This window comes from Bidens hawaiensis, unplaced genomic scaffold (genome assembly GCF_021521415.1).
Source record: "Bidens hawaiensis isolate Kalapana, Puna unplaced genomic scaffold, B.hawaiensis_p1.1 tig00033255_1, whole genome shotgun sequence".
Taxonomy (NCBI): Eukaryota; Viridiplantae; Streptophyta; class Magnoliopsida; order Asterales; family Asteraceae; genus Bidens; species Bidens hawaiensis.
Window position 1 is genome coordinate 75,883 of NW_027495703.1, and position 72,089 is coordinate 147,971.

The window sequence follows — 72,089 nt, forward strand, 5'->3', positions numbered from 1 at the left end:
TCTAACTGAGACCGACAATGACGTGCTACACAAGAACAAGATTCTGATTGAGCGCGATGAAGACTATGATCTGGCTATGCAATTTCATCGCGTTGTGCGTGTTTTTTATGAGAACGGGATTCATAGATACAGACACTGGCAGTCCAAGCGTTTCAAGTGAAGATCAAAGGCAAAGAGCTCAAGACTAGGGGGTGTCTGCTAGTTCATGGTTTTACATCTTGAGTCTTTGTATTTATCGTTAACGTATTTGTCGTTTTGTTTAATGTAATACACAATTAATTTATCTTATAGTTCGCTAATGTATGAGTCTAGTTCACTAAGGATGTTTAGCGAACTAGATCTAAGTTAAGTCCCTCCTGATTCGTTAAGGATGTTTAACGAATCAGGGAGTGATTCGTTAAAGTTTATTTCGTTTAATGTATGTAACGAAGTGGATCTAGTTCGTTAGGGGATGTTAACGAACTAGGTCCATCTTCTATTTATATGTGAACACTGTTCACAATTAAGTTTAGTTTTTGAGAGTTAATTAACGAAACCCTGTCCGATCTCTCTCTATCTCTCTCTCAATCTTCATACAAATAAGTATTAACATTATAATCAATACTGATAATATATACACATACATAACATATAATCAATTGTGATCATGAGCTAGATCCGAGTAAAGAATTAATTGTATACATCAGATCTGAGATCTGTTAATTGTTAAGTGTTAATTCGATAGGTTCAAACACTTATCTGAGAGCTAGTGACAACTAGAATGAAAGAAGGTGGGTTAATTAAAATGCATATTAATAAACTTAATTCGATCTTGTCCCGCTTAGTGTCAGTCGACATTAAGTTTGATGATGAAGTTCAAGGCTTATTGTTATTATCCTCTTTTCCCGATAGTTGGTTGAAAACAGTGACTGCGGTTTGTAGTTCGTCTATAAAAATTATTTTTGATGGGATTCAGGACCTGATTCTGGGAGAAAATTTAGGACATAGAAGTTCAGGGGACTCATCAGGTAATATGTTAGTCAAAGAAGGTAGAGGTAGGGGAAAACAACGAGGCAGCGGTGTCACGCCCTCAAAATCCACTAACGGATTTTTATCGTCAGAGGGTGTGAACTACAGGATCAGAATCATTAGTTATATCACACACCATAATTAAAGTTTTCAAAAACAATCAAGACATACATGTCTTAAGTAAAAATGCGGAAGCGTAACTGAAAAGTAAATAGTTGCGCCAAACAAGACGACTTAAAACACAGTTATCATGATAAAATTTAAAAGAAGTTTAAAACAATAGTGTACAGAGAATGCATGTCCTATACCGCTCGCCCACCTCGGCTACCTGAGATAAGCATACTAAAAGTGTCAACACAGGGTTGGCGAGTTCACAGGATTAAGTAAATTTAAGAGTTACCAGATAATGTTATGTCAATTATATATCAATTGGTAGCTAACCTATCAAACATGTATTACTAAGTGTTCGACACCGAAGCTGACTATTTATACGATTTGCCTTGCCACCATGTCAACCATGACCATGGTAATGTGTTAGCCAAAATTTACACCCACTCGACCTACAGTTGAGTTTAGAGTTAGGTGGGGTTTGTCAAACCCAGTAGTACTACTCAAAGGTGACTCGCTATTATCCAATATTAACCGGTTCGATGTTCAGAATGACTTAGTTGGTTTGTTTGCCACTTAGGCTTACAAGTGATATATAAAGCAATAAACAAAATCTAAAGCGTTGGATTATGTTATTAACCCCTAATAAAAACGTTAAAGAGTAAAAGGGGCGTGAAAATCACTGTTTGCGAAGTTATCAAAAAATCGATAAAATCGTGCGTCACAGAAATCCTCACTAGTGCTCTAAAAACAAAAATGAGATTTCTAAGTGTTTGAACTACGGTGAGTCTCTAAACTCGACACATAAAAGTTATGCATGAGACGTGTTCGTTTTTGAAACAAGTGCGACTCGACAAACACGTTGGTGATAAGTTACACAAGTGAACAAGTGTAGTGTTAGGTGTTACTATGGTACATCATCAATAACATATCTACCACAAGGGAAAATACGTCAAACACATAGCAAACATCGGTCAAATAAGCACTTTTCATGTTAAATCAAAGAATTCAGCAGCTAAGTTATCGAGACAGATTTTAACACGTCAAGATTACTCTATTTCACTAACCATACATGTAGACAAATCACCAAAAATTCATATGCACAACTGAGTTAGGTTTCTAAAAATATTTTTGTTATATTTTTATTACATACGGTTTTCTCACAACGATCAAAACAAGACAGTAAGCACACAACGGTCATTATCATGCGCAACAAAACTTTATTTACTATTCCCGTTACATGGTTAATCCAATTAATGCAAGGTCAATTGGGTTAGATTCCTCACTCAAATTATTAAATTCCAAAAGTGTAATCAACTCAATTGGTCTTGTCGTTTGTGAGATACACTAATTAGAAAATAGCCTACAAGAAGGCTTCCCGAAAGAGACTCGCACAACAGATTTGTAAATTAATAAAAACTAACTTCCACACGTCCAAAAATTACAAGATTAGACTTTTTAGAAAATAGACTCGACCTACTACATTATAGAATCAATAATCACTTCCAAACACATCATTAACATCAAGTTACAGTCGTTTTAACACGCAATTTTGAATCTGTCCAGCATCAGTTTTCATCAAAAACTCAACAAACTATTAATTTATGAACCAAGAATCATACATGCAACCCTAGCTCATCAATACTCAACATATTTAACACTTAGGGTTTATGATCATCATGTTTAATCATGCAAACAAATCAATGGAATGGATTAAGGGAGTGTTTAATTACCTTGTTAGTAACCTTGGATCTTCAAACAACTTGTAACAATTCTTGTATGTATGTGTGTGTGTGTATTGTTGGCCGATCAAGGGAGAGGGAAGGGGGGTTTGGGGCTCTCGTCGCAACAGGGAGAGGGTGGGAGGGGAGAGTTAGGGTTTTGTGTTAATAATATGTATATATATTATTACTTAATATACATGTTACACTTTGCACCCTCAACTCCTAATTAGTTTAATTCTAACATAAAACATCAATCACCTCCATAATATGATGACATACATACAAGCACAAATGTACACATATAAACGTAACACATAATTATATCAAGTACTTGTTTATAATAATTATTGTTTGTTCACCAACGGTTTGAGTCGACTCGTGTGTGTTTCGGTGAAACTCTGAAAGACTACTTGTGTAATGATTGTCATGCGTCATTTAAACCCTAATTAAATGTAATGAGATATGCGTTAACTAGAATGACATAATTTGTGTGATTTTGAGTTTGAATTAACGGAGTTTGGATTAACGGAATTAACCTGAAATTGACGAGTGTCACATCATTCCCATGTTGAAAGAATTTTCGTCCCGAAAATTTATGTCACGTCGCGATGGCTGTCTGAAAAAGGCAAAAATTTTCAATTTGTCACATCATCCCCTGTAGAAAGAAATTTCCTCCCGAAATTTAATTCATAATTCCGGTGTTTTCTGACTGTTTGTTGGCTTTCGTGGTTTTCGGTGCTTGGTCAACCCTTCGAAAAGGTGAGAATACTTTTTCATCATTTCATCCTCGCATTCCCATGTGAACGTTGGTCCACGTCTCGAGTTCCAATGAACTTTAACGATGAGAATCTTGCTGTGTTTGAGCGTTTTGGTTTCCCAATCCAAAACTTCGACTGGTTCTTCGATGAGACGTAACAGTCCATCAACTTGTAATTCGACCAAAGGAAATGCTAGTGTTTCGTTGGAAATGCATTTCTTCAAGTTGGATACATGAAAAACATTACGTACGCCACTGAGTTCTGCTGGTAAATCCAATCGGTACGCTACCGGGCTGATACGATCAGTTATTCAGAATGGGCCAACGTTTCATGGATTGAGTTTGTTTCGCTTTCCAAAGCAAACTACACCTTTCCAAGGTGATACTTTCAGTAAAACCTTGTCATCCACTTGGAATTCCAGAGATTTTCGGCGCTTGTTGGTGTAACTCTTTTGGCGATCCTGTGCTACTACCATGCGATTCCGGATTTGGACAATCTTTTCTGAGGTTTCAAGTACTAATTCGGGACCAGTGATTTGGCTATCACCCACTTCTGCCCAGAAAAGAGGCGATCGACACTTTCGTCCGTACAACGCTTCAAACGGCGCTGATTTAATGCTGGCGTGGTAGCTGTTATTATACGAAAACTCTACCAGGGGCAAGTGGGGTTCCCAACTCTTTCCGAAATCCAATACGCATGCACCCAACATGTATTCCAAGGTTTGAATGGTGCGTTCACTTTGCCCATCCGTTTGAGGATGGTATGCTGTGCTCATATCGAGGCGGGTGCCTAGCGCGCTTTGTAGTGACTTCCAAAAATGCGAAGTGAAGCGGGAATCTCGATCAGATATGATTGAGACAGGCACTCCATTTCTAGAAACTACTTCTTTCATGTAGATGCGAGTCACTCCTTCCATTTTGTCCGATTCCTTGATCGCTAAAAAATGCGCAGACTTAGTCAACCGGTAAACGATCACCCATATGGTATCGCATCCCGTCGATGTTTTGGGTAAGACTGTGATGAAGTCTATGGAAATGTGCTCCCATTTCCATATTGAGAGTTCCGGTTGCTGTAACAGACCAGATGGTTTCTGATATTCCACCTTGATTCTTGCACATGTTAACCATTTTCTCACGTAGGTGGCAATGTCAGCTTTCATGTTCGGCCACCAGTAAAGTACCTTCAAGTAATGGTAATTTTGTCTGAGCCAGGGTGAATGGAATATCGGGACTTATGTGCCTCGTCGATCACTAGATTTCTTAAGTCTCCGTATCGAGGGATCCAAATCCGGTTTTCGAGATATCGGACCCCGTCCGATTTGGTGTCAAGTTGCGTATCCATGCCCCGCATGAGTTCTGATGGGAAGTTATCGTCTTTCAAAGCTTCGAGTTGAGCATCACGAATCTGATCAGGCAAGTTAGCATGAATCGTGAGTTGTAATGCTCACACCCGTCTAGAATTAAGAGTTTCCTTTCTGCTGAGAGCATCCGCCACTACATTGGCCTTGCCAGGGTGGTACTTGATGGCACAATCATAATCCTTAAGTAGCTCGACCCAACGACGCTGTCGCATGTTCAACTCCTTTTGATCGTAGATATGTTGGAGACTCTTGTGGTGGGTGTAAATGGTGAATTTGGTACCGTACAAGTAACGTCTCCATATCTTAAGGGCAAACACCACAGCTCCGAGTTCCAAGTCATGGGTCGTATAGTTCTTCTCGTGTACCCGTAGTTGTCAAGAGGCATAGGCTTTAACCTTCTCGAGTTGCATTAACATGCAGCCGAGACCTTGTATCGATGCATCACAATGTACTTTAAAATTCTCCGTTTCCTCGGGGAGGGCTAGGATAGGCGCGCTACAGAGTTTTGTTTTCAACAGTTGGAAGGCAGACTCCTGCGCGTCACCCCAATTGTACATAGTACCCTTGTGAGTCAGTGCGGTGAGGGGTTGAGCAATCTTTGAAAATCCCTCGATGAAACGTCGGTAGTAGCCAGCCAGTCCTAGAAATTGTCGCACCTCAGTCTGAGTCTTAGGTGCTTCCCAGTTTTTGATGGCCTCTACCATACCTGGATCGACATGGATACCATTCTCATTGATCACATGTCCTAAGAAGTGAACCTTGCGAAGCCAAATTTCGCATTTCGAGAGCTTAGCGTACAGTTGTTCCTTCTTTAATAATTCCAGGATTAACCTTAGGTGTTCTTCATGGTCGGTCTTGTTCTTGAAGTAGACGAGTATTTTGTCAATAAAAACAATAACAAACTTGTCGAGATGCGCCTTGCATACTCTGTTCATGAGGTCCATAAATACGGAAGGTGCATTGGTTAAGATAAAAGGCATAACCGAAAACTCATAGTGCCCGTACCGAGTTCTGAATGCCGTCTTCGAAATGTCTTCCTCACGCACTCTTAATTGATGGCAACCAGATCTCAGATCGATTTTCGAGTAGTAACTCGATCCCTGAAGCTGGTCCAAAAGATCATCGATTCAGGGAAAAGGATAACAGTTCTTGACCGTCACCTTGTTCAGCTCCCGGTAGTCGATGCACATGCGGAAATTTCCGTCTTTCTTTCGAACAAATAGGACAGGGGCTCCCCATGGTGATGAGCTGAGTCGGATGAAACCTTTATCCAACAAGTACTGTAATTAAGTGGACAATTCCTGAAGCTCTGTCAGTGCGAGCCGATACGCGGCTCGTGCTATGGGTGCAGCACCGGGGGCTAAGTCGATTTGGAACTCCACTTGTTGAATGGGTGGGAGTCCTGGCAAATCTTCCGGGAAGACTTCCGGAAAATCTCGCACAATCGGTATGTCCTGGATCCGCTTCTCCTCTGAGGGTTTCTCGATTACATGAGCTAAGATCGCCGGATGACCCTTTCGTAAATATTTATGCACCTTCATGAGGGTGATGATGCTAGTGGTCATGCCGCTCTTTTCGCCCTGTATTGAGATGATTTCGCCGGAAGGAGTAGTGATATGAACATATAATCTCAGCTCTATTCTCGGATAGCCAGTCCATGCCGACAACAACGTCGAAACTACCAAGTGTAAATGGTATGAGGTCGATATCGAAGGTATGACCCGACAGTTTCAGTTTACATCCCGCTAGTACATGTGTTGTTTCTATACACTTGCCGTCATCTAATTCAACAGGAAACTTAGCATCTAACGGTATCGGAGTCAAGTCTAACAGTTTACTAAAGGCTTTCGACACAAAACTCCTATCAGCTCCAGTGTAAAACAAAATAGAAGCAAAATAGTCGTTTACAGGAAACTTCCCGGTAACCACGTTTAGGTCGCTGCGGGCCTGACCCGATCTAATGACAAAAGCTCTACCCTTACTACCACCTTCGTTACTGCTATTGCCTCCGTTGACCTCATTTTGTTTCAGTTTAGGGAAGTCCTTCCTGAAATGACCCTCCTGAACACACTCAAAGCACCCTTTCGTTGTTGCAGGCTGTTTAGGAGCGCCCTTTCCCGCGAGTTCTCCCCTACAATCCTTGGCCTGATGATAGTTGCTCTTGTTACACTTCGAGTACTATCTAGCATAGTTACTCGAACCCTGTCCGCCACCGTTGTTGTTGTTGTTGGAACTCTGATTGCTGAAGTTCCGAGCGATTTCGGGTTTACGATGGTGTTGTTGCTGTGGGGGGTTCGATGATGAGGACCTTGTGTTGTCAAACTTCCTCTTTCTGTTCCCAGAGTTGTTGTTGTTATCATTGCTCGGGTTGTCAAGGGTTTTAGAGGTGGAACCTCTAGGTGGTAACGCATCTTGGGCCACTGCTGGATCCATCAGCTTGTGGGCTATTCGGATCGCTTGCTGAATAGTGGTCGGTTTGGAAGATATTATCATACCCTGAATCTGGGGTACCAAACCATCGATAGACATCTCAATCCTCTTATTTGGCGGATCTACCTTTCCGCGGGCACATCACCGCAAGTTCGTGAGAACGGGTGGTGTAGGCTTCAATCTCAGAGCCCACCATTTTCAAAGACTAAAATTCTGACTCCAGATTTGATATCTCCTCTCTAAGACAATACTCTTCCCGCATCATATTCTTGAATCCCTCCCAATTCATAGCATTCGCCAACTCCAATCCGAGTATTTGCACATTTGAATTCCACCATGTGAGGGCTGAATCTTGTAGTGTTCCAGCAGCAAACTTGACCCTGCTGGCTGGTGGGCAGTTGTACATCTGAAAGGCTGACTCCGCCTTCTCGGCCCAATGCAGGAAACCTATGGCTCCCTCAGTGACCTTAAACGAATTGGGCTTATAGTCTAGGTAATTCTTGAAGGTACAGACCCCGGCTTGGCCTCCAGCTTGATTCTAAATATGAGCAGCTAGAGCTGCCGCCGCATGGTCGTTCAGTAAGGCTTGGAGTTCCACTGCAGTCATGTTGATGTTACCGCTACCACGTCCAGGGTTTCTTCCCGACATCTCCTAGAATCACAGCATAAAATGTTAGACATGAACTATCGGTTTCATATGCAACACACCATACATTTAATAAAAGGAAGAAAAGAAAGGAAAGAAAAAGAAATAGAAAAATCGCATCACAAGCATATAATAATCCAAATAATAATTTATGATTAAAACCATTGTATCCGCTACAAAGTATTTAAAATCAATCATTAAAAATATAGAAAATATATGTTTGGATGGAGACAACCCCTCCATCTAGGTGTTATCATCCTTAGATGTCGTCGTCTGAGTGTGCCTCCTCCTCAGCCCGCTCTTCCACTGGGTCTTCTTCTGGTTCCTCCTGAGGATCTTCTTCGGGATCCTCCTCTGGTTCTGCTGCGTTCGGAGTAATTTGCGCCTCTACTGTGACGCAACGAGCTAGAGCTACTGCTGCATGGCCTCTTGCATTCCAAACTTCTTCCTGCAAGTCTATCATCTCTGATTGCATCTTTGTCACTAGCTTCATTAACTGAACATGAGCATCCTGAACTTCCTTCATGGCTTCAGTCATGTAGGAAGTTCTCTTCCTAGCCTCAGCTCCATCCCCTATCAATCTAGTAACATTCGTTCTCATCGAGTGCATAATGTCAACTTCACGCTCCAAACAGGTGGCGAGAGCTGCGAAAGCGCGCTCCATTGGTTGGGTTAGGGGTGGTAGTGTGATGAAGGACATAGGACAGCCCGAGAGAGGTAGTGGGGGAACTTGCTCACGGTATACCAAACGCTCGATCAAACTTGGGTACCAAATCCAGTTACCGTTGTCCTCGTACACGTATCCAGATGGGCGGTGCCTCTTCGGTGCGGGGGCTGCTAGTGTTGGGACTACTCGAGGTGGTGATGGGTTGGGAAGCTGCGGTTCCTTTCCTGGGGAGTGTGATACCGGGTCGGATGATGATGATGATGGGGTAGACATCCCTACAGGATAAGTCGTTTATGGTTTAAGCGCGTATAAGTTTGATAGACATATGTTTGGTTGGTTGAAGATGCAAATTGATGCGCTACTTTGTCAGAAATACTTAGATGTAGTGCTTGAGGTTGAAAACCAGGGCTGTTGTCAGAAGAAGATTGGAAAAGGTTAGACAAGAAAGCTATGGCTTGTATTACACTGTCATTGTCGGAAGATGTGGCATTTAACATCAGGAAAGAAACTACATCGCATGGTATGATGGAGGCACTATCTAACATGTATGAGAAGCCCTCAACAGTGAATAAGGTTTATCTTATCCGAGAGCTAGTAACAACTAGAATGAAAGAAGGTGGGTCAATTAAAATGCATATTAATAAACTTAATTCGATCTTGTCCCGCTTAGTGTCAGTCGACATTAAGTTTGATGATGAAGTTCAAGGCTTATTGTTATTATCCTCTTTTCCCGATAGTTGGTTGAAAACAGTGACTGCGGTTTGTAGTTCGTCTACAAAAATTATTTTTGATGGGATTCAGGACCTGATTCTGGGAGAAAATTTAGGGCATAGAAGTTCAGGAGACTCATTAGGCAATATGTTAGTCATAGAAGGTAGAGGTAGGGGAAAACAACGAGGCAGTGGTGTCACACCCTCAAAATCCACTAACGGAGTTTTACCGTCAGAGGGTGTGAACTACAGGATCGGAATAATTAGTTATATCACACACCATAATTAAAGTTTTCAAAAACAACCAAGAAATACATGTCTTAAGTAAAAATGCGGAAACGTAACTGAAAAGTAAATAGTTGCGCCACACAGGACGACTTAAAACACAGTTATCATGATAAAATTTAAAAGAAGTTTAAAACAATAGTGTTCAGAGAATGCATGTCATATACCGCTCACCCGCCTCGGCTACCTGAGATAAACATATTAAAAGTGTCAACACAGGGTTGGTGAGTTCACAGGTTTAAGTAAATTTAAGTGCTGCATTTTAGCGTTACTAGATAGTGTTATGTCAATTATATATCAATAGGTAGCTAACCTATCAAGCATGTATTACTAAGTGTTTGACACCGAAGCTGGCTGTTTACACGATTTGCCTTGCCACCATGTCAACCATGACCTTGGTAATGTGTTAGCCAAAATTTACACCCACTCGACCTACAGTCGAGTTTAGAATAGAGTGGGGTTTGTCAAACCCAGTAGTACTACTCAAAGGTGACTTCCAATATTAACCTGTTCGATGTTCAGAAGGACTTAGTTGGTTTGTTTGCCACTTAGGCTTACAAGTGATATATAAAGCAATAAACAAAATCTAAAGCGTTGGAGTATGTTATCTCCCCCTAATAAAAACATTAAAGAGTAAAAGGGGCCGTGAAACTCAATGTTTGCGAAGTTATCAAAAATCCGAGAAAAGCGTACGTCACCGAAATCCTCACTAGTGCTATAAAAACAAAAATGAGATTTCTAAGTGTTTGAACTACGAGTGAGTTTCTAGACTCGACACATAAAAGTTATGCATGAGATGTGTTCGTTTGTGAAACAAGTGCGACTCGACAAACACGTTGGTGATAAGTTACACAAGTGATAAAGTGTAGTGTTAGGTGTTACTACGGTACATCATCAGTAATATATCTACCACAAGGGCAAATATGTCAAACACATAGCAAACATCGGTCAAATAAGCACTTTTCATGTTAAATCAAAGAATTCAGCAGCTAAGTTACCGAGACAGATTTTAACACGTCAAGATTACTCTATTTCACTAACCATACATGTAGATAAAATTACCAAAACGTTATCACAGAAGCACAACTGAGTTAGGTTTCCAAAAAATATTTTTATTATATTTTTATTACATACGGTTTCTCACAATGATCAAAACAACACAGTAAGCACACAGCAGTCATTATCATGCACAACAAAACTTTATTTACTATTTTCGTTACATGGTTAATCCAATTAATACAAGGCTAATTGGGCTAGATTCCTCACTCAAATTATTAACTTTCAGAAGTGGAATCAACTCATTTGGTCTTGTCGTTTGTGAATTACACTAATTACAAAACAACCTACAAGAAGGCTTCACGAAATAGACTCGCACAACAGATTTGTAAATTAATAAAAACTAACTTCCACACGTCCAAATATTACAAACTCAGACTCTTTAGAAACTAGACTCGGCCTAATAAATCATAGAATCAATAATCACTTCTAAACACATCATTAGCATCCAGTTACAGTCGTTTTAACACGCAATTATGAATCTGTCCAGCAACAGTTTTCATCAAAAACTCAACAAACTACTAATTTATGAACCAAGAATCATACATGCAACCCTAGCTCATCAATACTCAACATATTTAACACTTAGGGTTTAGGATCATCATGTTTAGTCATGCAAACAAATCAATGGAATGGATTAAGGGAGTGTTTAATTACCTTGTTAGTAACCTTGGATCTTCAAACAACTTGTAACAATTCTTGTATGTATGTGTGTGTGTGTATTGTTGGCCGTCAAGGGAGAGGGGAGGGGGGTGGTGTGGGGCTGCCGTCGCAAGAGGGAGAGGGAGGGACGGAAGAGTTAGGGTTTTGTGTTAATAATATGTATATATTTATTATTACTTAATATACATGTTACACTTTGCACCCTCAACTCCTAATTAGTTTAATTCTAACATAAAACATCAATCACCTCCATAATATGATGACATACATACAAGCACAAATGTACACATATAAATGTAACACATAATTATATCAAGTACTTGTTTATAATAATTATTGTTTGTTCACCAACGGTTTGAGTTGACTCGTGTGTGTTTCGGTGAAACTCCGAAAGACTACTTCTGTAATGATTGTCATGCGTCATTTAAACCCTAATTAAATGTAATGAGATATGCGTTAACTGGAATGACATAGTTCGTGTGATCTTGAGTTTGAATTAACGGAGTTTGGATTAACGGAGTTAACCTGAATTTGACGAGTGTCACAAGTGGGAGCATGAAGAGGAGTTAGTATAAAACTCGTAGAGATATTGCATGTTGGGATTGTAAAGAGACGGAACACTTCAGAATTCTAGATCCGAATGGTAAGAAAGATGTGAATTTTACAGAATATGACACAGATGACGAGGTCACTAGTGATGAGGCTTTGGTTTGTAGTGTTGAGAGTAATGTTGATGATTGGGTGATGGATTCTGGTGCATCGTTTCATGCCACTCTTTTGAGTAAAACGATGAAGAATCTAAAATTTGGGGATTTTGGAAATATTCGACTTGTGAACGATGATATTCTAGGGGTTATTGTTATGGGATATGTTTATTTGATACCTTTAGCCGGTACTTCTTGGACTTTGAAAGATGTGAGGGTTATTCCAAGTTCGAAAAAATGTTTGATTTCAGTCAGGCGGTTCGATAACCAGGGGCGGGATGTTAATTTCGGGAATGGGTAGTGGAAAGTAGTCAAAAGGAATCTCATGGTTGCTTGTGGAAAGAAAATGTGTTCTTTGTATATGGTCGATATGTCACCAAAAGGAGTTGATCCAGTTTTGGTGAAAGACAAAATCCGGTTCACAGAATCTCGTGGACAGAATAAGGTTCACTTTGCAAGTAACAAACCCAGAGCCATGGTAAAGATTCAGGATTAACGAGCTAGGAAGATTAAATCAATTAGAGGACTTCATGATAGTGAGAGCACGATTCGTGTTTCAATTATGGTTTCAGGTCGATAGTGTATTAAGAAAACCAGTATTCCAGCTGTAAAAGTATCTCTAATGGATTAATTGCATGCCAAATATGGAGAGTGTTTGCTGTCACGGTATCTTAGGATCCAACAATTTGTTACAGTGGGAGTCGGTAGGGACAGAGAACGGGTCTGGGGCAGTTTCAGCCATGACGGACATGTTGGAGCTCTAGGGAGCTTCAACAGGCATTCAGGCTAATTGATGAGAAGGTGGTGGTAACTAGAAGATGTTTAATGTTCGGATCAAGAATATGGAGTGTAGGCGAGAGTGGTCAAGACCTCCGAGTGGGAGATTGTTGGGTTCGTAGGCCTTGTGTGGCTTGATTTATTATTTGAAGTCCAAAGGGCAGACGAGTGTAGGGTGGTCGGACCTAAGCCCTGCCCAGTTTAGATTTCTTGTTAATAAGATACAAACCCTAGTAATATCTCTATATTTTTTATGTTTTGTACTTTTAATCGTTGTCACTCAATAAGGAATACCTAGCTGCCACCCGTTGGTGTAGGTCAGTTAAAACCGAACCACATTAAATCCTCGTGTTCGTTTATCGCTTTCGTGTGTTGTTTTCAGTTCGTGTGTGCGTTTGATCCTAACCGTAATAACGATGGGGAATAACCAAGTCATAGGTAAGGGTAAGAAGAAAGTTATTACCGAGGGATTTTGATATTGGTTAATTTGTACCCCATTGTAGTTTTGTATAATTTTTAAATGTCAAGTCTAAAGGAATAGTTTGCATACTCACTTTACCCATTTTCGTTTTGAGGGTACTGTTTCAAAATATTTTTTTACCAGACTTTGAGCCTTTGTATGAACATAATTTGCCTTTGCCGGTAGGAGTTGTTTGTTTTACTTACAAAGGTCGTAGGTAAAGTAAACGAAATCTGTTAGTTAAGTTGTAATTTAATCTTACATGGTCATGGAGAATACATATGACATTGTAAAAAAAATAAAAATAAATGGTTATTCTTCTATATGATTGGTAAAAAAATTATTCTCTCAATTTAATCTAACCCACTTTTCACCCGTTACAATATAAAGAATGTTTTTGAGCATTAAACGGGTTTGAAACTAATATTATTCTGTTTTCTTTCCAGATTTATTCATCATTATATGATTTCCAATCCGTTTCACCTGTTTTTCTTTTTAGGAGGTTGCCACGGTAAAAGGTCGTTGATGACTTTTCATGATGGACACACGGGGCAATCTTGCAGCCAAGCCACATGTAAACAACATATATAGCAGTTGGGTTTTTTGATTTAGTAAAGGGAAAATTCCTAATATGACTCTTTTATAGAGAGAGAAAATGTATTTTACACCAAAAATCTTCAAGATTTTAAAAATAGATAATAAAATATGGACTGAGGCGATACATAGGGATAAGATTCGATGATATTTCTAAATCAATTACTCCCTCCGTCCCAAAAGTGTCATAGTTTGACTTTTCAAGTCTTTCTTTTGCAACCTTTACCGTAAATATTTTTGTTCGTGTCATATAATACTTGATGAAAATTATATCAATGTAAAATGCATTTAAAACACAATCCATTCATATATTTTACATCAAGTATTATATAACACAAAAAAAAATATTGTCGGTCAAAGTTAAACAAGAAAGACTTGAAAAATCAAATTATGGACGGAGGGAGTATAATTTAACACGTGTAAGAATTCTCGACAAGCCGGCCAAATTTTTGGAAATATTGAGGGAGCCGCCCATATCTTCTCACTAAATATTTATGTCAAAATATTTAGTGTCCTAATGCTTTTGAGATAAATATTTAGTGAGAATATATGGACGGCTCCCTCAATATTTTTAAAAATATAGACGACTTGTCATTAATTCTTACACATGTCAAATTATAATTGGTCTAGAAATTTCGTCGGATCATATCTCAATGTGTCGACTCAGTCCATATTTTGTGGTTTATTTTGGCAATCTTAGATATTTTTGGTATAAAATACATTTTCTCTCACTATAAAAGGGTTATATTGAGAATTTTCTCTTTAGTAAAAGTATCCAATGACAATAACAGGTATTCATAATCAATAATGGAAGTTTGATTTGTTTTTATTTTTTTGAAACGACTAAATGTTTACACTCTACATGGATTAAACCCTTGACTTCTTATTCCACACCCAAACCAAATTCACACCCCATCAAAGTGGGAATAGCGAAAGTTTGATTATTGTGTTGAGGTATTTTTTACCTGTGAGAAAGCCCAACAATATATATCCTACATAAGTTATTACTACTATCATTAATTATTATCATGTAATAAAAGTAATTAGAAAAGAAAGAAGAAAAAAAAAGAAAAATATATATAATTATGTTTTCATCCGTGCACACCACGCAATTTTTGGTGTTTTGGCTTGGGCCTCGTTTGGGCTTCTTTACTTGCTCAAGTTGTAGCCGACATCACGTGAAAGGATATAAAGAAAGCAATTATGAGGTTTGGCTTATTATTCTGTCGCAAATAGAATAATTAGCATACTAAAGAATTGTGAGATCGATAATTTGGAATTCCTCTTCAGCCGTATACCATCGAAGAGAAGAAATGGGGGCTCTAATTCTTTTGGTCGTGTTTTGAGATAAGAGATGTTTGGTGTTACCTCTTACTCGTTGGTTTTATTTATTACATATACTTGATGTTAGTTTGTGCCAAGTTAATGATGATTTGTGTATGCATCTAGTTTTACCTAGAGAAGACTTTGTATTGATATTATTGGTGATAGTGGATTTGAAACGACTCTAGTAGTCTTGTGGTTTTTACTCTCGCCTTGAGAGGTTTTCCACGCTAAAATTATTGTGTCATTATTTACTTTTAAATTATCCTATTTGTTTGCATCCTCATAGGTTCATTCGGGTCGGGAAAAAGTTTACCCAAATGATGATTAATTCCGCACTTTTTTGTTTACCGTTCGTGGTTAGGTGGTCATTTTTCCCAACAGAGTGGTATGAGAGCTTCGGTTCTTGTTCTTGGGTTAAGACGTTTTTGAACGATGGAAGCTAATACATGTAGGATGGTGAATTTGAATGGTTCTAATTATCATGTTTGGAAAGGCGAGATGGAAGACCTTCTTTATGTGAAGGATTATTATTTGTCTGTTTTTAATACCGATAAACCTGATATTTAAAACTGTTGAAGAGTGGAATATTTTGCATAGAAAGGTTGTGGGTATATTCGGTAATGTGTTGAAGATAATGTTTTGAACCATATTAGCAGGGAGAGTGATGCTCGTACTCTATGGACCAAGCTTGAAGAGTTGTATTCTAGGAAGACCGAGAACAATAAGTTGTTCTTGATTAAACAGTGATAAACTTGAAATACCGTGATGGAACTTCTGTTACTGATCATTTGAATGTTTTCAGGGTGTTATTAATCAGCTTTCAGGTTTGGGTATTAAGTTTGAAGACGAGATACAATTTTTATGGCTTCTTGGTACTTTACCGGATTCTTGGGAGATCTTTAGGACATCATTGTCCAACTCCGCAGCAAATGGTATTATTACTATGGAATTGGCTAAAGGTAATATTATAAATGAAGAGAAAAGAAGAAAGTCACAAGGTTCCTCTTCACATTCAGATGCCTTGGTTTAACGAAAGTAGGGGAGAAGCCATAGTAAAGGTCCAAGTAATAGAGGAAAGCACCGCAGTAAGTCTAGAGGGAAGTTTGAAAATTTTGAGTGTCATCATTGTGGTAGAAAATGGCACACAATAAAATATTGCAGACAACTGAAAAAGAAGAACAAAAAGGCTAATTACAACAATAAAAGAACAACCACAAGAAAGATGATGGTGATGAAGGTACTTCTGAAACTAATACTGCCACTGAAGAGTTTCATATTTGTTGTGATTATGATAAGGTGAACATTGCTCGTGATGATTCGAGTTGGGTTGTTGACAGTGGTGATACTTGTCATGTGACATCACAAAGGGATTTTTATTCGTCTTATACTCCTGGTGATTTTGGGAATGTCAAGATGGGTAATAATGGGCTGTCAAAGATCGTTGGTGTTGGGAATGTTTGCTTGAAGTTTGATACTGGGATGGATTTGGTTTTACACAATGTAAAACATGTTCCGGATATTAGAGTTAATTTGATCTTTGTAGGCACATTAGATGATGATGGTTTCAATAGTACCTTTGGTGGTGGAATTTGGAAACCCACTCATGGTTCGTTGATCATGGAAATAGGTGAAAGAACTTCAAAGTTATACATGGCACATCCAAATATTTCTAGAGACTCAGTTAATTCGTTGACAAATTCTGATGTGACCGATATGTGGCATAAGAGACTTGCTCACATAAGTGAAAAGGGGATGTCTAGTTTATTAAAGAAAGATGCCTTGTCCGGTGTTAAAGATGTTCATCTGAAGAAGTGTTCTCATTGTATGAATGATAAGCAAAAGAGAGTTTATTTTCATAATCATTCGCCTCATAGAAAAGAAAGTATACTTGACTTGGTGCATTGAGACGTATGTGGTCCTATGAAGACTAGAAAACTTGGAGGCTGCTTATATTTTGTCACATTTATAGACGATCATTTGAGGAACATATGGGTTTATACTTTAAAGTCTAAAGATCAAGTATTTGATGTGTTTAAGGAGTTCCATGCCCTAGTTGAGAGACAAACTGGGAAGAAGCTCAAGTGTATTCTAACAGACAATGGAGGTGAATATATTGGTCATTTTATTGCTTATTGTAGAGAGAAAGGTATTCGACACCAAAGGCCACCTCCTAAGACACCATAGTTGAATGGTTTAGTAGAACGGATGAACAGAACTTTGGTTGAAAGGTTTAAGTGTTTGCTCTCACATGCAGGGTTGCCTAATTCTTTTTTGGGAGGAGCTTTATATACGTCGGTACATGTTATAAATCTTACTCCTTGTATTCCTTTGCAGAATGATGATTCAGACATGGTTTGGAGTGGCAACGATGTTTCATATCGTCAGTTACTTGTATTTCGATGCAAAGCATTTGTGCATATTCCCAAAGATGAAAGATCAAAGCTTGATGTGAAGTCCAGACAGTGTATATTCCTTGGTTATGGGCAAGATGAGTTTGGATACAGGCTATATGATCCGATTTTAAAGAAGCTTGTAAGAAGTTGTGATGTTGTGTTTATGGAAGATAAGAGTTTGAAAGATATTGAGAAGACACATGTAGTTCCTCAGTACACTGATGATCTCATTGATTTGGATCCTATTCCTACTCAGCATTCTGAGCCACATCACGAAGATGGTATTCAAAATGACGAACAACATGGTACCGATAATGTTGATAATTAAGAGTAGGTAGAGTTGGATGAGGATACTCATCCTGAGTTACCAGTGCATATGCCTGCATTTGTCCCACTCAGGCGGTCTACAAGAGACCGTTAACCTTCTTCTCGTTATTCTACTTGTGAGTACGTCTTACTCACTGATGGGGGAGAACTGAGTATTTCAAAGAGGCCATGGAAGATAAGCATAAAAAAGAATGGGTTGAAGCCATGCAAGATGAAATGGATTCCTTGTATGAGAACAATACCTTTGAGTTAGTGAAGTTGCCTAAGGGCAAAAGAGCTTTGAAGAACAAGTGGGTCTACAAATTGAACACTAAGAACATACCTCACGGCCTAGATACAAGGCAATATTGGTGGTCAAAGGGTTTAGTCAAAGAAAAGGGATTGATTTTGATGAGATTTTTTCTCCAGTCGTAAAGATGAGTTCCATTTGGGTGATTATTGGTTTAGCTTCTAGTCTTGATCTTGAGGTTGAGGAAATGGATGTCAAGACAACATTCCTTCCTGGTGATCTGGATAAAGAAATCTATATGGAGCAACCTGAAGGTTTTCAGGTTAAAGGAAAAGAAGATTATGTTTGTAAACTTCATAAAAGTCTTTATACCCAGCAAGCACCGATAAAGCGGTACAAGAAATTTGAGTCAGTTATGGAGAAACAAGGCTACCGAAAGATTGCGTCTAATCATTGTGTTTTCTTTAAGAGGTTTGGTGATAATGATTTCATTATTTTATTGCTTTATGTTGATGATGTGTTGATTGTTGGGAAGAATGCAGAAAGAATTGTCCAACTGAAGAAATAATTAAGCAAGTCGTTTTCAATGAAAGACTTGGGGCTAGCTAAGAATATTCTTTGCATTCGGATTACTAGAGATAGATCTTCAAAGAATTTGCACATGTCACAAAAGCAATACATTGAAAAGGTACTTAGCAGATTCAAGATGTCTAAAGTTAATGTGGTTAGTACACCTCTTACTCCCAACTTTAAGTTAACTGAAAAAGACTGCCCTGCTTCTGACAAAGAGATATTGAAGCGATGGATGGTGTTCCGGATGCATTAGCGGTTGGAAGCTTGACGTATGCAATGGTATGTATACGGCCTGATATTGCCCATGCAGTTGGTGTTGTTAGTCGGTTCTTGTCAAATCCGGGTAATAAGCATTGGGAAGCAGTTAAGTGGATTCTTAGATATCAACGAGGTACTTCCAAATTGGGTGTAATGTTTGGAAACGGGGAGCCGATACTTGTTGGTCACACGGATTATGATATGGTGGGAAATACGGACAACATTAAATCCACTTCTGGATATTTGATGTTATTTGCAGGGGGGAGCCGTGTCATGGCAGTCAAGACTGCAAAAATGTGTTGCGTTGTCTACTACCGAGGCGGAGTATATGGCAGCAACAGAAGCATGCAAAGAATTATTGTGGTTGAAAAGATTTATGCAAGAGCTTGGCTTTATGCAACATCGCTACGTGGTTCTTTGTGATAATCAAAGTACTATTCACCTTGCAAAAATTCAATGTTTCGTAAGAGAACAAAATATATTGATGTGAGGTATCATTGGATTAGAGTTGCGATTGAGGACAAGTTGTTTGAACTTGATAAAGTTCATACCGATGATAATTGTTCCGATATGTTGACCAAAGCTTTGGCAAGGGAGAAACTGAATATATGTTACTTGTTCGCCGGGGTGATGAGTTCTTTCTCATTGACAAAAAAAGGGGATATTTGGTGGGGTATTTTTGCCCATAAAAAAACCCAACAAATATATATCCTACATGGGTTATTACTACAATTATTAATTATAATTATGTAATAAAAGTAATTAGAAAAGGAAAAAAAAAGAAAAATATATATAATTATGTTTTCATACGTGCACACCACACAATTGTTAAGTGTTTTGGCTTGGGCCTCGTTTGGGCTTCTTTTCTTGCTCAAGTTGTAGCTGACATCACGTGCAAGGATATAAAGAAAGCAATTATGAGGTTTGGCTTATTATTCCGCCACAAATAGAATAATTAGCACACTAAAGATTTGTGAGATCGATAATTTGGAATTCCTCTTCAGCCGTATATAGTCGAAGAGAAGAAAGGGGGCTCCAGTTCTTTTGGTTGTGTTTTGAGATAAGAGATGTTTTAAAGATTGATATTTTCTTATTGATGTTACCTCTTACTTGTTGGTTTTATTTATTCCATATACTTGATGTTAGTTTGTGCCAAGTATATGATGATTTGTGTATGCCTCTAGTTTTACTTAAAGAAGACTTTGTATTGCTATTATTGATGATAGTTGATTTGAAGCGTCTCTAGTAGTCTCGTGGTTTTTACTCTCGCCTTGAGAGGTCTTTCACGCTAAAATTATTGTGTCGTTATTTACTTTTAAGTTACCCTATTTGTTTGCATCCTCATAGGTTCATTCGGGTCGGGAAAAAAATTCGCCAAACGAAGATTAATTCCGCACGTTTTTTGTTAACCGTTCGTGGCTAGGTGGTCGTTTTTCCCGTTGCTCTGAAAACTAATGAAGAATTTGCAAAGTAAACTTCGAAAAATATGGTTCATAATTCTGATTAAAACAGTTAATCAAAGTCTAAGTCAATAAAGAAAATGACATGAATCAACAGATAAATACACTAAACACATATGCCACTTCAGTCATTGCTCTAATTTAAATTTCTTCGAAGTAGATGAACATAGCCGGTAATTTAGAAAATAAATACAGATCAATCTGACCCGAAGAAAATGCACTAGCCAGTTTCGGGAAGATACTTCAATTAGAAGTTGGTTTTCGATTCAAAAATACCCTAGGTTAATTATCTTAGAAATTTATGAATTAAAAATTGAAAATTTCATTTCGTCCTTAGTATATGATTTATATGTTTTTTTTTTCTCATATATTAGACGTTACCATGTACATAATTTGAAACTTCCATATATTTTCTATCATGCAAATCCCTAGACTTTTAAATATAGTTGTTCAAAGAATTGTAAACTCACGTCTCATTTCCCTTAGGTGTCCCCAAAGGTCATAATTATATATTATCAGAGCTTTAAAATTGAATAATCTAATGTCGCATTCAAATCCCTAGACTTTTAAATTTCCACGGTTGACTTGTAATGAAATTCTCTAGTTTTCTCTCTTTCTAATTCCATTAGCTAGTTTTATATAACAATCATATCATATATAACAAAATAGCATCGATAGGAAGACTAGGTCCCTTTGTCATTTGATGAGTAGCAGTTGACGTATGGTGAAAGGTACTGTGCTATGGTTAAACCTTAAAAACTGACGGTGCGAGGATATAATTTTTTGAACCAGGATTGTCAATCGAAATATATACTTAGGGAGGGTTTGATCTGAGCACACATTAAGTGTGTCATTTTTTTTTTCTGAATGACAATTATTATGTTTTAATTGATTTTATTTTATTACAAGTATCTTTTGAACCCGTGTATTACACGAGATATATCAAATAATAAAAATAAAGAAAGTCCGTAATTTGAAAGAGATAAACAAAATTATAGGTAAAAGAAAATAACATACATATTACAAACAATAAGAAGTCTAGAATATCAAATTTATAAATTAAAAAATTCTCTTTATATACAACATTTGTCAGAATTGTTTTGACTCATTACCCATGAATAGCTATGATGAATAAGATTAGAGATATATTAGAGACTTGAAATGGAAATTATAACTCATTTGTCAAAATTGTTTTGACACGTGACCTATGACTAGGTAGGATAAATAAAAAGAGAAATTCCCATTTGCTAAAATTATTTTGACACATAATCCATGAATAACTATGATGAATCATGAATTAAATGAGAAATTAGAGAATTATAAAGGGAATTAATTATAAATCATTTGTTAAAATGATTTTGCGCCACAACCCATGAATATATAGGATGAATAAGTAGAGAAATTAGGTCAAAAATGAATATGAGATTGTCACATCATCTTTATTATTTTCTTTTAGGTAAAATTTCCAAAATAGGCAACTTTGACCAAATATTTTCCAAAAAAACATGCCTATTTTAGCCTACACCTCTCTAATTATTGATTTTTTGACTAATAAACAACTGACACGTCAGCGAAACCGACTAAAGCCTTTGCCGCCACTTTATGGGCACGAAATTTTATAAAAAGTAAACGGGACCCACCTTTAGCCAATAAAAATTCGACATGTTTCAAAGGCGGCTAAACTTAGCCTAGATCTATGGTTATTTAGCCAGCATCCTTGACTTTTAGCCGGCTTTGGGATACGTGTCTATTTACTTAGTCGGATCCAAATATTTCTTCTTAGCCGGCTCCAACTCGGCTTGTAGACTAAAGTTGTACTTAGCCGTCTTCTTTTTTTCATTTATTCGTCTAATTTAAGCCTCCAAAATTGAATATTTTACCAACCTTATCTACCCTATTAAATATTTAACCAGCTTCTATCTTTTTATCTCTTAGCCGGTGTAAATTTAGCCCCCAAGATTAAATATTTTTACCTACCCAATTAATTATTTAGCCAGTTACGCCTAGCCGTCAATTTTTTTTCTCATAGCCGGCATGTTTTAGCCATCAGAAAAAAATACATTTACCTACCCAAATTAATTAATTATTCACCAATCATTCTTATAAAACTATACAACCATCTTCACTCCATCTTATAAAACCATCTTCATCCTACCAAACTTTTTTACTTTCTTATCACACAAGATCCTCATTTTAAAAAAATATGTTTGTTACCTTCCTCATTTTAAATGTTTTTTTTAAGAAATGAGGACCTTGTGTGATAAAAAAGTAAAAAAGTTTGATATGGTGAAAATGGTTTTATTAGATGGAGTAAAGATGATTGTATAGTTTTATAAAAATAGTTGGTGAAAAATTAAATTTGGATAGATAAATGTATTTATTTAAGATGGTTAGAACATGTCGGCTATGAGAAAAAAAATTGACGGCTAGGCGAAACTGGCTAAATAATTAATTGTGTAGGTAAAAATATTTAATTTTGGGGGCTTAATTTACACTGGTTAAGAAGACGGCTAAGAGATAAAAAGAGAGAAGCCGGTTAAATATTTAATATGGTTGGTAAGGTTGGTAAAGTATTCAATTTTGGCGGCTAAAATTAGACGGCTAAATGAAAAAAGAAGACGGATAAGTAAAGCCTTAGCCTACAAGCCGAGTTGGAGCCGGCTAAGAAAAAATATTTGCGGCTAAGTAAATAGACACGTATCCGAAGCCGGCTAAAAGTCAAGGATGCAGCTAAATAACCATAGATGTAGGTTAAGTTTAGCCTCCTTTGACACGTGTCAAATTTTTATTGGCTAAAGGTGGGTCCCGTTTACTTTTCATAAAATTCTGTGTCCATAAAGTGGTGGCTAAAGCTTAGCCGGCTTCGTTGACGTGTCAGTTGTTTATTGGTCAAAAAATCAATAACTAGAGAGATGTAGGCTAAAATAGGCATGTTTATTTTGAAAAATATTTGGTCAAAGTTGTCTATTTTGGTAATTTCCCCCTTCTTTTATTAGTGTAGTTAGATTAGATTTTGTATTTCATACACGTGGAATGTGCCGAAAAAATTAAAAACTATATATATATATATATATATATATATATGGTTAAGTTATCGTATAATAATTGATTAACGTATAATAGGTATGTGAGAAACGGCCAAAGTTAAAAAAACCAATTACATCCAATTAAAATCCAAAACCTAAAAACACACAAGGCGTAAAATTAAACACTAAATTAAATTTCAAACCTTGATACGTTTAAGGAGTAAAATGAAAACGCTCAAGGTTAAAACCAGTTACGATTCAATTGAAGATCCAAGACTATTTGTTTCAATGAACTGATTATAATTTGATCAATTTCAATGTTTAATAGATCAATTGCTAAAACGATTGTTAAAACAAACCTGTGAACAAAGGGGAATAGAGCTACGTTTTTTCGGCGAGTTGCCGGATACTCGTTGTCAACGCCGGTGATGGTGACGGAGGATTGTTGATGTCGTCGAGTGGTGGATCGGTGGTGGTGGAGATGGTTTGACGGAGGAGATCGATGGTGTTGGATCAATACAAATTAAATTAACTTGCTATCTGTGTGAATCAAGTTGTGTAATTATATATACAATATAGTGTATTATAGTGTAGTGTAATTACACTACAATGTAATTACCTAATTACACTACTTGATTCGCACAATTAACAAGTTTTTTCAGTTTGTACGTTAACTTTTCCTTGCATATATATATTAAACAGTAATTAAATTGCATTTTAAAATTTGAGTCTAACTGGTTTGCTATATGTATATAAGTACTATACTTAACGGTTTCAGAATTGCCACCGTTACCTAGAAGAGGTAAAATACTGAAAAATACCACCGTTACCTAGAAGAGGCAAAATACTGAAAAATAGTGAAGAAATATAATTACCACTGTGATAACAGACGTGTTATTTATTTGAGTCCTGAAAGTACTAATGGCTAAATCAAAATATAATTACCAACAAACTAGGAAAGACAGTGACTGGTCTTTGCTTCAACTTTGAATTATATTAAACACTAACAACTCAATTGACTCAGTCGATCGTGATTAAACATTAGTTTGAATTATCCTTAACATATGAAAGGCTTAAAATATAATACAACTCCTATCAAAGAAAAAAAAAATGCATGCTTAATTGATACTCCACGGGACCATCTAAATGGAGTTTTGCATATATTTTTCCTAATAGAATCAAAATGTTCTTATTTCAAAATCGTAAAAGTGTGTTTGCTGATACGCTAATGGCGGAAAGAAGACCAGTGACCAAGAGCATGCTGACCTTTGGCTTTCTTGTTGTGCTTTATGCATCAATAAGTTGTACTTTCGCTGCAGACACCATATCTGCAAACCAAATCATTAGATATAATGATACCATCGTTTCACCACAAGAAACCTACGAACTTGGTTTCTTTAGCCCTGTCAACTCGATGAACCATTATGTCGGAATTTGGTACAAGAAAAGATCGTACCGAACAGTTGTACGGGTAGCAAACCGGAACACACCACTCAATCATACCTCTGGCGAGCTAACTCTCACCCTTCAGGGAGTTTTAAGTCTTCGGGACACCTCCACGGGCAACGTCCTATGGAACTCATCAAGCACAACATCAGTCAGGAATCCGGTAGCCCGGCTTCTAGATACAGGCAACTTCATAATCTACGACATCAATCAAGAAAATCCCATATGGCAAAGTTTCGACTTTATAACAGACACTTTACTTCCCGGAATGAAGTATGGCAAGAATTTGGTTACAGTGGTTGAAAAGCGTATCACGTCATGGAAATCTGAGGATGATCCGGCTACGGGTAATTTTTCTTATTCGATTGATACCAGAGGGTATCCTGAGGGGCTCCTAATGGACGGCTCGAAGATAAAGTTCCGTGGAGGTCCATGGAACGGACTCAGGTATACCGGATACCCAAATTTGAGACCGAATCCTATTTACAACTACACCTTTGTTATTAGTCAAAGAGAAATTTACTTTCAGTATGATCTTATAAATCCTTCGGCTTTAATGCGTGTGGTGTTACACCCAACTGGCCGTATAGAGCGCTTGTTATGGATTGATGACAAACAAGTTTGGAACCTTTATTTGGGGCCGACAAACGACCTGTGTGATCAGTACGCCGTGTGTGGACCATTCGGGAGGTGCAACATTAACAACTCACCGGTTTGTGAATGTTTAAAGGGGTTTGAACCCAAGTCTCTTGATCAGTGGAGGAATGCAGATTTGTCACAAGGGTGTCGACGCACTGTCCCTTTGGATTGTGGGTCTGAGGTAGGCTTCAACAAATATTCTAACTTGAAGTTACCCGACACTCAGAGGTCATGGTACAACCAGACCATGAACCTTGTGGAATGTGAGAAGATGTGTAGAAGCAATTGTTCGTGTACTGCTTACATGTATACCAATATCTCCGGGACTGGGAGTGGTTGTTTGCTATGGTTAGGCGACCTGAATGACACTAGAACGTTTGCTGAAAACGGTGACACTCTTTATATACGAATGCCACTCTCGGAGTTAGGTAAATCAAAATATGTTTTATCTTTGATTGAAAACAAACACCTTCCAGTCTTCCATATTAACAATATGTTTTCACAGACTCAACAGACAACAAGAAAAGCTCAAGTACAAGGATATGATTACGAGTTATGGTCCCCATAGCATCTGTGGTTTTGTTCATCCTAGTTTTAATATGCTACCGATTCACTAGGAAGAAGCAACATGAACAAGGTATGAAGTTTTAACGATAAATTTATGTCTACATATGAATGTGTCGTTCATGTTATGTTCTATCATAAAAAAAATAAAAAACTATTAAATATCTTCAATATATACTTTAAATCAGATAAATCTACTGAATCATTTTGTAACATATGCATGCAAGTGTTATCAGTTCTTCTAAAAGAATTATCCACTTCATAGGGACACCAAAAAATGAAATTGAACATGATCATGAAAATAGAAGTGGTGATGAAGATCTAGAGCTACCACTCTTTGGCTTGTCTACTTTACTTAAAGCTACAAACAACTTCTTAATGAGCAACAAACTTGGAGAGGGCGGTTTTGGACCTGTTTACAAGGTATTCTCTAAGTCCATGACCTTGTATGTTGTACAAAGTCAGTGATTTTAGTGTCATAAAATTATTTCAGTTAAAATATATTTACATTATAAACGTCAACACATGTAACACACGTATTAATACATCAATACACGTAGAAGGTGTAGAGTATACACTTGTTTGAGACTATTGTCAGCTATGATATCAACAAAACAAATATGGTGGTACAAGGACACCAAGCCCCTGCCAGGAGTTCCTGAGGGTGTCACCTTTGTGGGGTCCAATGGGCAATGCCCATGACAAGATTTGCATGGTTGCAAATATTTAGGAAGTTGTCACAAGAGTATACATAACAACAAACCTTTACAACCCCCCAACCCCTAAGGTGACGCCCTCAGGAAGGAACTCTTGGCAGGGCTTGGTGCCCTTGTATCACTAGATTTGTTGATATCATAATTGACAATATTTAGGAAGTTGTCACAAGAGCATCCGTAACAACAAACCATTACAAATTGTTATATTAACGTCACATCAGATTTCAAACTTTTCTAAAAAACTTCCACTTTTTTCCACAACAAACCTTCCCAAGCTGCCACATCATTACCTATTCATACAATTAATTATGTATTTAATCAAACAACTTTTATAACAAAATTATTTTTTTTTATTTCGTATATATTTATATACTAGAATATGTATTTTAAATAATTAAAAATAAGCAAGAAAAATAAATAAAATACATTTAAAAAAATACACTAACTAATACATTTAAGTAAAAATGAAAAAGTGTAAATCAGTTTTAAATAAATAATAGATAAAATACGAGCGGATTCATGTTCAAGTGGTTTATCATTAGAATGATTATTTCTTAATTAAATATAATTCCAATTATTTCGCTGTGAAATTTATCCAAATATATCATTTTTTTTTCATCAAAAATTCTTGTAGTGCTCGGTGACCTTGTCGACAGAAGGTTCATTTTGCACCTTCCCTCTCGCTATTGTTGTGTGTGTGTTAATTTATAGAATTTATAATATAATTTAATTTTCTTTTTTTAAACAAAAAAATGCTACCGACTTAGTTGTACCAACTTTAATTCAAAAAAGATTTGACTATTATTTTTCAAGAAAAAGTCCTTGAAGGTGGGGTTGGGCCCACTTTTCTTGTCCCCTTCAAGTTTGGAGTCTCAAGCTTATTTTAAAAGGAATGTGATTCTCATACATCACTCTCACATGTCTATATAGCTCGTATAGGCCTATACGGCCGTATAGGGTATGAATGACTGACGAGGGTGTTGGGTTTCAACGGTGGTTCGGAACGAAAACGGTCAAACTTTTTAACCCGTTTTAGTTAATTATTTCGTTTAAATAATTATTAATCAATATTAATAATTTATATATATAAACGAATTCAAAAACGCAGCGGAAAACAAATTATTAAAGCGAACCGGAAACCCGAACTCGGATCCGGTTACAACTATACGAGCACGATATATAATTAAACCAAACCATAGATAAAGATAAAGACTTTATACCTCGGTTATCGAAACCGGGTGAGACACCAAGATCTAACGAACCAAGCTAGAAGTTGCACGAGACCCGACACCAAATTCCGACAACCGGCGACAGCAGGTGGCGGCGGCAGGCGGCGGTGTATGGTGAACAGTAGCGGCAGAACAACGAGACAAAGCAACGGCGGCTGCGTTGGTGTTCCGGCGATGACCTGGTTCCGGTGGTGATGCGATTCCAACGGAGATGGGATTCCGGCGGCGGCGCTGTTCCGGCAACAGGGTGTGGCGGCTGGTGGTTGTAGAGGTGATTAGGGTTTTACCTTAACTCTTTATTAAGTTAATAATAACAAAAAGATATTATTATATATTATGTGGGTTAGGGTTTAACCCATAGCAAAACCCAATGGGCTTCAAGGCCTAATCACCAACCAAAAACCCAGTTCAATCGTGTCTAGCTCGGTTAATAACTTAAGCGGGTTCGGTGTTCGTTAATCTCGGTGTAACTCTTACCGGGTCACATTCGGGTCGGTCCGCGTTGACTTGACCCGAACCGACCATTAAATCCAATAGTCTCCCACTTGGACGGATTTGGGTCAAGTATCACAACGCCAACAGCTAGAGGCGTTCTAGCTACACATAGCTGTCCCCAACTAAATGTGACATTTTAAATTATAACCAAAATATCTTGGAATACCTTATTGCAAGATAATGAACTTATAGTAATCGTTGTCATCTATCCTTTCTGTATAAGACATCAATTGAACAATGAGACATGGATCAAATCAATCTCATATAGTGTTCCATCATTGTAGTTCTCGATATAGAGTCAAAGTGGTCCAATCAAACACACAATAAGTTTGGGTGAGGCCTAACACTTTACCAGTTTGAATCAACGAGGGCGCCAATATGTCTAACTGTTAATTTTAGTGTAAGAGTACAGAATCTCATCTTGACTACATACAACTCCCACTGAACTTTAGAACATTCCCAATCAACGCCTTTATGGCTGGCAGTTACGCAACAGCGGTTAACATGATCAAAGAATATTCCTCGGTAAACGAAAGTTCCAATATGCATCTCAGGTCTAAGGATACTAAATGAGCATACTATTATCAAAACATCTTATGATCAAGATCCATGAAGATGATTTGATGCGAGTTACATCCAACGTCATTCATAATGAGGTCTGTAACTTTGGAAGTCAACCACTTGAGTCCAAAGTCAGAATAGTCTTAATTCAGAGTCGTCCCCACCAGTCTGACCGATTATGGATAATTTAGAATACAATATTCATGGATTAAACGTATTAAAAGGAACACAGTTGTATTCTTCAACGTTACATTTAACCATTAAATCAAAAGTGAACAGATAAGTACAACCGTTTTAAATGTTCATACATCTAAATACTAAATCAAAATAAATCACTAGCAAGTCTAAGCCCGATAGCATATCTATGCTGATCATGCTTGTCCTGAGTCATCGGCTTAGTGAACGGGTCAGCTAGATTTTGATCTGTGTCAACTTTGCTTATCACGATCTCACCTCGTTCCAATATTTCCCGAATAAGATGGAACTTCCTCAGAACGTGCTTGGTCCTGTGATGAGACCTTGGCTCTTTGGCTTGAGCAATAGCACTTGTGTTATCACAGAACACCTCGATTGGTTTGCGAATACCCGGAACCACGTCGAGATCGGTGATGAACTTCTTCATCCAAGCAGCCTCCTTAGCAGCATCTGATGCCGCGATATATTCGGATTCGGTGGTAGAATCCGCCACTACACTCTGCTTGGAGCTCTTCCAATAAATAGCTTCTCCATTGAGAGTGAAAACGAAACCCGACTGTGAGCGAGAATCATCTCGGTCAGTCTGGAAGCTAGCATCAGTGTAACACTTTACAGTGAGCTCCTCTTCCACTCCCCCAAATACCAAGAACATATCTTTGGTCCTATTCAAGTACCTTAGAATGTTCTTCACAGCAGTCCATGGGCAATGCCAGGACTCTGCTGAAAACGGCTGGTCATGCTCAGGGCATACGAGACGTCAGGTCTAGTACATAACATAGCATACATGATAGAGCCAAACACAGAAGCATATGGAATTGCTTACATACGTTTAGATTCAATATCCGTTGCCGGAGATTGCGATTTGCTCAACATGGTTCCTTTAGTCATTGGAACAGCTCCTTTCTTGGAGTTTTCCATTGAGAAGCGTGCCATAACTTTGTCTATGTAAGTACTTTGACTTAGCCATAGAATCCGCTTAGATCTATCTATATAGATCTTTATTCCCAGAATATAAGCGGCTTCTCCAAGATCTTTCATTGCAAAACAAGATTCCAACTAGTGCTTAACTTCCTTAAGCATAGGAATGTTGTTTCCAATGATCAGTATATCATCCACATACAATATGAGGAATGATATAGTGCTCCCACTAGCCTTTCTATAAACACAAGGCTCATCTTCATTTTTGACAAAACCAAACTCTTTGATTTTCTCATCAAAGTGAAGATTCCAGCTTCGAGATGCTTTCTTAAGTCCATAAATGGACTTATATAATTTGCAAACCCTATTAGGATATTTAGGATAAAAAAAAACTTCAGGCCGAACCATATAAACATCTTCAGAAAGATGTCCATTAAGAAAAGCGGTTTTGACATCCATTTGCCATATCTCGTAGTCATAGTACGCGGCTATGGCAAGTAATATCCTTATTGACTTAGTCATAGCAACAGGCGAGAAGGTTTCATCATAGTCAACACCTTGAGTTTGAGTAAAACCTTTCGCGACTAGCCGTGCCTTATAAGTTTGCACATTTCCATGCATGTCGGTTTTTCTCTTGAAAATCCATTTGCTCCCTACTGCCCGACTATCGGGGGTAGCTTAACCAAGTTCCAGACTTGGTTATCCTGCATGGATTGCATCTCAGTGTTCATGGCATCTTCCCATTTCTCGGATTCCGGATCCAAGATAGCAGATTTGTAGTTAGTAGGCTCGTCTCCAGACTCGGCTACTAATAAGACTTCGGGACCATCTAAATGCCATAGGTATCTAGAATTTGGTACAGGAGTCCCACTACTTCTGCGAACGCTTGTGTTCCTGTCTGATGTATCAGCAACAACAACTTGTTGATCAGACGCTCCAACTTCCTCAGCGGTTGTTTTTGGTTCTTGAATTTCTTCAAGTTCAACAACGTTATCTCCAGTTCCTCGATTGAGAAATTTCTTCTCAAGGAAGCGGCCTTTCCTCTTGATAGAAATCATATTTGTATCAGGATGAAAGAAGTAATAACCGCTTTGGTTATAGTATCCGACGAAAACAACTTTTACGCCGTGGGGATCAAGTTTGTCATTAGACTCACTTGAGATGTAAGCATCACATCCCCATAGTCTAAGGTAAGACAATTTGGGCTTCTTTCCCTTATGCCATATCTCATATGGGGTTTTGTCTATCTTCTTAGTTGGAGCTAGATTGACAATGCGGGCGGCGGTCATAAGGGCATAACCCCAGAAGGAGTGAGGCAAGTTAGTTCTACACATCATCGATCAAATCATGTTTAGCAAAGTTCGATTTCTCCTCTCGCTCACGCCAGTATGTTGGGGTGTGCTAGGTGGAGTGAGCTGTGAAATAATTCCATGCTCTTTTAGATGAGTGATAAATTCTGAGCTGAGATACTCTCCACCTCGATCTGATCGAAGCATTTTAATGGTTTTACCAAGTTGGTTTTCCACTTCGCTTTGAAACTCTTTGAACCTTTCAAAAGTTTCGTGCTTGTGTTTCATAAGATACACATAAGCGTATCGACTATAATCGTCGATAAAAGAAACGAAGTATCTTTCATGGTTTCTAGTCATGGTTCTGAAAGGTCCACATACATCAGAATGTATGAGTTCTAACAGATCACTTGCTCGTTCACTTTTATGAGTGAAGGAGTCTTTGGCGAGTTTGCCAGCTAAGCAAGATTCGCAATCATCAAACGAGTCCGGTCCTGTGGATTCAATAATCCCTTCGGATTGGAGTCTTTTAACTCTTGCCTTGCTTATGTGGCCAAGTCGGCAGTGCCATAGAAAAGTATCATTGACGCTAGTCTTGATACGTTTTGAAAGATGATATATGTTATTGTCAGGTTGAACATCAATCTCATAAATACCATTTCGAGGTTTAACCTCAAAATAAAAGATATCATTTAAGTAAGCAGAAATAGCCATGCCATTAAAAACGTACTTAAAACCATGTTCAAGTAACAATGAAAATGAAATAATGTTTCTGGTCAAACCAGGAGCATACAAACAATTATTCAAAGGAAAAACTAGGCCAGATGGACAAGTAAAATGAAAAACTCCAGTTGCCAGAATTGGTACTCTCTTCCCATCTCCAACGATGAGTTCCATGCTGCCTTTATTCAGTTTCTTCCACTTCTCAGGCTCCTACAAGACATTAACAATGTGGAAACCACATCCGGTTTCAAATACCCATGTGTTGCTAGAGACAGTGAAAAGTTCAATAACGTATATGGAAATACCTCGAGAAGAGCCTTCACCATTGGCCTTCCTCTTTGCTAGCTCAGCTAGATGTTCGGGGCAGTTACGCATCCAATGCCCCATCTTGTTGCACTTGAAGCACTAGCGCTCCTCAGGAGGCGGCGGTGGTGCCTTTGCAACTTTCTTGTTAGTGTTGGTGGCAGATTTGGTAGCAACAGTAACTTTTTTCTTGCCTTTTCCCTTATAACCTTGATTCTTGGGTTTGGGATTCTTTACACCAGCAGATCGGATCATCAGAACTTGATTGGTCCTAGAAGGAATGTTCATCTCAGCCGTTTTGAGCATGTTATGCAGCACCGGCACTGTCTTTACCCAGCCATTCATGTTGAAATTCATTACGAACTGGTCGTAAGAACTGGGGAGAGAGTTGAGGATGAAATCCGATGCCATCTCATCAAGCATGGGATAATCAAGTTTCTTGAGCTGATCGATGTGCCCCTTCATCTTAAGAATATGTGCACTGACAAGAGACCCTTCTGCCATCTTGCAACTTATGAGTTGTTTCATGGTATCGAATCGTTCCTGACGGGCTTGTTTTTGGAACATGCCCTTGAGTTGTTCCAGCATCTCATAGGCACCGAAGTCTTCTAAGCCTTTAGCAAGCTCAGAAGTCATGGTGGCTAGCATAATACAGGAGACCTCAGCCGAGTCATCCCTATGCTTGTCAAGAGCTTTTCGAGCAACGGCTGTGTTGTTTTCAGGCTCGTTTGGAACAGGTCCATCGAGAACATACAGGCGCTTTGCCATAGTAAGAACGACTTAAGGATAGACTTAAGGGCGTAGGGTGATTTTCGTTTGAAGACATCTGATTAATAAAGCAAAAGTAAATTTAATTAGTATTTTCGATGTTGTAATCCTATTATTAATGACCCAATAACATTAATCAAATAGGAGTATGAGAATCTGGCTTCCAGTTATTAAAGGCAGCTGTAGCACACACCATTAATAAGTGGTTAGGCAGACCGACAACGATTATCAATTGTGAATAGAGCACAACTCTCGGTTATGAAGCCTATAGGGACAACGATTGTCTATATAGAAACGTTTAGCCTCATCTTTGCCCACTTTAAGTCTCCAGACAGCTTTAGCACGTAACAGGAGAGTAAAGTAATAGTTGTCCTAGTATAGTGACGTGTGAAAGCGCCGGATGTGTCAACGAAACGCTTTCACCTTGATGGGATAGGCTAGAAAACAAATGTGGTGCTTTAGCTCCAACACTCGAAATTTCGCAATATGCCTCAAGTGTGTCTTGTAGTAGGATTGGCATAAACTATTGGTTTTTAAATTGAGATTAATTTTATAATTACCAAATAGAGTAAAAGTCAAATTTTACTGTATTTATTATCGGGACGAATTGATGAACCCCTTCATCTCTCAGGACACTTAGTTTTAAATAACCTATTAAAACTAAGTTTGTCGCGACATTACTAACCAATTTTAAGTTAATAGAAAACTATTAAGTTATTAGTTTTGGAAATCAAAACGCTTTTAATTTGCAAAACATAAATGGTTAATTAAAAATGTTTATTTTCCATTTTTATTTGGTATTAAGTTGGTGTTAATAATCCTATTATAAACAAACCAAGCAACCAAAATAGCAAATAAATAATATGTACATCCTTATGGCCAAAAGGTGATCGGTCTCGCTAGAGCCAATTAGGGAGACCAATCGGGTCAAGGGGTTCACAACACAAAACAACCACAAGGATGGACTTCAAGGTGCATCCCGTCATCTTGTCCGAACTCCCACTAACTCCAAGAAATCCATGAGCTCGTCCTCGGTTATTATCGTGTCTTCTTTATTACAAATTTATAAACTAACATATTATTGCCCTATTACAAATTTGAACCATCCAATATGGCCAAAAGAAAACCGAAAACTAAAAATAACCAATTACAATGTTGAACCAGCTATATGGCCAAAAAACAAACTCAAGATCTAAACACAACCAAACAAACATAGGTCAGGGCCGGATTTACATATTCAAAAATAAATAAATTTCGGGTCGTTTTGACTTGGTCAAATAAAATAAACAAAATTTTGACCAATTCCAAAATTACCCGAAAACTAATCTAGATCTACAAACTTTAAACGATTTAATGTTTGAGATGTAGATCCGGTTTAAACGAACCGGGATCGACTCGTAAGTTGTAACCGCGACTCTGATACCACTGTTGGGTTTCAACGGTGGTTCGGAACGAAAACGGTCAAACTTTTTTAACCCGTTTTAGTTAATTATTTCGTTTAAATAATTATTAATCAATATTAATAATTTATATATATAAACGAATTCAAAAACGCAGCGGAAAACAAATTATTAAAGCGAACCGGAAACCCGAACTCGGATCCGGTTACAACTATACGAGCACGATATATAATTAAACCAAACCATAGATAAAGATAAAGACTTTATACCTCGGTTATCGAAACCGGGTGAGACACCAAGATCTAACGAACCAAGCTAGAAGTTGCACGAGACCCGACACCAAATTCCGGCAACCGGCGACAGCAGGTGGCGGCGGCGGTGTATGGTGAACAGTATCGGCAGAACAACGAGACAAAGCAACGGCGGCTGCGGTGGTGTTCCGGCGATGACCTGGTTCCGGTGGTGACGCGATTCCGACGGAGATGGGATTCCGGCGGCGGCGCTGTTCCGGCAGCAGGGTGTGGCGGCTGGTGGTTGTAGAGGTGATTAGGGTTTTACCTTAACTCTTTGTTTAGTTAATAATAACAATAAGATGTTATTATATATTATGTGGGTTAGGGTTTAACCCATAGCAAAACCCAATGGGCTTCAAGGCCTAATCACCAACCAAAAACCCAGTTCAATCGTGTCTAGCCCAGTTAATAACTTAAGCGGGTTCGGTGTTCGTTAATCTTGGTGTAACTCTTACCGGGTCACATTCGGGTCGGTCCGCGTTGACTTGACCCGAACCGACCATTAAATCCAACAAAGGGGACAAAAATACAGTTTTTTGCAGCCTATACGACCGTATAGACCTATACGAGCCGTATAGGCATTAAATGGCTCGTATTGCTCCTGACAAACCATAAAACCTATACGGTCCTATAGGGCTATACGACCGTATGGAAAACATTTGCAGAAAAATTCTGATTGCCTTTTGACCAATATTAATCGCTTCCAGGAAATGACTATACGAGTCGTATAGACAGATTTTCAGTGGTGTTATATAACACATGAAAGGGTCGAAAAGAAGAACGTTTGATATTGCTAAAAAAATATGATGTAAGTCAAATAATATATCAAAATAAAAATTTCAAAAAAATCTCTATACGGCCGTATAGGCCTATACGACCCGTATAGGGCTATACGAGGCGCTATAAACGATGGCAGACAACTTCAGACACAATCTGACACGATTCAGCTGCTATACGGCCCTATACAAGCCATATAGGAAAAAAATGTTGTATGATCACAGGTGGTGTGGGATGATACTAAGCCTTTCAAAAACTTTAGTTCCACATTGGTGGAGTCTACGAACCTTTATATCATGTCCATTGCCGCATCCGTTCATACCTTGGACTCTTAGAAGAAGAAGCCCGTTCTGGGTGCTCCTACAACAATTATCTAACAAGCTATAAGCCTGTATATATAAGCCGATGTTGTTATCAATATAATATCGGCGTATATATAAGTGTATTATGGCCCTCCGTGACTGATATTTTGATGGACAATTTTTTCACTTGTAAATCAATAAATTTGGAGGCTTACTAATTATTCATAACAAGTATTTTCTCCGTGCGATGTGGCAAAAATATAACTTGGTTAACATTAAGAAAATTTGTTAAAGAACTTAAATCAAAGTGGATGTATGTTTATGCGTCGGGGCGCATTACGCGTCGTATTGTTAACACATGCATAGTAAAATTAATAAATAAAAAGTTCGTGCATTAAAACATTTGCGTAAACCAACCTCTCGCTTTCACTTCATTATTGGTAATTACCAAATTGCCATTCTTATTGAATACCATTGATTACACATGATAAATGGTCCAGAATGACTTCTCGTCTGAACCATCCCCATATATTTATTTAAGAACTTGAAGGAACTCTTAATAACTAAAGTTTTTTATATGTTAATGTTATTAGAGTGTAGTTTTATCACTTTTTATATCTGTATTTACGATTAAAATTATGAAAATTAGTTTGTACACATATCTAAATTTTTTTACATATATGTAAATTTGTTATTACATAAATTTTGGAAATATGTAAACTTGTGATTCATATATATAATAAAGAATTTATATATGAAATATGATAAAACTAGTCTTAAACAACATTAATATATGAAAAAAATTAAAAAAAATGTTTGGTTGTGATGTGTTCTTAAAAGTTATGAAAGGATACAAATCCTATATATATATATATATATATATATATATATAAATATGTGTGTGTGTGTGCATGCACGTATGTATGTATGTATGCATGTCTTTAACAATACATGTTTCAGGGTGTACTTGAAGATGGGAAGGAAATCGCAGTGAAACGGCTAGCAAAAACATCCACTCAAGGATTTCACGAGTTTAAGAATGAAGTCATCTCCATATCTAAACTACAACATCGCAATCTTGTCAAGCTTTTGGGGTGTTGCATGGAGGGAGCAGAAAAGATGTTGATTTACGAATACATGCCAAACAAAGGTCTCGATTCATTCATATTTGGTAAGTAAAATAAAATGAAACAAACTTATATCAAACCAATAACTAAAATTCAAACCGATAACTAACATTCAAACAACTCACAGATAAATCTCAAAGTGAACTCCTTGATTGGCCCGCACGTTACAGCATTATCAATGGAATTGCTCGTGGACTTCTCTATCTTCACCAGGATTCTCGGCTTAGAATCATACATAGAGATCTGAAAGCCAGTAATATTTTGCTTGACACAGATATGAACCCGAAGATTTCAGATTTCCGCACGGCTAGAATTTTTGGAAGAAAGCAGCTAGAAGCAAACACAAACAGAGTGGTTGGAACATAGTGAGATGGATCTAGCCTAAGTTCATTCCATTTTATTATTAGAATCAGTTGCATTATGTTTTTATTCCTTGCAGTGGCTACATGGCGCTAGAATATGCAGGAGATGGTATCTTTTCGGCAAAATCAGACGTATATAGCTTCGGTGTAGTAGTCCTGGAAATTATATGTGGGGAGAAAAACAAAGGATTCAACCAAAAAGAACACTACAGCAACCTTATCGGACATGTAAGTTTGGTCTCCATAATTTTTAATAAAAAGTGCAAGGTGTATAAATGAAGAGAAGGCATTAGGCATTGGATATTATTATTGTAGCTATCTTTACTTTCACCTATTAAAAAGGTAATATAAATATTTGTTTTTATCTACTTTTTAATTTTTGTTCTTAGAGGAGGCGGGTGGAGGCCGGGAGAATCTATGATCTCCATTTCCCTCTAGCCGGCCACATTTTTGAAGACCACCCCCCGGATTTGAGGTTCTTGTTTTTCACGAAATCCGTGGACTCACCATCGGGACTCTGTGTCCTTTTATTGAAAAGTGGGTTGCATTTAAAACAAAGCATTATTCAGTCACATAATATCCAAAAATACTTTACTTTGAAAATTTGAATGTCTTCTATATATATCTATACGCAAAAGCTCCAAAATATTTTATGCTAAAAGTATTTTTTTTACATGTGAAATCGATATTTACAATATTTTTTACATGTAAATTAAAGACATTGTTTTCTAGTTCCATGTTTTATTGTGGTTTGCTTTTAAACCTATCGTTATAATATATTTTTTGTTTTTCAAAAAAGTTTCCATACTTTTATAGAAAGTTTCATATGTTAACATGTGTTCTTTGCTTTGTAGATAAAATCAAAGATTAACCAAAATGAAAAATTTATGATTGTTTAAGCTTAAATAAATTTCTAAATAGAAATAAGAAAAGTTGCTTACTCCTTCTAATGTAATCTTCCCTTGTGAAACACCAAACAAGACTTGTATTATTTGATCTTGATAGGCATGGAGAGTTCATAATTAAGGCAAATCATTACAATTAGCTGCTAAGTGCATAGGCGCATCAATCAATGTCGCTCAGCTTATACGAGCGATCCATGTTGGTTTGTTGTGTGTTCAGCGCCATCCGGATGATAGGCCAACTATGACTTCTGTCATCTTGATGTTGGGGAGTGAAGGTCCATTGCCTTGGCCTAAAGAACCCGGTTTTTACGTTGGAGAATATATGCAAGATATTGCACAATCTTCAATATCGTATGGAATAAGTTCTAACAATGATCTAAGCATTACAATGTTGGATGGAAGATGATTGATATTGCTGAAATGGGCGGCCAAAACAATGTCGCTGAACAATGTTTTTCGTATATATTTAGTGATCATACAAATCTCTCAATAAATATAGATATTTCAAAGAATGAGTGATGATGAAACTACGAGATAATGATAAACCATCAAACTATAGAGATAACAATGCTAGATTACCAAAGTTACTTTGAATTGATATCAAGAACACAAAACAAATAAACGAACACACACAATTTAGAGAAAACTGACTGTATTTTAAGTTAGTAAAATAACCCAAAACCCTATTACAGTAACTCTCAACAATCAAACCCTAACCGGTAATGATCGATCTATTTATAAAATAAACCAAACTTGGTAAGTAAGAAAACTAATTTATCATATTCATCACTTAACAGGCTAAACTACCCATTCTTAGATAGTCGGGTCTGCTCCTCGCGGGCGCACTAAGGAACTAATATGGCCTTCGTTCACCCCCTTAATTCCTTTCTGGATCGTGATTAGAGAGGTATTCAACTCCAAGCAGTTCGCACATCTCCATAAACTTCATCCAAGAGAGTGCTTTCATGAGCATGTTGGCTTTTCAATCATTCCGCTAACGCGTTAAACTTCCATCTTGTCGTCTTCAACACAATCCCAAATAAAGTGAAATCAGGAGTTAATGTGTTTTGTTCGACCGTGAAAAATGGGATTATTCACGAGAGCTATAATAGACATTCTATCAATCTTGAGCACGATCTTTGTAACATTCTCAAGTAATCTTTCCCAATAACTCTCAAAGCAATACGACTTGACACTTTGATAAGGAGGTTGTCATGTACTCAGCCTCACATCAAGATAAGGCAACCGTGAGCTAGTTTTGCGTACACCATGCAACATGTGATATATAGGGTAGTACGGTTCGATCTCATGGGAAAACCGGAAGAGATCAATATATCAATTAAAATTAGTATTTAATTATTTGTTGTAATTAATTAGTAGCCTAATTATTGTTTGTAATTGTAAAAGGGGATAAAATAAACAATATTTATCTTTGTTTTATTTTGTAATCTCTCGTTTCTAGTTTTAACAAAAAGTCATTAAATAGGTTTAGCAAACCTACGCAAGAATTTCACCAAGATCAGTTCTTGGTTAGTTAGCTTCTCTAATTTGGGATAACAAATGATATCAGAGTGACACCAGTTCCATAGTCGTTAGATAACAAGCTCTATTGATCGAAGTCCAACCACAAGATCTATCTCATGAATGATAGCACCTTTGATCGACTTGGTTATAGATCGAGAGCTTGTTGAAGGAAGAGAAACCTGATGCTTGAGTATTCAATGGCCGACATATCAAATTTTGCTAGAATCAAACACTTAAAACAATCTAACTATTTGTTTTGTTTGGTTGACTTGTGTTATATCCTACATTAGAACTTGTGTTTCACACTCGGCCTCAGGGGCCTAGCCGTATGAATAATAGTTGGTTAGGCCACGGAAAATGTGTAATAAAATATTTACTTTATTAACATAGGGAATTAAAAACCCTTATACGTTCACAAAATTACTTTCTTTAAAAAGAAGTTTACGTGCGTTTCGCTTACAAAATTAGTTGATCCATTCGCTATATTCTATGCATAGGGATCTTATATCTCCACCGAGCATTTTCACTTCTATGCCTTACGCCTGGTTACCTGAAACACTTTTAAAAATACGCTTGTTGTATGCGGGTTAATAACATTAACTAGATAACATGTTTTCTTAATTCGTTATGACACAAAACCAATAGCGTTCAACAACTTAGTGGGTGTCAATCCCATCTTATCGAAACTAAATATACGTACAAACCGTTTCAGGGATGGCTATGCGCCCCATGGCTAATATATATGTAGTGTGCTCACAACATATCATATATGTAAGGATCCAGTGTATGTGTATTTTAGCCTGAGTGTTTGATTACTATGTTGTATCAAAATGTTTTAGAGGATATGAATCAACCCTCATGTTACTTCTTTTCTAACTCCTTAAAGATAGATGAATATCCATATATTTAAAAGAGTAAATGAATTGTAAAAAGTAGACGTATTCACACTGTAAAGAAAGTTTATGTATTCACGCTATAAAAAGGTTTGAGTGTATTCACATTTTGATGAGTTGTTCCATTAAGAATTTCTCTATATTTGATGAATGATTACCTTGGATCTTAAAACGGTATAACGCTTAAGGACGAAAAGCAACACGTTGACTATGGGCAGGGTGTCGGGGTCTGAAACGTCGGACCTCCTAAATGGCTTCGGGATGGCAAAAACTTCAACAAAGTGAGAGTGGTTTGGTGTTTGGGATGCCACAAAAGAGCAACACATGGCCGCTATTTCAAGTTGTTCACTCACACCCCCGGTTAGACCATCGCTTGCCACCATTCATTCTTGTGATGACACATGTCCTTTCGTGTTGACATGTGGCAACACATGTCATTCCAATTGATTAATCATCAACCACGCTTCGATTTCATTCGATTAGTCATCAACCACGTGTCACTTCGTGAGCCTTTTATATTTTTATTTTAGCTAAATGCCTATCCGGTCACTCAACTTCCTAAATTGTCAAAATTGGTATGGAAATTTTTACGATGTTACATTGTGGGTGGTAACTAATGAAATAGAAACCCAATTATCGAGTAACGACACCAGAGGAGCCATTGGGAGGTGGTGAGTGAGAGTTAGTAAGACGATATTTCTATAAAAACAACACTTGAAGAGAAGATGTTAGAACATACTTAAAAGGAGTTTTTTTTCCTAACTAGGTGTAGATACAAAAACATTTACCATTTGGTGTACTTACAAAAAATATTTACCATACTTTTTCCATCCTCTTTATTTTCACCTAATTAATATATGCTTTTCCTCCTTCTATTATTTTTTTCAATCAAAAATAAAATTAAACACAAAATTCAACAAAAAGATAGTTTAATATTTTTGTTGTTTACGAGATCAAATTTTCACAAAAAAATTGCAAAAATTTAACAAAGAATACACATAAAAATCGAAAAAATAAAAAATGTCTGCAAAAACTAAAGCTACAGTTTTACAAAAGTTAAAACTAAAATTTTGCAAAACAGTTATTAGGAAACAACAAAATTCCAATAATCCCAACCATAAAATGAATAAAATAGTTGTGTTTTTAGCAAATTTATATTAGTCAACTATACTTTATGGCCTTAACTTGTAAGATTTAAAAAGAATGAGTGTTGTGCCTATAACAAACAACACAATGTCATCACTACCAGGATACTCTTCCGAGAAGATATGAATTTTGCTTCATGAATATAAATGGATATCATCAAGGAAATAAAACTCACCATGACAACAATGTATTTTAGGGATCAAAACAACTCATTTTCTATATTAGTTTGGCCCGAAACTCTAGTTGATGCAAGTTTGTGACAATGAATAACCACAATGAATTTCACTATTAGTTAACATATGACAAAAAAATGCAAATAATTATTAGATCTTAAAGAAACAGTACTGGTATGCACTATCATCAATCTACTATTCTCTTTTAATGTTGAAATATGTTATTATAGCAAAAGTTGTCAATACGTATAAAAAAGTTTATTATATAGAATTAATAGTAAAATATAATCAAATGATAGGAACCATTTTCGCATTGCTAAAAGTAAAGACGAATCATGACACCTTTTGAATTGGTCACTAATAAACTCAAACACACACAACGCAAATTTACACACACAAAAATGAGTTTCAAAAGTTCTACATACGTTCTTTTATTTCTAATTTGTTTTTACTTTATTTGCTACTATAAAATTATAGATAAATCATTAATATGCAATGTTTAAAATTTTTTTAATTCTTTTAATTAGATAGTTATGATTTCTTTATATTTATTTACTTCTATAAAGTTATAAATAAATCATTAATATGGAATGTTTAATATATTTATTAATTAATTTAACTACATAATTATGACTTTCAAAATTGAACAATCATGATGCCAATTGGCAAAAATTTAGACAATTAAGTGCCATGTGGCACAATAATGATTTTTGTTTATTATAATAGTAGATTACTAGGGTATATACCCGCATGACACGCGGGTGGAATAATTTGTCACTAAATATAATCAAATTGAACATCAATTTAAACAAACATAATATTTCTTTAACTATTATAACTTGATAGATTTATATTATCACTTAACACATCACCATACCAACCAAAAAGTAATAGATTTACGTTGTCTTAATATTAAAACTTCAAAATTACAGGAAGTTAATTTGAACATAACAAACATAATAAATTTAAACAACAAATTCAAACAACACAATACTTCTTCAAACTTTCGGACCAAAACGTTAACCATTTACATTGTCTAGATCTTAAAAGTTAAAAGTTACAATAAGTTAATGTACATCGAACAACCAAAAAACATCAACAAAACACATAAACATGTACTTTCATATTAAACCACCATCAACTTCTTCAAACATTCTATCAAAAGAAACTCACTTTGTTTCACCACCTGAAAAATATAATAAAACAATAGCATCCAAATTAAATATACCATAATAACATATTTAATAATGAGTAACATTTGAACATTAATAAAGTTGTTTTTATTAAATTTTTGTTATTATTTAAACAAAATAACATACAACAACAAACAAAGTAAAATGACAACATAAAATATCTTTAACTTAAACCATTAAACCAAAAAGATATATCAATAAAAACTTTTTTTGGCCGTCATTTTATACCTAACAAATTTTATACTCTTCTAAAACAACCTGTTTTGAAATATTTTCAAAATAGTTACAAAATATAAAAAAATTGAAATTAGTCAACTTTAAAAAATTATGAAATGTTGTTTGATTTTTGACCAATCTTGCAACAAGCTTTTAAATCACTAACATTAATATTTTGTTAGAATTGGAAAACTTAAAAACATTTTACAATAAATGAATTTTCAAATAACTTAGGAAAGTTTAAAAAAATTTATGTTGACTTTGAAAATAATTAAAGGTGAAAAAATATGATGCATAATCAATGAAAACAAAATATAAACATATAGGAAATAAATTATCAAATATTTTTAATATTCTTTGAAAACATTATGAAGATTTAGACTATCAAATTGTTTGGATGTTATAATTAGAAGATTTATATTATGTTTAAAAATATTTTTAGTTAAAATGGATAAAAATAAAATAAGTGTTTAAATATAATACATGTTTATTATATATATTATTGAAAATTTAGTGACATTAATATTTTGTGAACAGAAATTTCAAAAAAAATATTGAACATACATAACCAAATTTAAAACGGTGAATATAAAAAGAAACTTATGTTCCGGGTGTGGAATCTCATAATCAATTGAATCTACTATAAATAATAACAATAAGAAATTAATATGCGATTAATTTAATTTTTGAAATAGAAAGTGACATTAATATTTTATGAAAAGTTGTCATTTTTAATAATATTCACTAAATTATATGTGCCGAATAATATTTATAAATGATGATAAAACGGTTATTTAATTTATGATATATTAAGTATTGATTATTAGAAATTATGTCAATTTAAATATTGTGTTCTAAAATAACGCGGTTATTATTTTAGTATTAGTTAATAATTAATATTCAGGTAAGTTAAAGTAAGATTACATTACAATTATGGTAAGTATTTTTAGTTTGACAATCAGTTATTTGAATATTAAAATTATAACTTATTCTAGTTAATGCCAAATCACAAAAATTAAAATTAAATCGGTTTTAATTTTACTAATATGACTAATTAATTTAGAAATAATTACCAAAATGAAAATTAAATTGGTTAATTTGAAAACTTCAAAAAGTTATGGAAAGATTTTGAAATGAGTTTAAAATTATGGAGAGTATTAAAACCTTTAAAAATTTGTTGAAAGATTGGTCAATTTCCGAATTTAAAAAGAGTTTAAGTATGTTAATTAAAAAGGAGTTTAAATTTTGTAGTTTTAAGTTTGAATTTCGTCTTCTATGTAAAGATAGAAATAATTTGAAATATCTTGATTCATGGGAATAATAATATTAATAGATTATGAAAAGTTGTCATGTTTAATAATATTCACTAAATTATGTGTGACGAATAATATTTATAAATGATGATAAAACGGTTATTTAATTTATGATATATTAAGTATTGATTATTAGAAATTATGTCAATTTGAATATTGTGTTCTAAAATAACACGGTTATTATTTTAGTATTAATTAATAATTAATATTCACGTAAATTAAAGTAAGATTACATTACAATTATGGTAAGTATTTTTAGTTTGACAATCAGTTTTTTGAATATTAAAATGATAACTTATTCTAGTTAATGCCAAATCACAAATATTAAAATCAAATATGTTCTAATTTTACAAATATGACTAATTAATTTAGAAATAACTACAAATATGAAAATCATATCGGTTACTTTGAAAACCTAAAAAAATTATAGAAAGATTTTGAAATGAGTTTAAAATTATGGAGAGTATTAAAACCTTTAAAAATTTGTTGAAAGATTGGTCAATTTCCGAATCTAAAAAGAGTTTAAATATGTTAATTTAAAAGGAGTTTAAATTTTGTAGTTTTAAGTTTGAATTTCGTCTTCAATGTAAAGATAGAAATAATTTGAAATATCTTGATTCATGGGAATAATAATATTAATAGATTATGAAAAGTTGTCATGTTTAATAATATTCACTAAATCATATGTGACGAATAATATTTATAAATGATGATAAAACGGTTATTTAATTTATGATATATTAAGTATTGATTATTAGAAATTATGTCAATTTGAATATTGTGTTCTAAAATAACACGGTTATTATTTTAGTATTAATTAATAATTAATATTCACGTAAATTAAAGTAAGATTACATTACAATTATGGTAAGTATTTTTAGTTTGACAATCAGTTTTTTGAATATTAAAATGATAACTTATTCTAGTTAATGCCAAATCACAAATATTAAAATCAAACATGTTCTAATTTTACTAATATGACTAATTAATTTAGAAATAACTACAAATATGAAAATCAAATTGGTTACTTTGAAAACCTAAAAAAATTATGGAAAGATTTTGAAATGAGTTTAAAATTATGGAGAGTATTAAAACCTTTAAAAATTTGTTGAAAGATTGGTCAATTTCCAAATTTAAAAGAAGTTTAAATATCTTGTAATTAAAATCATGAAAACTTTATAACTTATTTATTGGGTTTTCCATATATAACGTAATTGATTGTATATAAAAAATATAATGTATCTTACAATATAATAACATAATAATGTTTTAAGTCAAATATATTGAAATATAAAAGTGATAAGGTGTAAATGTTATTATTTCTGTCAAAATAAAATGTAACAACTAATTATAAAAGGTAATGAATTAATAATAACAAAATTTCTAAAATTATAATAATTATTATAAATTATAGAGATTATCATAAATAAATAGATAAATATAAGATACAAAAATAATTTTGTTTAATACATCGGTTCTGATTATAATATATTAAATGGACCAAACCAACAACGATATATGATTGATTGTATAAAAATCAAATAAATTACATGAATTGTGAAAAATACATAAATACATGAATAATAACAAAAATATACATCAATATTAAACAAAAAATAAGATATCTTATTAACAAATCTTCAACCCACGAAATTAGCTAAATCAACTTGGGAACATAACCTGAAATGAGAAAATTAAATATTAATATTCGTTTTACAAATAATAAATTTTAATCGTGGTAATGTTACATGTTATGAAAAATATACCCAATAATTCATAAAATTCAAATTTAATTTAAATTTGGAAATTTATAAATTTTAAATTTCATCGTTTTAGAAATAATAAATTTTAGTGATGGTAATTTTAGAAATGATGAATGTTTATTTAATCACTCATTTAAAAAGTTCAACTTAAAGTTAAAATCAACTTTAATGTTTGACCAACTTAAACGTTTGACCAACAATTAAATAAAAAAATCAACATTAATTTAAATTTGGAAATTTAAACTTTTTTAATCAAATAGTTTTAGAAAATAATAAATTGTAATGATGGTAAGTTAAGACGTTATGTAATATTGACCAACCATTTACAAATATCAACTTTAACTTAAATTTGGAATTTAAAATTTGAAATTGTAATCATTTTAGAAATAAAAAAAATAGTCGCGGTAATGATACATGTTATGGAATGTTAAACCACTGATTTACAATTTATTATTGGCCTTACCGGAAAAAGAATAATGATAATGTCCATGGATGAAACTTTTTATTTAGAACCTAGAAGAACAACATGTGAAAGAAAAAAACAGGAAAAATATAAAACTTCAAATAAATATAAAACAACCATTGTTATAGGTATAACACATGAACTGAAAAACTTACCGGAAAAAAGTAAAAACGTATAAATATTAGCTTCATCGCCGTTTTTGATTTAGAACCTAAACTGATTTAAAAAAATCAGTTAACAATGAAAACAAAGATAAAAAGGTTAGATCTACAATAACCGGAAGAAAATATGATGTTGCAGGAAAAAAGTATAACCTTGCCGGAAAATCATATAACATTGTTAGCCATTAGAGTATAATATATAACCTTACCAAAAAACAATTAATCTCGATCTACATTACTGGAATATAGAAGATGGTGGAGTTAGTAAGCCGAGAGAGATAGGGAAGGAGATAGAGATTAAATATAAACAAAAACGGAAAACAAAAATCTTACCGGAAAACCTTACCGGAAAATCGTGATAACTTCAAAATATCAATTCAATCTTGGATTTGATATACAACCTAAAGAGATTATTACAAAATCATATAACAATTAAAAATATAAAACCATATCGGAAAACCTTACCGGAAAAAGATATTACCTTGCTGGGAAATCAAATAACATTGTTGGCCATTAGAGTATAATATATAACCTTACTGGAAAACGATTAATCCCGATCTACATTACCGGAATATAGAAGATGGTGGATGGTGGAGTTAGTAAGCCGAGAGAGAGAGAGAGATTAAAATGATTTTGGTAGAAAATATTAAGGTTTAAATAAGTTTTTTGGTGTTTGGTCAACATGACACATGGCATAATATTAGAGCTTCTGAAAATGATAATTTGATGACTGAATTACACATGTGGACAGCCTAGTTGAAGGCCATGTGTCCACATTGTATTGTTTTAATAGTATTTAAAGATACTTTTGACATATTTATGAATACTAAATAGTAAAAATGCAATAAACAAGAATATAATTAACCAACCTCTTCTAAATCATTTTAGTAAAACAAATGCTTTAAGTTTACTCAGGCGTTAATTTCTAATAGTGACGGAACATAATTTCTCTCCTACGGGTTCATGGTTTTTGGTTGTAAGATTTCTAGCAATCAAAGATTATAACTTTTAGGTCAACTAGGTCAAGTTAGAGAACATAAAAGAATAAGATATCATAATTAAAAAAATATGATAATTCGAAAACACAACCAAATCACGATGCATTAGAAAAGACAAAAAAAATATATAGTGCTAATTTATAAATTAACAGAATAGTAGCTACGTATTCATGTTTTTTAATGATTGCCTTTTAGCAAACTAAATACCAAAAATCGTTCTTTATGTTTCAAAATCTTATCACGTTATGTCCTCTGGCATTAACATAGTTAATTTTTCAGTTAAATATGGACATGTGCGAAACATATAAGGAGAAATTGGACATTTTGCTCATCAATTTTGAAAAACATTTTAAAAATTAAAACTACAAATGATATATTATATATACACACAACATGACTTTGTTGAGCACTCTCCACCACCATCAATAGCATGTCGTCACCACAAATATCATTGCATGCCCCCTCCTACCACCACCACCACTCCCTTCCCTTCTAACTCCCCGGAACCACAACCATCAACATCACCCGCTCAATAGTCGCTGCTAACATTCTCCATCATTCCATCTTTAAATTCTTACGTTGTGTTCCCGAGTCTCATTAAAGGGAAGAAAGAAAAAGAAATGAAAGGAAAGAAAAGAAGTGATGTGTTGCCGAGTTTTTTTTTTTGAAGGAGAGAAACATCACGTTGTGTTCCCAAGATTCATTAAAGGAAAGAAAATAAAAGGAGACGGGAGAAAGAATGAAGAAAAGCTAGGGAAAATCTTTCTTTTTAAATGGAATAATTGTAAAGAAAAGAGGGAAAGAAGAAGAAATGGAAAAGAATAACTTTGCTTTCCTTTCTCTCGTTAACTAAAATCGGGGGAACACAGAGTTAATCATCTTCTAATCATTCCCTATTTTTGAATCCACATATTAGACACACCCAACAACCAGTCAATCCTCCTCTACCCTCTCATTTTTAGGAATTCAAACAACAATTTTGAAACCCTAATTTACCAATAATATTAGGGTTCTTTCCTCATTCCCGGACCCTAACGCTCGCTCGGCTCAAACATGTGGAACGCCGGAAACGCGATCGAAGATGGTGATCGAAATCTATTGGTGGTGGTTGGTTGCTGCTAATAAGAAGGGTGGTCCGATGTAAAGAGAGAGAGAAAGAAGAGACGGAGTAGAAAGAGGGTTGTTCTTCTCGTCGACGATTGCGGTGTCTGTTGGTATATAAATTACAATAAGAACAACGGAAGCTCAAGAATTTTTTGATTAACGACGAATTGCATGCATACAAGTGAACCAAATACATCTTTAAATAGGAAACTAGAAACCTTGAAAAACTCAACTAACAAACGTGGGGTTTACTGGGTAAACCAGTAGCCCTATTATTCAGCAAAAGAAATATTCTACTAACTGTCCATGATAGCACATGGTTTATTGAATTGGTCACATGTACATGCATCATCTTGAGACTTCACAATTAGCCACGTGGAATAGTTTGAGTCAATTTAGCTTCATCAGTGTCGGGGGTCGTATGAGACGGTAGTGATGGTAGGCGTTTGAGACGGTGGTGGCGGTGTCCATTACATATGGTGCTGGTGACGGTGTCCTCCTTAGTTATTTGTGCTCTCGCTCTGTTTCTTCACATATGGTTTTGTGGTGGTGGTGGTTGTTTGGTAGGTAGTGGTGGTTTTAGGTGTTACAGAGAGAGAACGAAGATGAAGGTGAGTGGGGATGGTGATTAATATGTGTAAAATTACGAAACTATCCCAATGTGTAAGACACATGTATAAATTTAACGGAAAAAATTTAACTGAGTTAGTGTTAAAAATCACCAACTTGACGCTTAGCCCAAGTATCATATTTGGTTATTTACTAAAATCGCCCTTTGGGGGGGAAGGATGGATTGTTAGTGTAGACGATTTGGAAGATATAATCGGAGGCCATGTATGGTGAGGTTTCATTTGTATACTTGGTGGAATTTGATATTACCTGATAGGGTTTTAAGACTAAAAGAACAATTTTTGGCATTTAGTTTCCTAAAGGACAACCATTGAAAAAACATGAAAACAGAAAGCGTTAGTGTTTCTATTATATCTTATAATTTTGTTCAGTAGAAGTTTTCATCTTTTGAAAACTATCCATGTCTGGTCGTGTCATATCCCGCCCCTAATTAACTTGACTATTATAATTGAAAAATTATCGAATGCATAAAAACAAACACCCTATGGAAAACAAAGAGGCTGTCCTTCTTATGAGAATTTGAAATTATCATTGTAAGAGCATTCACATCAGCTCCTTCATCAACTCTAAAATTTAGAGAAAAATTACCTTACTATATAATTTGATCTACAATTTATTTATCCTTCCACATCTCATTCTCTATCTCTAACTCTATTTTATTAAATTAGTATTTTTTTCTCTTTCTTCCTATAACAATCTTTAACTACTATTTACTTTGTATTATTATAATTTTTGTTATCAAATATTGAGTTTAATAAATTTTCACAAAGTTTAGCATCTAATTAATGTTTATAAATCTGATATGCAAGACAAATATACATCTGCAGACAAACCTTGCCATCCTTTCAACTTATCAAAATGCTCTTCGTCATCTGAACTTAGGCGTGGTTTAAAAGTTAGCTAATCACTAATTAAGTATAGTAGATATGATAACAAAACTACTATTATACTTGTTAGCCTTAAATTAAAATCCATAACAAATGCAGTATGCCCAAATAGCTACCTGTTAAAATCCATAACAAAAGCAGTATGCCAAAATAGCTTACTGTTAGATGTGGCATCAAGCTATATGACATCATGTAGCATTATGCATAAAAATCTACTTAAATGCATTACATGCACAAATATTAAAGCAAAAGGTTAGAAATGGAGTTCATGACAAATATTAAAACAATAGTTCATGACAAATATTAAAACAAATTAGTTCAGGAGCTACTCTTACAATAATGGCGAAACACGTTCCTTGAGCATGTTAGAACAACACATTAATCATACCAAAAATCATATATAAACAAAAGGTTTGTAAAGCCAAACTAAGCAGACCGGTATACGATCGGTATATATGCTTCCAAAAAGTAGTAGTTTCTTGAGTTTTAGAACACACGCCAAAATAACAACCGGTATGTTACCATGTAACCAACAAAAACATGGGAGCTCCTCGAAGTAATTATCTCAAGTATGATTGCGTTCCTCATGATTTCCATTTGAAGCTCCTCAAAATATTGGCGTTGCATATATGACATTGCACTCAAATCCATCACCATAATTCGTTGATTAAATTCCATCTTGGCAAGCTCTATTTTCTCAGCCTCCAACCTTAGTTGTTATTCTTGTCTCTCCTTTTCAAACTTCATCTTCTCAGCTTTAAGGAGATAAAGCTCCTTATCTTGAGCATGACACTGCTCAAAAAGATTATACTTCATCTTCCTAAGTTGGATGATTTCCTCGGATTGCATACCTTGAGCCTTTTGTTTTCTTTTTTCAGCTTTCCTACCTATTGGTCGGTCCAAATCTATATCATCGCTCTCAATTGCATTCTCTGCCTCGAGATTTGCAGGTGCATCATCTATAGGAATGGGGCATTGAGTTGGGGTCGGGGTTGAGTTGATCCTCCTTTTCTTTGTAGGTTCCTTTGTGGCATGCAAAATTCACTTAGGTTCATTCTTTAATAGGTTCCAACAATGCTCAAATTGGAAGTTGCCATCTCCTAATTTATGATACATAATCTTTGCCTTGTCAAGCTTGCATTTAAACAAACAATATAGATGTTAGAAAAGTATAATAAATGCAATTTTTATTTAAAATCATAATAATAAAGGTATAAGAAAGAAAATGCCACCTTATCATGATCAGTTATACCACTTTGATTTAATCTTTTAACTTGATCTAGTGCCGAACAAAAATTATTTGTGGCTTTTTGAATAGCTGACCATCGTAAGTATAAAGACTTCAGTATCCGCTCAGTTGCTGTATCTCTATGTTGTTGAAAGTAGTTAAAGATCTTTTCCCAAAATTGGGAGTGCTTTTGATCTGTTCCTTGAACAGAATCAAGGCTACAATTTAGACATGCGGAGACAAGTAGAGTGTCTTCTTTAGTGCTAAAGTTCGCACCCCTTGAATTTTTCTTATAGGTTTCCAGTGAGGTTTCGCTTTGTCCACCATAAGTGGGAATGACTTGATGATCTTCGCTTAAAAGGTTGGTAAAGTACATACATTGCTCTTGTGTAGACATGTTTTGTAAATCCATACTTTGTGAATCCATATGGGGAAATAGGTTTTACAATGCCACTAACTGCCAAAGGATGAAAACTATAATTAACATATAAAATGGTCTTAAAGAACATATTTATATTAGCATCCGGTATAGCAAATGAATAACCAAAAGTATCTTATGACAATAATCATATGTATTCCAAAACATTTCATATGACTTGTAGGTTGTTTCAAAACATATAATCTAACAGTAAGTTTCTTCAATATATATATATAGGGGAGGGTTATTTTGAGAACCATGATGAGTTTTAAGAACTCAATTTTGAACCACACATTTAATTAAATGATATGAAATATGTTGCTGAGATTAAATTTAATTAAAAAATGAAGCAGAAGAGAGAATAAGTATTTTTGATAATTACACAAGTTTAAACGTTAGTTACACATGTGTAAAAAGTCGATTCGGTGTGTAAAAAAATACGGTAATTTTTTGTACATCACTTACACTTACGTATTACACATGTGTAAAAAAATTCGAAAAGAATTTTTTGTTACGTTGAGTTCTTTCGAGTTCTTAAAACTCAAAGTGGTTCTCAAAAGAAATCAATCATATATATATATATATATATTTGCAGTAAAATGAACTCAGACCATATATATTAAAATGAGAATAATAATCATCCTACTTGTGCTGAAAAGTATATATATATGGTGAACCGAGGAGAACTTATGAACAGAGTGCACAATGGTCTAGTATTGCATCAGATATTCAGCTCATTGTACACCAGCGAAATCCGTGGGTTTGCCCGATACCCGACGGGTAATTACCCAATGAAAACCCGACGTGTTTTGGGTCGAGTTTGGAAAAAGGTTTTATAATCGGGTATGGGCTGGAATTACTTAAACCCGACCCAAATCCGACCCATTACCATCCCTAAATCGTCAATCTCATATTAAAAAAGCAGAAACATCAAGCACAACAAGACGGTCCCCAATGGCATCTTCATCATCAAGTACAAGAAAGACAAATTTACAACTAGAATGGTAATCAAAATAACATGAAATGATGTGTTAACACACAACTATTCACTAACAAGCCACAAAATATTAATGCTTACCAATATATAATTATCACTAAGCAACCACAACCATGGATTCCGTTTCTTTAAGGTAAATTAAACATAAACTCATTGAGGACTTTTATCAAACACTGGCTGGCAGAAAAAATAAACAAAAATAATAGGTATTCATCTACATCTCAATGTTAGAAAATCGTTCACAAATATGCTAACACAATACATATTGAAGAGAAACTAGCATATGAATCTCGATGAACATGCAAAAATAAAAAGAAGATGAAACGTATCAGTAGAAGCTATCGACACAAACCTACGAGTTGGAAGCAGACTGATAAAAACAACTTAGATTGGTAAAAGCTATTTTTGAGAACCAAGATTGAAGGCATCTATCAAAATATGTTGTTATTGTTTTGTGATTACAGGAAACTTTTCAAGTTCTTTTGGGAGGGAATGGACAAAGTAAAGAGGGAAAAGGAGGAAATTGTCATATATAGACTAGTAAATATAAAGGATGGTGCAACTCTACTATATATTTTAAAGATGGAGAATAAAATATAGGAGCTGATGTAGACCTATATAAGAGAAAAACAATATTTTTCTATATATTATATAGATAAAGTGTAATATATAGGAGCTGATGATGGGAATGCTCTAAGATGTGAATTTCAAATGCACTCTTTAAAAAGTTTACCTTCCAAGTTCCAATATGTGTTCTGACATCTATCTGAAATACAAAAATGGCAGTGCCAGATACCGGAGGTTTGTTTTCATTCGTTGCATTTAAGTGGAAACCTGATTCGTGTTTTAAAATTACTTGGGATAAAGAAAATTTATAGAAACATGGACAAGGATCGAACCCGGGAGAGCTTGCCTGTAATATCTTTTTCATTCTTGTCTATGGGTTCACCTCATAATATCTTTTTCAATAAATTGGAAATGTCTCCTTACAGTGATTGCCCACATGAAGTTCCCGTCTAGGTGGAAAAATTGAATTCTTAGAATCTTATTTTCATGTTGGGACTCAATTTTGGTGAACGGGTCACCCACCTTTGAATTCGATCTGGGGAGAGGCTTAAGGAAACTAGGCAAGGCAACCCCATATCACCTCTTTTATTTCCGCTCGGGATGGAAATTTTAAATAAACTCATGGAGAAAGTGGTGGTTGTAGGGTTGAATTTCCTTAACCTTTGCAGAATCCTTCGGATTTTCTCCAATATTTCTGGTCTCCGGGTTAATTTGTCTAAAAGTAAGGTCTTTGGTGTTGAGGTTCTAGACCATGAAGTTGATCGCATGGCGTCTCTTTATAATTGCAAATTTGGGTCTCTTCCATTTCCGTACTTGGGGTTTACGGTAGGAGCAAACATGAGAAGAATTGTTAACTGGAAGCCGGTTATCGCTAGATTCCATTCTAAGCTTTCTTCTTGGAAAGCCAAGCATATTTCCTTTGCCGAGAAATTAACTCTCGTAAAAGCGGTCCTCGGGAGCTTACTGAATTACTTTCTTTAACTTTTTAAAGCTCCAGAGAAAGTGATCAAAGTCCTTTAAGGGTTTTGAAGACGTTTCCTGTGGGGAGGTGCCGAGAAAAAAACAAAATCAAATGGGTTGCGTGGGACCGGATTCTCGAGTCTAAAGTAGAGGTGGGTTGGGGTGGGAAGTATAAAATTTTTGAACATGGCTCTTTTAAGTAAATGGTGGTGAAGGTTAAAGAATTTCAGGAACCAATTATGGAGTCAGGTGGATTATGCGCTCCATAGTAACGCTAGAATCATAAAAGTTGTTTCAGTTAAAAAAGGTCACTCGGGTGTGTGGAATGTTGGAAGTAATTTCGGGCTCTAAGTCACAAGTCGGTGAACTTGAGGGACCAATATTGACAAGTAGGTCATAGTGGTTATGTTTCCTAATTGTATTGTAATTATAATAGGTAATGTCTTGGCTAGCAAGTTAAGTTAATCTATATAAACCAAGTCATTGTTAGACATTAGATTGTGTGGTGTGAGATGCTAGGGTTCATCCAAGAGGCACACACGAGATGTAACCGAGTTAGGGTTTATCTAGATGTAACCGAGTTAGGGTTCATCAAGAGTCAAACCGAGTTAGAGTTTGAGGGTTTGTAATCAGTTTTTAGAGTGAGATTTTCTGATTAATATAAACGAGAGTTATTCGTTTAATTCGTGTGTTGATTATCGATACCGGACTTGAATTGGTATCAGAGCCAAGTTCAAGAAATCGATAACTGGTTAGCGGCGAACGGTGGCTTGAGGAGCAGCTATCAATCAGCGTGAATCAGAACCGAGTTGGGTTTCCGAATAGTGGTCTGGTGTGGTTAGCGGTGTACGTTGAGAATAAGTTGGTTTCTTCAAGGTGTTGATTTTTTCGATTAATATTTGTGGCAAAAAAAAGCAAGCACCTTGGTTATTAACTTATTATTGTTGGCTTTGTGATTGCTAAAATTCACAAAGGTCAAAAGAGTGGTACAGGGGTTTTGTACAGTTCACGAATAAAGAGAAAAAACAAGCAGCTTTATTTATTTTTATAAGGAACTAGTAAATTACCCGGCGCGTTGCGCCGGGACAGGTTAGATATGCTTATATACTTGTCACGTTACCCTAAATCCTAATACGCAAGCGTTAAAACAAATAAAATATTTAAAATGATGTTTATTTGGCTGTTAAAACCTGAAAGTTGGTAAACCCGAGCATTGTCGGTACCGGCGTTGTGACGGTGAGTCGACACGAATTTCGTCACATTTAGTTTCATTTGTTACGGTACAGTATAAACAATGTTGGCAAAACCTAAGCGTTAACCACCCCCCTCCCAAAAAAAGTTCGTTAAATTAACAAATAAAAAAATAAAAAAATCTAAAATGTCGTTTATTAGGTCGATAAAACCCGGGGGTTTGTAAAACTCAAGCGTTGTCGGTCCCGAAGATACGCCGGTGAGTCGACATTAATTTGGTCGGTCTCGGTTACGTTCTTTATTGTCCTTGAACTAAAACAAAAATGTCCGTAAATCACGCACGTTGTCTGTTTTCAGACGTTGTAGTGGTGAGTCAGGCGCCTCCAAACGAACCAATAATGGTCCAGCGGCGCCAAACTCTTCTTTTATTATATATAATAATTCATCATTCGTAGGGAAAAAAAAGGGTCACAAATTGGCTTTCTTTTCTTTCTTGGTTGAGTTATTGTTGTTTAAAGAAGTTGATTTAAACATTATTGCTTGTTTTTTATTTGAGTTATACAAGACGGTTTAATTCAAAGTTCGTATTTATACGGGTTGAACGAGTTATGTTTTAGCCAAGGTTTTGATTTGGAGGATGTGCTCGTGTTTTGATTCGGGAACTAAAGAAGATCAAGTAAGATTGTTGTTCGTTCGATTAGATGATCGGGATTGCAGCCAAAGGAGTGGTTATGCGTTTTCATACGACCGAGTGAATGCTCGGGGACAGGGTCACAGAGGTAGTCGAGTTCGAGGGAGCCGAAGAACACATCTATGGATCAAGAAAAGTTCCGGGGAGATCAAGGCTAAGATGGTTGTGAAAACCGAGAAGGTTAGGTTCATGAGTCAAATCAAACAAATCAAAAGAGACATGCTTGGAGTTGAAGAATCACCTATTTCGAGTCAGAAATTAGGGGGTGATTGTTGGAAGTAATTTCGGACTCTAAGTCACAAGTCGGTGAACTTGAGGGACCAATATTGACAAGTAGGTCATAGTGGTTATGTTTTCTAATTGTATTGTAATTATAATAGGTAATGTTTTGGCTAGCAAGTTAGGTTAGTCTATATAAACCAAGTCATGGTTAGACATTAGATTGTGTGGTGTGAGATGCAACCGAGTTAGGGTTCATCCAAGAGGCAAACACGGGATGTAACCGAGTTAGCGTTCATCTAAATGTAACCGAGTTAGGGTTCATCAAGAGTCAAACCGAGTTAGGGTTTGAGGGTTTGTAATCAGTTTTTAGAGTGAGATTTTCTGATTAATATAAACGAGAGTTATTCGTTTAATTCGTGTGTTGATTATCAATACGGGACTTGATAGAAGTCCATATCTGATTTAGACAAAGATTTTGCTAAGTTTGGGGTGAACTGTACTATAATCTAGTGTGTCATGTTGGAAAAGGAGATAAGAGCTATTTTTAGGGTGATAATTGGAGTGGGTTGGGTCTTTTTAGCCAAATATTTCCCTTAGTTTTCAACTTAGCAGCTCAAAGAGAGGTTTCGGTAAAAGGATTGTTGTAAGTTAACGGGCAGCATAACATCTTGGAGATGGCGATGGAAAAACGACCCGTCCACAGTGGAGGAATGGGCCCAAATTCAGCAGCTTATGGCAATTTTAGCCATTAAGTCTCTCTCCTTTGAGGAAGATAGGTGGGGATAAAAAGATGGGTTGGTTGTGAAAGTGGTTCGACAAGATTGGAGATAGCGAAAGGTAATGGATATTCCAATCACTTATTCGATTGGGACTGTTGGGCTCTTTCCAAGGTTAAATTCTTTATTTGGAGAGCGACTGATGGTAGAATCCCAACCAAGTGGCACTGTTTGTTAGGGGTATGAATTTCCAAGATTTAGATTGCCCAATTTGTTTAATTGACATTGAAGACGCAGTTCACATGTTAGTGTGTTGCCCTTCTTTGGTGGCAATTTGGGAAGAAGTTTGTAGATGGATTAAAATCCCCTCTCCGGGCACGTTTAAGGACATCAAGTCAATTATTCAATTTGGGAAAGATTGAATTCCTAACAAGGTGAAAAGGAAGTTACTTGTTACCATCTTTTATGTTACCTTATGGAATCATTGGAAGAATCGAAACGAGAAGGTATTTAATGGCAAAGCTTCTCCGTTCAACAAAGTTCTGGGGGATATTAAGGAGTTAGCCTTCTTTTGGCTTTCAAATCAGTCCAAGACTTCTTTAGGGGAATGGAGGCTTTGGTTCGGTTTTAACTTGGAGGTAGGGTAGTTACATTGGTGTTTTATTTTGTATGTTTTGCAAGGTTGTTAAGTTTCGATTTATTATATATATATATATAGGGGATGGATCTTGCGAGAAGTTATATTACAGCGAGAAGTGCGAGAAGTGATGGTGTAACTCCATTAATCCCTAATTTTACTCTGTTTATGTATGAAGGTTGATTGTATTTATGTCTTAGCTACACACATTCAAACCTGCCTACACAGATATACATGCATACCTACACACATTCAAACCTACCTACACACATATAAGCGTACCGAGCCACATTCAAACCTACATACTTACACACATACAAACATACATACACATAAACAAAAAATACGCACCTACACACGTACATACGCACACACCTTCACTTCTTGTCACACCCCGAAAATCTTATTTTAGCAACGGAAGACTTAACTAATTTAATTTCGGGTTATGACAGATGCCGATAGCCAAATCACGAAACAGAACGCTTAAATATATTAAAGGACTTGTTTATTTATCAGAGCGCACATGTCTAAATTTACATAAAGTATTATTATTACAAGTCCACACACGTCATAACATCAAAACCACACGCGTTCTTTGTCCCATCTCCTTCCTCGCGACGCCTCCAAAGTTCTCATTTACCTGAAAAGTATGTTAAAATAATTTTGTCAACACGAATGTTGGTGAGTTTCTCAATTTAAAACCGGGATGTAACAGTTCTCGACTTTTACACCAATTTATTAATCATTCTTATTAATGATAATTTTTATTATTCACCATTCTTTTCAATGGAAATTTAATTTCCACTTTTCCAAACATAGTTATATATTTTTTAAACAAAACTTGTTAGTTGTAAACGAGCAAAGAGTACAACACATGTATGACTATCATTATAATAAACTCGAAACATACCAAAATCAAAATATTCCCACCTTTTCAACCAGAGCGACTGGAAGAGTGGGGGGCGTCGCCCAGATAGATCTACCAATATTTTTAGGCCCTTTCCCTAGGTTAACGGTTTTTCCTTTTATAATGACTCATCCCATTTAACACAATTTGTAAAATATATAGCTCTTTTCTTTACATACTTCCCCCCCAAAAACATTTATAAATCATCAAAACATTTAAAAATGGGGATTTACGAGAAAACTCACCATTTCGGTAGATGATCAGTTATTCCAACTCGAATCGTGTCCTAATTTATATAGCACACAATTAATAATTTATTCATATTTTAAGTTGTTTCTTCAATTAAAATATTTCACACATCTTATTTCTTAAAAATGTTATTCTTTTGTTCGTGTGTTTATTTTTGTTTTAACGATACATTGGCGATTCCGTTCAAGTCCAACTCCTATATGATCATTCAACACACACATGGTCTCTAAACTTATAAATTTAACCCAAGTAGCCACTAGCACATTTTATGCATAAATATTCTAGTTAGCAAATAAACAAGTAATAATATATTATTATTTAATTTTATTTGACATTATATAATAATATTAAGTTTTATAAATTTATATTTTTGTTTCTGGAATATTTAATATTTTATGTATTTATACTTAACACATTTATAAAGTCATTTTCCGGTTCGGTCGGTTTTGTCGGTTTTATGTTAATCGGTGAACCGGTTAACTTTTTCTTATAAGTTGAGTTCTTAACTATTTTTAAATACTTTAAGTGTGAAAATCCACAAGTTTTATAAGTTATTTTATTAAAATAGTTAATTTCTTATTTTATATATAAATTTCACAAAACTAGCAATTTTGACGTTTTTGGGTAGGTTTTGTCGCGACACGAACCGTCAAAGATCAAGTTATTCCATCTTGATCTTAATATATACATTTACTTATGTAAGGTATATATATTATTTGGGTTTACGGGCTTTTTTAAAATAGTTCACAAAACTGTTGTCGGTTTGTGTTAAAAGTCGTATTTTTCGACCGTTAAAGCTACCGACAAGCAATTTGAGTCATATTAAACATGCCAAACACTTTTTACACTCAATACACATATTTACAATATATAATTTGAATATATTTCCATATTTAAACACTTAACACAAAACATCAACTTTTAGCAAATTTCAAGTATAGTAGGCACACGTCTTAACTTACTAAATATAGTAAAGTACAAAAAAAATCATTTTTCATGTGACACAAAATGTTTAAGATTCTTAAATGTGCAGATTTCAATGCATGTTCATGTCACATTCATTTCATATATACCAAAATCTAACTTTTAAAATTCTAAACATAAATGCATGTTTTCATATTATATATATCTAATCATCTTATCATGATTCCTTCATATTTACTCAACATTTATTATATCATCTTTCATGCAAGACATTCAAATAATTAGTCTATTTTAGTTTCATATTTAAGTATGTTTATGAATTCTAGCATGCATCCTAAACATTAAAACTTGTACAATTTAAGAAGCAAACATTCTTGACTAGTTATCTTATTCAACCATTTTGACTACTCAATACAAGGGTCCTATTTTATATTAGCATAATCAAACTATTGCACAACTAGTGATTTCTCATTTTTACCAAACAGAGTTTCTATCTTTAGCAAGTTACCCTATCTATCCATTTTTCATACTTATACTCATTTTAAACTTCTAACAACTAACATTGTTATTGCTCATTATCAATAATCCAAACACGTGCAAGTAATCTAGCATGAACCTAGAGAATCAGGAAATAACCATTTCAAGCATGTTCAAATGCAACAATCTTAACTATTTTTCTTTATTTAACAAGAAACACATTATCCAACATCATTTAATCCTTCCATCTATCATATAATACAAGGACCTAGCAATTGTCAAGATCACAGTTTGTATGCATATTATTTACACATGGATTAAGTAATAAATATCCTTATAATAAAACCCCTTTCATTTCGTCTTGTTTCATGTGTACAAGCAAGAAATAGTTATTAAATCAAGAATGGTTAGTTACTAGTAATCATCAATCTAGAGCCATGGATATGTCAGAACGCATGCATATATATATATATATATATATATATATATATATATATATATATCTAAATAAAACAATTCTAAGCATAAATAATAGACTCTTGGGTATACATGCATGCATGTGGGTTTGAGTTCCCACACACACTCACGGCACATTCATACATACTCAAACCAACTTTTCAATTCACCATCTTCATATTTTAGTTTGGATTTTTACAATGTGTGAAACATTTAAGCAATAAAACTAACAAAATCAAGCATAGTAAGTGTTTTACCTTGGTTTCTAGGTGAGATAATAAAGAAAAGAATAGATGAATCTTGAGTTTCCTAGACCCTTAATAAGCTTCCTAGTCTCCTTATGATTCTTGTTCAACCCTTAGAGCTATTTTAAACCTTGGATAGATGAGATGAGAATGATGATGAAAATGTAAGGTGAAGTGGGGGTGGGGTTGAGGTGACCGACGGTTTGATGGTGGTGGTAGGGAGGAGGGTGTTTGGTATTTGGTTTTGGTGGTGAGGTAAGATGTTGGTGTTCTTATGTTTTAGGAAGCTCCATAGATTATTGTTCTAGAGAAATAAAAAAAAAAGAAAAAAGATTACAGTGATGATGGTTCGGTTTTTATGGAAGAAAAGGTAAAAAAGTAGAGTATTGAGTAAGACATGCTAGATTGTACAAGTGGTAATAGAAGGGTCTATTAGATTTTGTTGGCACTATGGATCTTTTAACAACACATATTATAGAATAATCATTGCATTGCATGCAATTGGATTGGGGTAAATATATATGGCCGGATCTTTGGAAGATTTGGAAAGGGATTTGGTGGAATTTTGGGTATTATAAACAAGATCTTTAATTTACTAGTTTAACGTTTGGCACAATTTAACTAATCAAACGAGTTCCGTTTTTAATAATTTTGGTCAGACTTTATCCGATTTTGGATTCCTAACGCAACAAGTCTAAGAACATCATTTTTGGTGGTGTTCGGTTTTGGGTCCATACGGTTTCTGCTACCGGATCTCAACCGCAAACTTATTGATTTTCGCGCAACGAAAAATTCTAAAAATAAGTTTATCACTTATGTCCACTATTTTTACTAATAATAAAATTTTTCGGATCATTCCCGACTATTTTGGACTTTTCAACTTCCCGGGGTATCGTCAGTGTTCGTTATGCGCAGTGTTCGCTACGCGACAAATTTAAACTTTTTGAACATAAACAATTATAACACACATATTTTGAAGACTTTGGAATAAAATATTATTATTTTATTTATTACAATATTTTATTCAGATAAGCACTGTTACAATAACCGCGGTTTAAGGCTAATTTTTCCGGGGTTTCACACTTCTCGCGCACTTCTCACTGTAAAAAAACTTCTGAAATGATCCAATACCTATATATATATATATATATATATATATATATATAGGGGAGAGTTAACGTACAATAATAGGTTATCGTACATTAGTTACGCGATAACTAATTGCACCACCCGATCCTAATTGCAACTAAAACTACGTGGTGGCATAATTGTAATTAAATCAAAAATACTTCTCGCACAACAGATCGTCATTTGCTTCAAGCCTTCAACCATAATCAAATCATCCACAAAACTAAAGTATAATCAAAATCGATAAACCCATTATCGCTATAGTTTAATAATCTTCAAATTGATCAAAAATTGATGATTTAATCAATCGAATTGATGTGTAAGAGGCTTTAGAGTCATCAATCGATTATGAAAATACATATTAACACACTTCATTGAGCTATGATTAAGGTTCATGTTTAAACGTTCTGCTCAGAGTTTAAACGTTCTAAACAAAAATAAACACCAAAATGATGATTTAATCAATCGAATTGATGTGTAGAAGTATTTAGATTCATCAATCGATTATGGAATTGTAGAAATAATGCACTCAATTGAGCTCTGATTAGGGTTCAAAATATTATGTTTAAACGTTCTGAAACAAAACTGAAGACCTATAAACGTTCTGATACGTTCAATGAAGTTCTAGGTGTTCAAAAAAAATGAAGATCTTTAAACGTTCTAATACTTTCAATGAAGTTCTGGGTGTTAAAAAAATGGACATATTTAAATGTTCTAAGAAGTTCTGGGTGTTCAAAAAAGTTTAGAAGTTCTGAACTTCTAAACAGAACTTCTCAACTAACAAAAAATATTAAATACCTGAAGTTCAGAACTTCTAAACAGAACTTCTAAAAGTAACAAATGTTAAATGTCGTGTTTTTTCAAATGTTAAACCTTTAAACGTTTAGGCAAAAAAGTTTGTTCAGGCAAAAGAGTTTAAACGTTTAGGCATAACCCACTAAAAACTGAAAAAATTAATCGACCGAATCTTCAAATTGATGATTAATTAGATCAATTTAAAGGTTAATTGATTAATTAGGTTCATCAATTTCAATTTCAATTTTATCAAAATATTAACAAACCTGTGAACAAATAATAGATGACGATGTATGATGATTGTGGATGGTGGCTTCGATAGTGGACGAAATCGTTGTACGATGAAGATTGCTTAATGGTGACGATGAAGGTGGACGGAATCGATGGGAGCAGTGGATCAGATTTGATGAAAATTACAAAACTGCCACCGCGTTAAATTGAAAATCGATGGGGATACGAGTCGCGTACGTATTGTATGATAAACCATTATTGTATTGGATCCTTTATCTATATATATATATATATATTCTCTATTAAAATTTTGAAATTCAATGGGTTCCAGTGAATCCTATGCAATGTACGCTAGTCCTTTCTTGATTCCAAAACAACCAGAACATGACATGAGAAAATACACGTTTGGTCAACTGGCATGACTTGTTTTCTTAAACAGGTCAACCAAAACACAACCTGTTTAAAATAAGGGTTAACTCAAACATAACCTATTAAAAATGGGTTGAACAATTAACCTTTTTAAGGTTTTTTAAACAAGTTATTACTTAAATATTTTTTATTTTAAATTTTGGTCAACCTTTTAAAGCTTTTAAAAATAAATTAACCCTTCAAACATTTTACCAACTCTTCAGTTCTAAAAGTTTTAGTTTAGAGAGAATTTCTATTTGCGTACTTGTGGTTATAACGTGAGCACACAATGTGACCTTAAAAGTCAAAATGATAAACTTCAGTCTCGGGTTGTTTAGCAGCGCGTAAAAGTGAGTCACTTACGCTAATATCCGTCCAACAGAATTTTGAAGTGACTATTATACATTTTATGACGTTATTTTCGTGTTCATGTAGTTTTTAAACATTTAGTTTGCACCCTTCCATCGTCATCTCTTTAACTTATTAATTCAAAGTGCTTACTTATTCTTCGATTATCCCAATTTGTTTACTCTATATTTGAGCTAAATATATAAATTCAAGTTTGTAAATTGAGAATGAAAGATAAATTAAAAAAAAACAATTAAAATAACTCAAAATTACAAAAATGTTTCATATCAATTCGGGTGATTAATTTTTTATATTGTTACCAAATTACTTGGCACTACTCATATTCGCAATAAACATAAAACGGATTGACTCGAAACAGAACCAGAACATGACACGAGTTTTTTGCGGTTCGAGACAAGTTATAAGTATATAGGTCATATTAGAGATAAAGAATTCAACCCGCCAGCCTGATAACCCAACAACCTTACGTGTTTTACACCCCCCAACTATTCTCCTTTGAAATTGACTATGATTGTAAACCCATGCCACATTTTTTTCCTCGGAAATTCTCAAAAAGCTATAAATGTTTTTTTCTTTTTTCTTTGAACGACGCCATAAATGTATTATCAAAGCTTTAAAATTGAATAGCCTAAACCACAACAGCTTATCCCATTCAATCCTTACTTTTCAAATTTTCATGGTGGACAGAAATTCACTAGTTTAATATAGCAATCTTCATAAACAAACCTTCACATCAAGAGGATCATTGGGCCCTTTTTTGGTCATTTGGCATGGTGAGTAGTTGTTGACGTACGAGTATATGTTTGGCATCTGTGGTTAAGGTTTAAATATTAAAGGTGAGCATAAAGATTTAATAAAAAATTAACACGAATTATTAGAGTTAGTTGAGTTAGTTGCCAGTGCTTCCAGATCTAGCATCGTTGATCCTCAACGCCTAATAATTACATAGTTGATCATAATAATCTCTAAATACTCATGTGTTTCTTGTGGTTAAATTTTCATAATATTGATAGTCCTTTCCATGGATGGAGGTTAATTTTTTTTGTTAGTTAGGTGTAAAATGACTATTTTATCCCTGATAAGAAACAAAATAATAAAAGAGAAAACGATGATTTGCCTCCCTGTGTAATTTGGGCGGGCTACCATTGTACCACTGAAAACTAAATTTCGGGTATCGACCCCATGTGTTTTTCATAATGCTGACATGAGCCACTAGTTGCGCGTATTAAACCCCTTTTTTTAAGTTGACCGTTAGCTGACCATTGGTTGACCGTTTGGTTCAAGGAGACTTTAGTAACTAGATAAATAATAATAATAATAATAACAATAACAACAACAACAACAACAATAATAATAACAAGAACATCTGCATAATTCATTCATCTGCATCTCCATAACATCATTCATCATCTGCATCTCCTGCATCATTAACCAAACCCTAATAATAATAATAATAAGAACAAGAACAAGAACAAGAACATATCGATGTATTCTGCATCTCAGAAGAATCGACGGTGGCGGCAGCCTAATATCCCAAACCCATCAATCAATCATAGTTTTCTCAAATCATACTTATTATATTACAATCTGTAATCTGTAATCTGTACCCGACGTACCAGATCATCTTCTCTACAAATTCAACCTTCCGAATTCATGTATCGAATTCTCTGAAATCTCAAACGTATGCGAATTTACCAATGTCATCGCACAAAACCTTCTATGTTACCATCCGTGACATATGCAACCATCCTAAAATCTTCTATGCAACCTTCAACTACCAAACTACCTGTCACACCAGCACTGCCTCAACTTTTTGCTACTACCACCACAAAACCTAAAATCACACCTCGCGGCTAGAGAAATGAAGACCGAGGGTAGTCATTTTATATAATAAGTTAATTTATTTATTTTGTTTAGTTAATTAGTAAATATGTATTGTTTTATTACCGAGGGTAATCTAGTCATTTTACATGATTTAACTGAAAATATTAACCAAGTTAGCTAGTAATTAAAGACCAACTATGTAATAAAAATTCAAATTATTAAACGTCGAGGACCAATGGTGTAAGATCTATAAAGAACAAAGACTAATCAATCAATTTAGACGTACAGTATGCTATTACAATTGAGAGAAAATTGAGCATTTATTGTTTTATTCATCATATTTATCTTTTTCTCTTTGTGTAATGTGTATAGTCACTTAAAATGTCATTTAGTAGATTTATTCGTAATATTTATCTTGATACCAAACACACATCAATTAGGCTTGGGCAAGTGTCATATGCATTACCTATCCATCATATGAGATGATGACAACGGTTCATTTCGTCCGAAGATGATGGCCCCTCAATGAATAACCCATTTTTGTTGTGGTACGGAGGTGGCTAGATCAAACACAAGATTTTTCCAAATTATAGAACAAAACGTCATGATATTTTAGCATGACATGTCACATTTAGAGGGCCGTCTATAAGACTTATATGCACATTCATTACTATGCATATTCATACTAATTAACTTTGAAGAGTTAAAAGAGTAACATACATAAAAAGTTTTGCTAGAAAGTAAACTTGTGAAAGGTTTAATGTTGAATGATGCACATGGGTCAAGTCACAAATAAGACTTTCTTTAAAAGTTTCCAGCTCTAATAGACGACTATTTAATCATAAACAAACATAAAAGATAGAAATAATAAACTAAATAAATTAAACTAAATATTAAAAAAGCATTTAAAAAAATAATCCATATATGAACCCTTATTCATTTAATTCCTCTTTGATTTATAAAGCCATTACAAATATTTAGTTTATGAGGTCTTTTGACGTAACTAAACATAATCTAATTCCCAAATCCACTAAAGGACATAAATATGGGTGAATTATTCAAACAAAATTTCGAACCAGAAATATCTGAAAATTTAGATACCAGAGGAAATTCGGATATCAAAATTTTAGGATTTGGATTCAAATAGACATTTTAGAAAATTTCGAATAATCTGTATATCAGAACTTTGGGATATTAATTTCTAATTTTTTCTGGTTAGGATATTCGGGTATTTTTCAGTTATTTTTGGATATCCAAGATAAGTTTTCCAAGTTCTTCAATACTCTTTATTAACCATTTATTAATGTACATTTTATATGAGGAATTTGGAAATCTGTTTGTTATCCGAATCTGAAATTTCAGACACGGACTCGGATATTTAAATTTTACTATCTGAAATTTTCAATTTTGTTTATCCAAATGTGAATACCCCTTTACATAATTTGGGAAGCCATTGTTGTTGCCACAAGAGAAACGAGTATCACCATTATTGTTGACATTGGGTTAGTCCGAGTAGCCGAGCTTTCATTTATTGGTCATTGAAAAAAAAGAAGCGAAGTTTTATTAATTATTATAAATTTTAAAACAACCACCATACCTAGTGTGTATGTATATATTAGGGCCATCCAAACCGCTCTTCGCTCGAACTCGCTCGCCACTCGCTCGAAAATTGCTCGGAAAATGCTCGCTCATTTATTCGCTCTATTTTAAACGAGCGCTCTGCTTGGTTCGGTTTGCAAACGAGCCAAGCAACGAGCAAAGGTCTGCTCGGTTTGGTTCGGCTCGAATATTTTTAATTTATTTTATATTATAATTATATATAAACAAATATATAAATATATAGACAAAACACATAAATATAAGCTTACAATTTTTTTTAACCCCTTAAAATTTTTCCTACTTCGTCAATTTTATAGTTTTATTTGTTCTTGTCAAGTTCTTAGAATACTAAAAGTGTGTTTACATGATCATTTTATCTCAATTCAAACTTACTTATAATAAAAAATTATAATTTGTTACACGTTTGTCTACAAAACTACTAATTTATTTATAAAATATATAATTTACAACCTTAAACTTGTTTTTTATTGAAAATTTTAAAATGAAAAGAAATAAATAATGCTTGAAATCGCTCGATGTTCGATCGAAAAACGCTCGATTCTATTTTGGCTCATTTCGGTTTTCGCTCGGTTCGAATTTCAGCCGTTCGGTTCGGTTTGATTGTAACGAGCCAAGCAACAAGCAAGCCTTCACTTGGTTCGGTTCGGCTCGTGAACAACCCTAGTATATATATATATAGAGTATATATATATATATATATCCTACAAATAGCACAAAAGCTATCCATAGGATGTCACACCCGGCCCTAAACGGCGGAAACAGCCGGGCGCGCGCGAGTGGGGATTGATAATTAAGCACGGGCCATTGCAAACATTCAAAGTAAGATTTTCATTGCGCATGAAATGTTTAATACAAATACATTACATTGTTTAAAGATTACATAAAAACATCCAAGTATAAAAACTATTGAAGATTTCCACGCCATATCCCCTTGCGCGGCGGGAACAACCGCGCGCATCGAAGGGATAGAACTAAAATCTTCCAAAAAGCTGGTTTTAGATGTTCAGCGTGAGGTGCTCTAAGTGTGACTCCATGCGCTACCTAGTTATCTCCTGAAAGACACGTAAAACATTTGAATCAGTATAAACTGAGTGAGTTCACAAGTTTTAGTAACTTGATAAATCGTATCGCGTCATAGTCTTGGCGAAAATCATATTAAAACACATTTCTGATTTCATGCCTAAACATATGCTTGATAAACCGTATGAAAACATAGATCTGACAACATATTTCTGATAGAACCGTTCCGCGGGTTACGCGCGAACGTTTCTGGAAAACGTGCTCGTCCATGCAAAGTGGAGCTGCCACTACGAGCTAAAATAATGTAATACCGTCCCGCGGGTTACGCGCGAACATTTCTGAGAAACGTGCTCGTCTATGTAAGTGGCGCTGCCACTACGAGCGAATTAATACCGTCCCGCGGGTTACGCGCGGACGTTGTGCCGGAAAACAAGGCGCTCGTCCGTGCAAAGAGGTGCGACCCCTACGAGCGGGCTCAATCCCATAGTACTGCCCCATGACCATACTCGGCACTCGTCCATGCAAAGAGGTGCGACCCCTACGAGTGGGTTGATCAAACCAGCAGTCCCTATCCTTAGAGTTCCAATGGTAAAGTGATCACTTACTCGAATTCTGGCGCACATACATCGTAAACCATAGATAACCGTTTGCATTGCTCATCATGAAACATAATTTAAACACAATCGTTTACATAACTTGTAAGTATACCATGATAAATCGTAATTTAAGTACGTGTCCCTCGCCCCGAAAACAGTTTAAAAACAGTGAAAATAGTGAAAATAGGGGCTGTGAGACTCACCTGTGGTTCTTGTTAAGGGATTAATCGAGATTCGGGTTTTCTTGGTGTTGGCCTCGGAATTGAAGGTCTAGAATATGATTAAATAACAAGAAGTATATATATTAAGATCAAGAAATAGGAGAATATAAGGGTTGGAAAGTAGATCTCAAGGTTATAATCTCGGCTTACCTAGTAACAGGATCGGAAATGAAAACAACGGATGCTTGGGAGATGATTAGTGCAAGTTTGCAGTTCTTAAGAGAGAAGTTTGAAGTGTGTTTTAGGTGATAATTTAGGTTACATATTTATAGGTAAACTCAAGGGAACACAATCCCTTGCTTTAGGGATTGTAATCTTTTCATATCTAGGTGTAATGATGATAAAGTATGGAAATTATTATTATTTATTTAAAAGTGGAGGAGTGGATAAAAGATTTTGATTTGATTTGGACAGGACATGCAGGTCTGTGGTTGGTGAGAGTAGGGTGGCTGACAGTTGACTTTTCATGTTACAGTATGCTTTTTCAGGTGCTTTTGTCAGTGTACAGTTAAAAAGTAGAAATCTCTGAAACACGCAACTGTTTCCTGTTTGGGCGGGAATAATCCCCTTATATCTGGAGATTAGGCTAAGTGTTCTGCGCGTATAACTTTGTGCGCATAGCTTTCTGCGTGAAGGACATTTCTTTGCTGCGGGTAGGTGCGTAACCTTCTCGCAGTCAGGGACATTGAGTTTCATTTGTAGATTCTCCAGGTGGTCTTGGTATTTCAACATAGTGATCAGTTATGTTGAAGTCAATTCCATATTGGAGCTTCAGACAAACTACTCTCAATGTTCCCGCCATGCGGGGAGGTTAGTTCTCCTTCCGCACGCGCATAAACGATTTAGGATGCACCCGCCTTAGCATCATGCAGGACGGTCAACCCATTAGACAACATAAAGTTAAGTTACATGAAAACATAAAGCCAACACATTCGCGCATGGCGCATATAACATATGCCCACGCTGGTTCTTACATCGCGCGCTCGCGCAGGGCGTACATAACAATTGCCCGCGCTGATTCTAACATAGCGCGCTCGCGCAGGGCGCACATAACGTGCCCGCGCTGATTCTAACATAGCGCGCTCGCGCAGGGCGCACATAACGTGCCCGCGCTGATTCTAATTTAGCGCGCATAATATTCACAATCACCTAATTATTAGGTTGATTACTAGTTTATAGGGTTGGGAAATTACCGGGTGTCACATTTTCCCCCTGTTAAGAGAATTTCGTCCCGAAATTTAGGAGACGTCGCTGGCAGAAGCCATGCTCTGAAAGAGGTGTGGGTATTTCATGCGCATCTGGTCTTCTCTTTCCCAAGTGAATTCAGGCCCACGCCTTGAGTTCCATTGAACCTTTACTAACTTGATTCTGCTTCTACGTAACTTTTGTTCTTTCCAATCGGTTACTGCTATAGGTTCTTCTACGAAGTGCAGTTGTTTGTCGATGTGAATCTCTTCCAACGGTAAAATCAACGTTTCGTCAGATAAGCACTTTTTGAGGTTGGATACATGGAACGTATCATGAACTCCACTGAGTTCGGCGGGTAAACGGAGTTTATAAGCAACCGGACCGATCCTTTCCAGGATCTCAAATGGTCCAATGTAGCGCGGATTTAACTTTCCTCGCTTGCCGAAACGGGGGACTCCTTTCCATGGAGAGACTTTCAAAAGTACTCTATCCCCTACTTGAAACTCCAACGGTTTCCTTCGCACATCTGCGTAGCTCTTCTGTCTGTCGCGCGCTGTCTTAAGGCGATCCCGTATCTGAAAAAACTTGTCTGTTGTTTCTTGGATCAATTCTGGACCAGTCATTTGCTTGTCACCCACTTCAGCCCAGCACAGTGGGGATCTACACTTGCGCCCATACAAAGCTTCAAACGGCGCAGCCTTGAGGCTTGTGTGATAACTGTTGTTGTAAGAAAATTCAACCAATGGGAGGTGAGTATCCCAGCTACCTCCGAAATCGATTGCGCAC

General features: G+C 35.3%; 1 protein-coding gene and 1 pseudogene across 2 annotated transcripts; both read left to right on the top strand.

The window, feature by feature from the left end:
- The first annotated feature begins 24,468 nt into the window (after positions 1-24,468).
- Positions 24,469-38,960, top strand: LOC143584712 (G-type lectin S-receptor-like serine/threonine-protein kinase At4g27290; annotated as a pseudogene). Its single transcript, XR_013144407.1, has 7 exons — positions 24,469-26,055; positions 26,133-26,264; positions 26,457-26,614; positions 37,121-37,331; positions 37,415-37,652; positions 37,727-37,877; positions 38,655-38,960. The product of XR_013144407.1 is annotated as a G-type lectin S-receptor-like serine/threonine-protein kinase At4g27290 (transcript).
- Positions 38,961-54,849: 15,889 nt separating this feature from the next.
- Positions 54,850-55,209, top strand: LOC143584705 (uncharacterized). The gene has a single exon (XM_077066698.1). The coding sequence runs from the start codon at positions 54,850-54,852 to the stop codon at positions 55,207-55,209; it is 360 nt and encodes a 119-aa protein (XP_076922813.1).
- Positions 55,210-72,089: the final 16,880 nt, after the last annotated feature.

What these genes read in the sequence shown, in the direction of transcription:
- LOC143584705 (XM_077066698.1), top strand. Translation starts at nt 54,850, where the DNA reads ATGGAGAAAGTGGTGGTTGTAGGGTTGAATTTCCTTAACCTTTGCAGA.